We start from the raw sequence: 59,110 nt of genomic DNA on the forward strand, positions 1-59,110 counted from the left end.
ATTCGAGTCCAAGATAACTGTGATGGCCCTGTGATCGATAAATAAGTCAAGCGAAGTTTATGATGCCAAAAATAGCAGACTTGTATTGACACCTCCTAACCTACTGTGCTCATATAAAACAACATGGAGTGATTACATTTCTGGTCTATTATGATTGACTGTGTTCTCTATTATCATTACGGTACTTAGATCATGCAAATCAACAACAGCTTTTCAATCCTGGAGTTGCTACAGCAAATATGTCCAAGAGGGAAGGACTTTGTTTATTTAAATTGATCTTGTTTTAAGACCATTCCAAATTCAGTGCTTGTTTACCACTAATGGTATGACAAATTATGTGTACCATAACATTTATGATATGATGAAAACACAGACTCCCATGCGCGCTGGTGGTGCAGTGGTTAAAGGCATTGCACACACATGTGATTTTTACCAACGTTTTGGGTTTTATCCCAGCCCTCGTTTGCCGAATGTCTTTGCCCTCTCTCTCCCCATTTCAATTGCAGCTTTCCTGTCTAGGGACCTAAGCCTTTGTGCCAGATTTGTATCATTTTACTTTAACTTTAAGAAGCAAAAACAGGGAGGCCCAGACTTCTCTCTCCACACACCCTTTCTCCAGCTGCACCAGGGGATCCCAAAGCATTCACTCGCCAGCCGAGAAACAGGGTCCCTGAGGCATGTCCTGGGTCCTCCCCAGGGTCTATTGCCAGTCGGACATGTCAGAAAACCCTCCCCAGGAAGGCATCCAGAAGACATCTGGAACAGAGGGAGCAGCGGCTCTACTTGGAGCTCCTCCCTTGTGACTGAGCTCCTCACCCTATCCCTAAGGGAGGACCCACGAAACTCATTTACACAACTTGTATCCATTGTATAATAACCCAATCTTTATCAACAAGAGTTGAACTTTCATGAAATATTGTATTGCAATATATTATATTAACCACCACCTGGTAAAGCTAGATTCCTCAAACCCCCTAATACATTTCTGTATTTAAACTGTGTTCTCAAATGTACACCATAGTCAGCCCCATATGGATAAAATCTTCTCCACCTTGATTATTTATGCCTATGCAACTGAACCTTGTTCATAGTTACTGATAATAGACACAAGAGTGACAGATATATAGTGATTGATGCAGAGAAACACAGGGCTAGTTCAGAACACATTATTTGATAAGGTCCTCTGCATTAGACAAACAGTCCTATACATACATTAATCTAGCAATCCCTTGCCTCTTATTTATAGAACTGATGGTATCGGCTGCATATCCACGCTTCATCAGGGGCAAGTTTTTATTCCCTGTTCTGCTTTGAGGTGAATGTAGGACTGAATCAAGTGCAGCAAATTGGATATAAATAAGGGAAGAACCGTAAAGTGCAGACCAAAAGTAATCATTGTGGAGATAAAGCTAAAGCTGACTCTGCAGCCTCAACAAATGTAAAAATGCATTTCAAAACATAGTGCTTATCATGCTGCCAATACGAAATTAGTACAAGCCTTATGCAACGGGAAAAAGAACACGCTACTGCAAAAAGTGAAGTATAATTGATGTTTTTATTTGTGCCTGTTTGTATTCTGGCTGACACTTTGGGACATTAACCACCCAGGTATATTGTTATTTATAACATGCATTATAAAATTATAATTATACAATTGTATTTATAAAATTTACAGCACAAATTAATGCCAGCCGCAATCTCCATTTATTGTAATTCCAACACTTAACAATAGAGGGAAACAAAGTTCTATTTGTGAATTTAGTTTAAAGGCGAGCTCTTTAATAAACTAGTTTAAATGAAGTTATTATTTAAATTCTTATTAAAAAAAAAAAAGACTTTGTTTGCAAGTGTCGTGTGTAAAAACCTCCACTCCCCAAAATAAATCCCGTGTTGGCTGACTTTTGTATAGACGTGGGCCTATGTTTAAATTAAAATTAAAATATCATAAACTAATAGAGATTTTAGTAATTTTGTGGGGCCAGAAAGAAACACACAAGAAATACTTGGGATGTGGGATTAGGCCTGGATAATTGAACAGAAAGCCCAAACTGTAACGTAAATACATGGAATACTTTAGTAACGTGACCCACAGCGGAAGTGTTGAGAAGCAGGAACCTCCGCAGAGACAGACGCGTGACCGTGTGAAGAGGCCCCGGGGAGAGGTGCCTGTCTCCGCTGAAGAGCCGGGGGACATGGGTGGCACTCAGAGCCTGGAGGTCCCTGGAGGAGGCGCAGAAGGATACCACGTCCTCAGAGTAAGACTTTTAGAATCTCTCAGAAGTGGCAGCATCCAAGCCCCGAACAAACGCACTGTCAATAAGTAGGACAGACTCATTTGATAAACTAATAACAGAAAGTACAGATGACCACAGTTATGGGCTGCTGATGATCTATTATTGAACTCTCATCCACAATATTCCTACCTACCAACATTTTGTTTTGTGCCAACTAGAATAACCGGTGTGCCAACTGCTTTCTGTAGAGTCTAATCTTTATGTCACTCACTAAAGTGTACTTTTTACACTCTTACATTGAAATCTCCTTTGATGAACCCTTTTAATGTACAGTATGTTCGATATTCCACATAATAGCTCTAACATGCCTATGTTTATCTATAAAGTGTACATATTTGCAGGTGCATGAAAACTCCCCAGGAAGAAAAGCAGGACTGGAGCCATTCTTTGATTTCATCATCTCCGTTTGTCACACTAGACTGGTAATTCTTGTAATATGGTTGTAGCTTATCAAGCGCTTTTAACCTCTTGGTATGTTGTTCAGAATAAGGACAATGGCACTCTGAAGGAGCTGCTGAGGGCCCATGAGAAGAGGCCAGTGCAGATGTTAGTGTACAGCAGTAAGACTCTGCAGGTCAGAGAAACCACAATCACCCCCAGCAGAAAGTGGGGCGGCCAGGGGCTGCTCGGGCTCACCATCCGCTTCGGCAGCTTCGAAAGGGTTCATGAGAACGTATGGCACGTCCTGGAGGTCTATCCAAACTCACCTGCAGCTGAGGCCGGTCTGAGAGCTGACTCAGACTATATCATAGGAGCAGACACGTCTGTGATTGCGGTCAGTCCACTGCAGAAGAATACATGTGTGCCGTTATTTATACTGAGTGTGTGTGCTCCTCAAACAGAGTGAGGACCTGTTCTCCCTCATCCAGAGTAGCAAAGGCCAACAGCTGAAGCTGTACGTTTACAACACTGACATAGACGACAGTCGGGAGGTGGTCATTACACCTACATTTGAGTGGGGCGTTGAGGGCAGGTGAGCCACATGCTGTCAGATACAGCCTGGATTTATACTCTAAGAGAACACTGCCATAAAATGATGGAGGTCTCAGGAACACTTAAGAGCCCACTCACCATTTAACTTCAACAAACCATAAATCACTCACAGCCTTTGCTGCATCATTGCTCTGTCTCTTCTGTTTCTTCTGGTTTAACTCACTAAATATATTTCCCATAACTTATACTACAACAAGCTGTAGTATTTAATCAGTTGTTCCTTTCCACCAGCCCTACTCAGCCCTACTCAGCCCTACTCAGCCTTACTCAGCCCCACTCAGCTCTACTCGGCCCCACTGGATTCTGTTTACATTACTCTCTTGAATCTGGTATCTTATCTAGGAAAATGTCCACAACAAATAGATATCCATGAAAACTCTGCGGTAACCACTCTGACCAATCAGTGATCGGTTAGTTAGGTTAGTACCTGCTTGGTCTGGTTAGAACCCAGTAAGAAGAACAAGTAGGAATGCTCCAAATAGGTTTGAGCTGGGTGACATAACATGTTGTATAGTATTACTTATCCAGCTTCTGTTTTTACATGTCATTTACAAAGCCTTGTTCCTCTGACAACCCTTGATCATGTTATTCCATTCTAAAGCCTAGGTTGTCGCATTGGGTGTGGTTACTTGCACAGAATACCCACGCCTCATAACAGTTTTTCCTCAGAGATTCCAGATGAACCCATGTGTCTAAACAAAAATGACTTCACAGAGGTATTGGTCACATTTTAAAAAACAAACTGTCTCAAATGTTAAATAAGGCCCTGACATGTGAATGTTTGTCAGGTTCCCCTCTCAGGAGTCACGTCCACAGTCCCCGTCTCTCCAGTGGACCAGCCTCTCACCAGTGTTTGTGTCAGTCCCTCACAGACAGGTGTGTCCCTGTGGCAGATGGACGTCATGTGCCTATTACTATATTATTACATCACCTCATGTATTACTTGACAAAGATGGAGATACTGCCCTACATCCCATAAGTAAGTTTAAAACATGTCCTTACACTTACAGATGTTCCTTCAGTCTCCATACCCATAAGCCCTGCTCCACAACTACCCAGTCAGTCTATTTTCCTCTTTCTAACATTAATGTAGACATGCAATTTTAACTGTACACTTCAAATCAGATACCATTATCTTTAGGTCATCTATTCTCCAATATATCACACCTCAATGTAAACTGGTTCCCACACGGTGACCCAGATCCTGGGCTTGGATTGCTGCATGCAGGCCGGGTCCCTGGTGTGTACCTGTTCCATGTAGTATTACTTCAGGGATATTTCAAGTGTAACAGATGTCTATTCCACAGGTCCTCATCCTCCTGACCAGTGTGTCACAGAGCTGCTTTTATAAGTTTGTAACAGTTTCTCTGCCATTTTGTATAGGGCCATGTGTAAATAATGCAATATTTAATATAAGAACATTTCTTTATAATATAGTATACTATGTGACCTGCCTGTATTTTATATTATTTTACACTTCAAATAAAATGTGATTGCAAGAACTTTACACTATCTGTTTAGACTGACTTGCTTCCCTATTACAGACCAATCATCATTAAAGCTTTATAAATGTGTGTTTTAACCTTGTAGCTTTGATTTCTTCCATCTCTATCGTGTTTTTTTTATTGCAATACCCAACAAAACCACCAAGTGTCAGTAAAATAACAATCCCATAACTTAAGTTTCCTGGCATTTTATTCACTCTTAGCGGACCTGTACAATTTTGTACCCGAAGTGGAACATACAGCCCTTGAAAAAGTAAGAGCAAAGCAGCAAAATTAAACCACCCAAGGAACTGACTGACAGGGGAAGGTCTAAACTTTGTACAAGTTACTGCTGCAATTTTAATCTGAAAATTCACCTGTACAGCATATACAGTTTCCAATTTGATAATTATTATTCCTGCATAGGATTTTGTACATTGCTATTTTCTACATTTGGTTACTTTGTGCATTTAATGTTAAGTACGAAGCCCCAATCTACATTTGTATGCTACACATTACATTCTCATGGCTAACTCAAATTAAAGCCTAAACATTGGTGAACACAGAACAAATTTGAAACCTTAGTAGTTCTACGTGAAGATGACAGTTTTCTCACAGTAAATTAACTTCAAGCAGCTCATTATCATTTGCACTCTGGGCCAGACAGTGTTCTTGTTTTGTCACTTTTAAAAACACTGGACCGCCAAGACTCCCTTTGGCCCTTTAAGGCTTTCTCCATCCGAAATGTCTGAACAGTCGCATATTCTTCATGGCACAACTTCAGTGCGTGTGTCAGACCAACAAGAAGGTCCTTCACTCCATGTTCATCAAGCGTCCTCTCTCTTGATCTCTTTTGCCCTGGTAAACAGTTACAAGCCTGGCACAGGTTTGAGGAAGGCCCGCCGTCTTCTGCCGCTGCTGGCTGTTGGTTCCCCCGTGGGTCAGTCGCCCCCCGTGTCCCTCAGAAGGAGATGATGCTGGAGGGGGCCGGTGCGGACATGGCGGCGTTCACGTGCAGGTTCCCAGACGAGCTGGACCGCCTCATGTGGGGCAGCAGGTACGGGTCGCTGCCCAACAGGTGGACATCGATTCGGTCCTCCTTCCTGTACGCCAAGCACCGCCTGATAAAAGCCTACGGAGGGGGAGAGTTTTAGTGTGCTGGCTTAATTAAGTAGGTTATTCTAAGTCCAAAAGGAATACGACATACCTTCGCTTCATTACTGGAGACTGGTTTGACTGGAAACTGTACATCTGTTGCTTTCAGGATGGTGTTCTCTTGAAGGATGTCCTGTTGCGACTGATTGTGGCCAAAAGGCTTGGAAAAAAACAAAACAAACTATCATTTAAACCATTTTATATAATTCCAGAGCTTTTTAATTGAGTATCTTTGTCTAATAATTCAGAAATTCCAACTTATATGTAGATGAAGGTTTAAAATAAGGTATTATGATTTGTTTGGATGCGTTTGTGTGTTGACAATATCCTGCATTGCCGTACGTGTTTGCATATAAATTACCTTCCTTCCATAAAGACACTGGAAAAAGATAACCCCCACAGACCACACGTCCACCTTATTCGAAATTTTAGGAGGCTCTTTACCAACGACAAAACACTCCGGAGGCAGGTACCTGGAATATTTGGTTTAAAAAGGTCATTAGATTGCAATCGTTTCATATTTTCATGTAATAAGAGGAGATAAACATTTACCAATATGTCCCTGCCCCCTGCGACGTCAGGTCCATCCCATCTACACCGTAGTTGTCGTCGTCCATGATTTTTGACAAACCAAAATCTGTTATTTTGATCTCTCCACAGGCGGTGCCGTCCACCAACAAGATATTGCCTGCATCAGAAGAACAGGTCAGTTTTGTCTGCTTTGTGCATTTAGGTTCAATACTTGTTTTTTAAGCCGTATTACCTGGTTTGAGGTCATAATGGATGATAGGTGGCTTAATTTCATTCAGATACTTAAGTGCATTCACAATCTGCATTACTATGGACCGGGCTTCCTTCTCAGACATTAGCTTATGTTGTTTCAAGTAGAAATCCAAGTCGTTTCCTTCGCAGTACTCCATAACGGTGCAAAACCTACACAAACCAAACACACATTTTGTTTTCGGGTTTGCTCATTGAAAAGGAAAGGAGTTGAAAAGAAGTACGAACGTGTCTGTGTCCAGTGAAAAGTAGTCGTAAAGTTTGACGATGCGGGGATGGTCCAGCTCCTTGTGTATTCTATACTCTCGACATGCGTGCCTGCGGAGAGGGAGATAATTATGCATTGATTAGCTTCCCGAGCCGGAGGATGCAGGTGCTGTGTGCAGAGCTGAAAGAGAACCATTCGAGCTTATGGAGAAAAACATCAATCCACCTGCAGCCATGTTCACCGGAGCAGCAGATCCATCACAACGTATATAACAGCAATTACATACAGCAGATGAGAAGGGGTTTGAATGACTTTGGTCCCACATACTTGTGATAGTTTTCCTTCTTCTCCTCTCGCCAATTCTTGTTAAGTTGGTGGATTTTCACAGCAGCATACCGTTGTTCAATCAAGTCAAAAGCCTGCGAAGAATCAAAAAAGGAGGCTGATTACTGCCGGGCATTCAAATTTGGTCAGTGAATTATGTGAACAGTTACTTACCTTGTAAACTTCACTAAAACCTCCTCTACCTAAAAGGTAAAGGAGCAGGTATCGCTCGTTCAGCGTTGGGTGGTCTTTAAACCTGAACAGACAAATGTTATACACTTAAACTAATACACAATTCAGTGACTGGGTCCAAAACATGTAACGCAACAAACTCTTTTGTTTAAACTAAGAAGACATTACTTTTTCAAAAGGTCCTACTGAGGAACTCTTTTCTGCTATGATCATTTGTGCACCAATTTGTAGACTCATAGGCAAACTTTACTGATCCACAAGGAAAGTGACTTGGACAGAGCTCACACTTTACAATATAATAACAAAGAGCAAAAGAAACAAATAATTAAACTGTGCAAATTTGTGTCAATAAAGTACAAACATGTGTGTATACATATACAAATAAAAGTAAAAGTGTTAGGGAAAGAATATGCACCTCAATAATGATGCTGTGTATAATTCTGACACTTGACAAATGCTTGATAGACCATGTCAGGATTGGACATTTGGACTATACAACCAGCCTGCATTACCACACGGGCATTACTGTGGTACATTACTTATTCTTTGGACCATAAAAACAATACAACACCAGCGAATGCTAATAGGTCCAGAAATACACCAATTGTAAAAGTCAATCAGTGAAAAATGGTAAAAGAAATCAGACCTTGGACCATGTTTATGAATGAAGACTGGGACATCAGCACAAGAGTATCATCTACTCAAACATGGACCTTTTCTGAATGTTCATTTGAGAGCAAAACATCAACAGATCTCACTCAATATAAAAGGTCCAGGAGTAAAACGATGTGCTAATCGAGGTGTTAGCTGATGTGAATAGTGGGACATGTTAGACCTTCATGAAGTAAAGTATGTCATTACTCAATCTCACCTGTCACTGATGCCATTGGCCTCATATTTACATCTTATCTCAAGGTCAGTGCAGTAACTGTCAAAAGAAGTGGCCTGAGACTTACTGTGAACTGTCTTCATTATTTATTCTCTTCAGCTCCCGAATGTGAAGGTTGCGGACTCTTTCCAGACGCTCCAGCTCGGCCTGGATCTCGGCTTCTTCCTATTAATGATTCAAGTGCACAAACACACAAACGCACAGAGGAGCTTCAGAGCAGCGACTACAAGGAGAGTGGATCATCAAAACCCACTGGTACAGAGCCGACTGATCCCACATTAAATATTCATGCTCTTCGCCGTGCAGGAGTTTGTCAGCTCGGCCTACTCATCTACAAAAAACAATGGACTAGATTGACAAGGGACGGCCCAAAACTATCCCACAATCCACCACAAAGCACGATTAAGCACGAGCAAACACCGAGCCTAAACTCTTCAGCAGCTTTTTAATAATAGACCACAACAAACGGTTTGTTTAAAGCCTCTGGAAATTGAAAATAGTCAGATGTGTGCAAAGAAAACATGCCAAACCTTTTTGAGATGTCCAAGCCTCAGTTTGTAGATCTCTTCCTGTTCGTGGTACTCTGCTAGTGTCAGCCTTTGTGGGGAAACGGGACAAAAACAGTTGAGGCGGTTGTAAAACTACTGAATGTAGTTGTTGATGTGGCTTACAGCTGAGGTAGGCTGGGTTTTACAAAAGGATCGTTCTCTGCTCCGTTCACGGCCTTGGTTTTGCGTTGCTTTGGCTCAGAGTTGGTGGTCGGTGACTGGGAGTTGCTCATAGAGGGGGGTTTTCTCTTGGCAAGGAGTTTTCGTTGCCTCTCGATGTCCTCCCTTTGCTGGTTGATCCACTCCTGCTGTCTGCAAAACGAGGAAAAAAAAATTTTTTTCGGCAAATTTTGTATCATATTTCCTCGTGGCGTGGATAAATCATTTGTCCTGCCACGTATCAATCATAAAACGCACCTACCGCTCACCTGCAGTCGTGTGCGGTTCGTCCCCACATTTCCGCGTGTCTAAGCGCATGGATCTATCATAATATAGTTCCCTCAGTGTACGGGGCAAAATGAAGACGGAGAAAGACAGTTCGAGCTGACGCAGAAGTGGACGGAAATCTACGAGAGACGAGCGATGCGATGTGATCCGTTGCGCTAATAAACAAACGCACGTGTGTGTTGTATCAGTCCGCACGGGGGAGTGCGCATGCGCACTTCCACCTGCGTTCTCAAATCGCCGAAAAATCGTCCATTGAGCCTTTAATGGTATGAAATCTCTAGGAAAAAACTAAAGAAAATAGATTTAAAGAACACATTTTCGGGAGCATGTGATCAATATAAGCGGTCATTGTTCCATTTAGGCGTTTCAACAAAAGTGTGACTAACTGAAAAACTGTTGGCTGACATTAGCATGTGAAAATCAGATTTTTTGAAACGGGCTTGTTCAAAAGCATAAATGAGATCACGTGTCAGTACTTTCAGATTGTGTTAAACAAAGCTCAGATTAAATGTTGGCTAATGTTGACGACGTGGCGTGAGGCGCATCAATATCGATAGAACACAAAGCGCACGGGTCTTACTTGACAAGGTTCTGGAAAGCGTAGCCGTCCGTCCACTGCTCTGTGAATGAGGCTCCGTGCCGGACTGTGGTGAAGTGGCCCAGTCGTAGTCTGTCCTGCATGCTCTTCTCCCGACAGGCCTGCTTCTCCTGGGTGCTCTGTGGACAAGGCGATCGCATCATCAACACCCTCATTGTGTTGTAGGACACAGTAACGGGGCAACACTTACCTTTTCAATGAGCAACTTCTTACTCATAGTGATGCATTTATTCAAGCGTTCCTTGTATTTTTCAAGTAATTTTTGTTGTTCGTCTATCTGCCTTCTGAGATCACAGTTTGCCTACAAGACAAAAAGACGCTCAGTTAAACGTATTTATGCTCTGCGGCAATGTCATCTCCAGTAACGTGGCACAGCATTTTGCCTACCCTCAGCAAGTCGTCTATCCTGCCCTCTTTCTTCTCAAGGTCGAGGTTTTTAGTACTTTCAAGCGCAGCCAGCTTCAACACTGTAAGGTCAGTCTAAAAGGGAGAAAGAGGAATAGTGTCATAAGATGAGCCTTTTACAGAGAAATACACACCGACACCGCCACGTTCACTGCACTCACTTGAATGGATTTGACTGCGAGTTGCTTTGGGTGCGTCATGTGGTCCATAAAAGACAGGTTTGTTGGAGATGAACTATTTTGTCTGACCTGAAAGAGAAGACATTGAGTAGCTGTGATGCCTGGAGACTGCAGCGGCACATAGACATACGGAGCGGAACGTACAGAGGGGCCCTGAGCAGAGTGGGAATGAGAGTTCTGGGGAGAGCGGATCATAGGCGGGAGACCTCTCACGGGACTGGACCCATTTCCTCCCTGGAACTGAAGAGTCGTAAAGAACAAAAGGAGGTTACTTTCAACAACAGGCACAAGACTTTCAACGTTGTCATTTCTGCTTTTTCTCCACGGATGAAACTTACATCAAAATAGTCACTTATTTTGGGCCCCCGCACAGTGGTTTTTCCTACAAAATAATAAGACGACGACGTTAGAAAGTAGTTAAACTAGATAAAGACAAAAACAACAATCACTCTTAATCTCCACCTTGGCTGCTCTCTGATTGGACTTCAGGTTTTCGTTTTCTTCCTCTGCTCGTTTCGGACTTTTTCTCCGGAGTCTGTAATGGATAATTCATAGAAGAAAAAATATTAGCAGTCTTAAAATGTGACTATCCGCAACGTATGTGTTCTCTTCTTAAAATATCTTTACTGAATATGCGGGAGAACTGCCCCTCTTCATTTCTGACCCCTGTGGAGTAAAAAGAGACGTTACCAGGGTGTGGTTTCAACATTATTATAGGCCACATAACACATTCAAGCGTTTTTACTTATGATAATCTTAAAGCAAACATGTGATTCAAGTTAAAGGGATTTCACAAAAACAGTCGACGATCATTAGTTACAGAACCAATGCTTCATTTTAACAGTAATTGCATTTGTGTGTGGCGTTTCTGAAATTCATTCGAAGTAATTCTGTACCTCTGACTCTTTGTCGCTTGAGGATCCCAAACTTCCAAAACTGTGATTTGAACATTCATTGTTGGTCAAACCCTTAAAAAACAGAAGTGGTTTAGTTGAGTAAGCAGTTAATGGCGTTTTAGTCTGCCAAAATGTATTGGTAGACCGATTATTTTATAGGGTATATAAAGGATTTATATAGACCACAGCAGAAAGGAGAATTGAGCGAGTTAGCTTGAGTTTTGGGAATTAAACGTGAATTTATTCTACTGTCATTCATCCAAATATGCAATTTACCACTAGTTCTCAGTGAGTGCACTTTGGGTCACATATCTAGTCTGATTATTATGTCTTTTGCCAATTCCACGCTCCCTTTTAATCGACTTATTGATGCACAGGGCATGTCTTCAGCTGACCAAGAATTTATTTGGTGGACAAACCCCGTCTTTGTACATGATTGGGGAGACACTCACTTTGGTTCCGCTCTGACTGCCAGTGCTGCCCCCGGTGTTGCCACTGACCCCGCCCATAAAGCGTGCCTCCAGTAGCTCTTGCCTCCGAGGGTCCAGGCTGTGCAGCTCCTCCATGGTGCCTGCGGAGAAAGTACACATACAATGAGTCTCCACGTTAAACGAAAGAAGATGACACGTTACACAGTACAAGCACATCAGTGATAGGAAGTCAGGCCGTTTACACTGCTGGCTATTTTGCAGGAGGAGGGTCATTATTCAAACTGTGGTAGTAAAGTTCATATCTTGGAGTTGAACAGACACAGAGGAAATGCATCAGCGCGGCGTTATCCTGAGAATCCAGGAGCAATGTTTCAACTGCAGGCAATGATGAATGCACCGCTCCGGAGGGACCGTTACGTGAGCTCACTGTGCTGCTGCTGCTACAGACTTGGAGGGGTCTGCTCACTCACTGGCTGCTCCTGCCGCTGCCAACACCTGGCCTTTAATCAAACTACCACCATTTTGAAAGTACAAAGGCCTGCAGATCTCTGGCCCCGGAAACTGCAGGGACTTCTGACCAAAAAGATTATTAAATTGATCAAAGAAGACTTACACTACGATTATCACAAAACTACTACCGTTTTGACTTGTTGACACATTAAATGGTACATATTAGGGAAAATATTTATTGTACTGGATGTATACACCCATCAAGACGTTTTACACTGAAGTGCATCCTTTTAAAAGTCTCTCTAAGATCAAGTGGAGGTGTAAGCATAATTCAGATAGTAATAATTAATTTTGACATCTCTTTCTCATCTCGTTTTTAACCATGTATCAGTCTCAGACAATACAAAAAAAAGTCATACTCGAGGGCAGATATAAAGGCTGGTAGGTTTTTTCCACAGTAAATTGACTATAACCCACAAATGCTTACTGAGATAATAGATAAAAGTTGGGTGAATATAATAGAATAACATAAGAACCAAAAGTATTAAGAGTATTTTTCTTCTCTATACAGCACTTTTCCCCCCAATAATTTTTGAGTCACAGCAAACCCTCTTTGTTTATAAGATTTTGCAGCACACCTGAAAAATGACCAAATCACACTTTAGAAGAAAAGTGAGTTGCATGATATTGCAAAAATTGTCAGAGCTGCTGCGATGATCTTTTTTGGTGCAGAAGTTTGCTCAGGACACATCAAAATAGTAACTTCATAAATTAAAACTCAATGTGTGAATCCGTTAATTAAGATTGGACATTTTTCAGGGCACACTTGTGTTCCCTCCACTCTGGTTGAACGGCTGTACTCTGATCAGTGCTGTATAAAGAGTGTATTTGTTTAGACATCCAACCTCACAAATGTTTAGACCATCACTCACAGTGTATGCTCATAAACCAAGTAGTTTTTCCAAGAAACACAATGCCGGACCATTGACTCTAGCTCCTCGTGTCACGCTGGACACATTATAGCTGGAAAATGCCATATCTCCCAGAAGGATTTAGACAAACACTACAAAGCTTTAGAATAGAATAATGAAGCAGGCTGCTGCAAGGATCCACTGCCAATTACTGTCAATCAATTTATGCAACTAAGACAATCAAATGCTGCAAAGTTCTCCGATGTGACAAGTCCAAATCCTCTCTCCAATGACAATTTTGACTTCTTCAGCATCGATCTGCCCTTTACAAGCCCCCACAGCAAACATGTCCAGGTCTCAACCAAGAGAGAAAACTAGATTTCCATCTCCATCCACAGCTTGAGTTCTGTTTTGCTGGGGGTCAGATGAGGCTACCTGCCAGCACTGCAGTGCCGTCTCCAGCAGAGTACCACAAGACAATACCTGAACATGACAATTATAGAGACAGTGCAATGTGGTTAAGGTCATGTACACAGGTAAACTGAGCTACACGTCAGCCTAAACAACAAAGACTGCTTCCTCACCGGGTCTGACACAGTGTTCTGCAGGTTCTCAGAGCTGTGATGAAGCATTAAGCTGTATAGCACCAGGAATGCAAATGTGCTCCATCGCATAACTTTACATCGATACAACTTGTGTTAGCACTAGCATCGGGAGTGAGCTGGATGCAGGATGCACACACAAAAGCTTAACAATACTAGCGATGATCTACAGTTCACCAGCCTAAAGCACGGCTCTTCTGACTTATACCGGCCTGAACAGACAGTGGTCCCGTGTCTTCAGTGCTAATAGCTAACAGCCAAAGCCTCAAAGGACTTTGGAGCTGACAGTAACATAGCTAGCGAGCAGCTTTCGTCACCAAGCTTTACTCAGACGTTGCAATCAATTTCGCACACATCCTGCTAAAAAATACCTTCGACAACCGTCAAGAAGAGGTAGATGCCTACTAAAATATGTCACGATACCTTCCCAGGCCTTCAGCCCTGCCGTGGTTTGTTGCTGAAAACACAGTCCGCTTCAGGGACGTGGAGAGCTGGGACCAAAGATGGCGTCCCCTCCAAACTTCCACTACTTTGGACACTCATCAAGCTGCTTTTGGTGTAAAGGTGCTGTTTCTCGCGCCGTGAGTGTGTTTCACAGTGGAAATCACCCCGTGGTGCGACAGTCTCTCTTCCACATGGACTGAACAAGTCGTGTCGGGCTAAAATGTCTTCTTTTGTCTATTTTCGAGCACAAACCTCTTCACACCTCTACAGTGCGTCCTGCTCCACAGCCACCTCTCCGTCTTCAAGTGAAGCCCATGAAACGTCATGCACCGTGTGCAAAAATCTTATCGCGAGGTGATGCACTTTCAACAGGGACAGAAATATGCAGAGAATGTTCAAGAAGTTAGATGTCACAAAGAGCAGTCCGGACAAATGCACTGTGTACAAATGTGCACGTCTAAACACAAGCACTTGTAAGTTCTTCAGACAAAACAACTCAAAAACAATAATAACATGCAGAATAAAGTGAACTTTAATTGTCTCAAATACACACTTGATATGTACACCCAAAATGTTGACATTTACATTTATATGACGACAAAATACATGTAATTATGTTTTCTTGAATTTACTTTGCACCCACACTCTCTGCATCACAACTCTCTTTCCCCTATTGACTTGGAGACGTCTGTCTTCCAAGTTCTGGATTTCTTCAAGTCCAGCGTTGACAAATAAATTCTGAACCTCTTCTGTAAAATAACTAAAAATTAATAAAATTATTCACAAAGAATATCAAGATCTTTCTTTCTAATATACCTTTGGTAAAATAATAAACACAGGTACCATCTCCTCGAGTGTAGAAATTGTTTGATAGGCAGCGACCTAGACAAAAGCAACCAATGAAGCAAAATAAAGTCACATAAGAGTGTTGATAATGTGCAAGATGATACCCTTTTTAAATCTGAGCTGTGACAAATCATATCGTCCATAATCTCGGAAAAGGAATATTCCTCCAGGTTTAAGGTATTCTGATAGTCTGTTAACAGCTCCTTGGATTCTGCCAAAACAATAATATCATGGTGTTAATGTTAAATTGCATATTAAATGTGGTAATTGTTAGAATGCGTAGTAACACTAAAGAGGGTTATAGTGCAGCTATAATGAACACATGGCTGGTGGGGCGAGTGGGTGATAAATGACATGAGCTTGTCATGTCTTTGTCTCCAAACCTTCACCTACCGCGCTGGGTGAATAGAGGAGAGGACAAAGACGGCCAGAATAACATCCAGACTCTGAGGTGGGAAGGGAAAGAGGGCCTCCTCCTCACAAATGTCATGGACAAAAGAATGACACATGGAGGCATCATAGTCAGGGTGCAACTGTGAAAGTAAGAAACTATAGTCAACAAATGTTACTCATCACAATCTATAGCTATGAGAGAAATCTTTGTCTCTGAAACATTTATTTGAAGAAAAGCTATGGGAGTCATAACTTAGGGATGGTTCAAATATGGTAGTAAAATTATCACAAAAAAGAACTCTAATCCAATTAAAATATGCCTTTATTTGGTAATGCATTGTTACAAACTGACTTATAGAATTTAAAAAACATTACCTTGATCAGCTCAACAGCATTTGAAGAGAAGTCGCAACAATAAACAAAAGCATCTGTCCCTCTGGGAAAAAATACCTGTTACATTTTCGTCTAAATAAAAATATGTAAAATTCTAATTTGAACTTACTTTATTGTTTTCAAAATAGGAAATACACTGTTGCCAACTCCACAGCCAACCTTGAAAGTTAAAATTATTATTAAAGTCAGTTATATCCTACTTTATATTAAAAGTAGGATTTTGAAAATAGTGTGATAGTTGTCAAACCTCTAGAATCCTAAAAGCAGCATGCTGTCCAGGGAAAGATGGAGTCTGTATGTCTTGTTCATTATTCTCCAAAACTAAATGATAGGTCGACTCTGCGTGTACAGAGGGGCTGCTGTGTTCAGAGGGGCTGCTGTGTTCAGAGGGATTGCTGTGTTCAGAGGGGCTGCAGTGTTCAGAGGGATTGCTGTGTTCAGAGGGATTGCTGTGTTCAGAGGGATTGCTGTGTTCAGAGGGATTGCTGTGTTCAGAGGGGCTGCTGTGTTCAGAGGGGCTGCAGTGTTCAGAGGGGCTGCAGTGTTCAGAGGGGCTGCTGTGTTCAGAGGGGCTGCTGTGTTCAGAGGGATTGCTGTGTTCAGAGGGATTGCTGTGTTCAGAGGGGCTGCTGTGTTCAGAGGGGCTGCAGTGTTCAGAGGGATTGCTGTGTTCAGAGGGATTGCTGTGTTCAGAGGGGCTGCTGTGTTCAGAGGGGCTGCTGTGTTCAGAGGGATTGCTGTGTTCAGAGGGATTGCTGTGTTCAGAGGGGCTGCTGTGTTCAGAGGGGCTGCTGTGTTTAGAGGGGCTGCTGTGTTCAGAGGGGCTGCTGTGTTTAGAGGGGCTGCTGTGTTCAGAGGGGCTGCTGTGTTCAGGTTGTGTGCTCCTAGTCTGACCTGATGGATGTAGTTCTGGAAACTCTGCAAACAGCCACTTTCGATTTTTAAAGAACTTATTATGATGTGTCCTGTAAAACGTCTCCCAGATTTGTCCTGCGTCTCTGTCAAATCTAACTGTGTACAAATAAAATAAAATGACTTAATTGTTGAGCTTGAAAACAAAAGTTAAAAATGGGTTATACTTGCCTTGTTCATTCACAGGAACTTTAATGCTTGAGTTTTCTTCTGCCTTGAGTCGGGCATTTTCTTTATCCTCTTCTGTCCATTGAACATGGTCCCTTCAAAATACACAGTCAAAGTACATATACGCAGCTGGATCTTATGTTCAAAACCAAAAATGCCCTAGCCTACATTAGAATAGCAGCAGCATTTGTATCTTTCAGTCAGTTCCCATTGATCCAACTCACTCTGATCATAATTTGATGTGAGAAATGTTGTGCCCTGCAAATTGTTTTTATATATTGTCATTACTCACCACATATTGTGTTTAAATATGTCACTGGGGTTAGTTAAAATTCTTGAGCCTAGAGGAGTAGCAGGCCTTTTGCCAGTGCAGTTCTTCCTCAAACACATTCGCCTGAGACCATTTGCCAGTTTAGCTGTGAATTTCCACTGCAAATGCATTTCTGTAAATACAAGAAAGTTACATTAGTCACTGGTATTTATCAACAAACAAGAGTTATATTATATTGGTTTCTAGAACAAAATCGTGTGCAAGCCAAAGTTAAGTGCACCTGATGGTTTTATTATTCCTAGGCCTATAGATGGCAGTATTATGTCAAGCCTGAAGGACATTCAGTAGAAGAAGAAAGACTCATGGTAGCTGACAACAAAGGCAAAATATTTTAATTATGTTGTTTCTTTATTTATCCGTTTCGGTTTGAACATAACTACCGGCTTGTTGTTTTCATCTCCTTTTGCTCTCTTTTATCCAAAGCATATCTTGTAGTTTTGTCGATGACGCTAACTTTCATCCTGCTTTGTGCCTCTTATCTTTCTTCCCAGGATATTACATTTGAAAAACAAGTACTTAACATCTGGACAACGATTCGAAGCAACATCTTTTCCAAGGCGAATAAAAGCAGAAGTAAAGTGGAGCTTACCCCTGCTGCTGTCCGATGCTAGCTGTGGTTTAGCGCTCGTAGTACACACTGGTCGCCGGCAGATGGCGCTGTCCAGGAGAAGGCGCTGCTTTAACGCTGTGGATGTTCTGAGGCGGAGGAGCTGTGAGGCTGTGGATGCTGGCACTGTGAGCAGGAACAACATCAAACTTCTCAGAGGCTTACTCCTCCAGGTGATATTGTACACTGATCCTGATCCAAAACTATCCTTGTGCAATTTTGCAAGTGTTTAAATATGATCTCTCATTTCCAGGACACTAGGACGTTTTCAAAAGTGTGGTGTAAAGCTTCAAAATCAACAATAACATGTGAGGCTGGACAAATGTACTTTGAAAATTATCTGCACTGTTACAGCTGGTGTGTATTAGTTGCATATGATTATTATATACGGGTTACTTTGGCATGTTTTCAAAAGTTGTTTTGTTTCAGCCTTCATTTGGAACCCTCTCTTCTTTATAAATTGCCCAGACGCACTAGACAGGAGAAATTTGAAGATGCCTTGTTGTGTCAGACGCCACTTGTAAGTCAATTTAAATTTGACATTGTTTTGTTTTATTGTTACGTTGAAAAGATGCAGTACAACCTTGTTCCCTCTCCCTCAGGACAAAACACTGGAAACCCCTATGGATCAAAAACCTAACCTCCTCGTATTAACTGCTAATAACTGGCTTTGTCGTCTCTCAGCTCATTCAGGCAAAGAGCTAGAGAGAATTTACCTTTCCCCAAACCATAAATTTAGGTACGGCACAGTCATGGTGTCATTAATATCTACTATGCTATGTTAACTTCTATATACTTTTTGTAGATATCTTGGATGGGATGTCTCACAAGAAGTTTTATATGTGAAGTCAATTCAAAAGAAAGAATCAGTTTTAGAACGTCAGGTAAGGTCACACTTTACAAAGAAAACGTTCATTATGTATTCAATTTCTTTTCTCGTACTGAATATTTTTTAGGCTGGTATCACACAGAACACCTTGATGCATCTTGCCATCTTTAAAGTTTTCCCTCTTCAAATTGTTGGCATTATAGAGATTAGTAAGAATGTATGCATTTATTTCTCAATAAAAGTATAACATTAACTAAAGTGTGCAAAATGTTCACCATTAGCATGTTTTTCAGGTATTTGGAAGCGGTGTGAGTGACGTTGTGATGTCTCAAGGTGTCCTTGCTGTGTCTTACAGCAACAAGTCTGTAAAGTTGTACAGCTCTGAGCAAATTTTTCAGAGGGTAGGATTGTTTTATGCTGTTGTTGGCAATTAAATATACCACTATTCTTTACACTTTGTATCACGTTGTAGTACACTACAGACAAATTAACTTTGGGAAAACAAAGCTCACTTCTTGGAGGAAAAAACGTTGGGCAATTTCCTTATGGTATCCCAGTGAATGTCCACATTACAGGTTTGTTGTTGGATTATGAATTAAATCATTAAATTATACTTTTAATTATATTGTGTTGTATTTCACAGATTCCATTCCTGTGATATTTGAGGTGTCCTGTTCAAATAGTGGCATTCAGATTGGTTATCCATGGCACTTTATTCACACACCACCTCATAAAAATCACTCTGGGACGTACCACATCTGCTCCATCCAGGACTGCACACCTGTGAGTATTACATTCTTCTAATATTACCTCTGTGATTGGGCTTATTTTGTCATTGATGTTTCAAGAAACACATCTGCAAATAAATACCCACAGATTTTGTTGGCCTTTATTAGCTTAAGTGGTCCACACCTTTGTTTGACAGCCTTTTTTGTTTAAGACAAACAAGAGACGTCGCTGCAATTCTGAAAGCATGTAAAGTAAATAGTTTCTTCTATTGAACACCATATTGTTTCATAGGCAAGGAACGGTATTCGAAATATGAAATGCTGCTCATTGGAGACTGATATGATTATGTTTCATCCTGATGACTCTGGACGGATCATTCATGTTGGGCCAAAATCTATTGAGTGAGTACAAATCTACAGGCTCCATCAGTGGTTCTTGAACGTTCTGCAACTCAAGGATTGCATTCAGATTTACTGTATTTTTATTAATTGTCAAATATATTTCTTCAGAGTGCTAAAAATTGTCAGTGACATAAAAAGCTGTGAACCCTCAAAGATTGTGGAAGATTTCTCACTTATTATTGATGAACACAGAAATGTAAGAATACATTTATACAAATATATAGTCCTAATGAAGAACAATGGCACAACCTTAAAGTACTTAATAGACTTGTCCTGTACAGCAGCAAGTGCCTCAGGTAACTGTGACCTCATCTGGACGTACTGTGAAACAAAGATATAATCAGCTTGACGATGACCCAAACCAAGAGGTATGTGTGGTAACGTACCATTTAACTGTAAAACCAAATGCTTATGGTTGAGTATAAGCTGTAATCACAGACCTTCAGGATGGTGGAGTACGAGGATGAGCTGGACATTTTAGCAGTGGTGGTCACAAATGGAGCGGAAGGAGGAGCTCAGATCCGGCTGTATGACAATCAGAACGGACAACTACTTCGAACCATCGCTATAACTGAGTCTTGGGATGAGGTGAGCAAATGTTTATGATAAGATTTTGTATTTTGTGATTATAACAGGATTTGTTTGTGGTGAATATTCTTCCAGACTTATCGGCATGAGCTGGTCTTTGACAAAGACACAATTATACACATTGAGCAGCAAAAGAACACCTTTTGTTGTCATGTCTACAAACTTGATACTGCCATAAAATGACTGATTTATCAAATCAAGCTGTTTTTGTGTTTTATAATATGTTGAATAATATTAAATAAATACAATTTTTTTATAATTCATGTTTGTGACAATTTTGTCAAACTAAAGTAGCTTTAAACCTTGGACCTTTTTAGATGGACATGTTTGACACGTTTAAGCTAAACTAGGCAAGGCAAGGCAAGTTTATTTGTAGAGCACATTTCATACACAAGGCAATTCAAAGTGCTTCACAGCAGGAAAAATGCATTCAAATCACAAAGAAATTACAGAAACAGAAATACAATAAAATTAACTAAATTAAAAATTATCAATCCAACTGATTTTCTAAACTAATAAAATCACAAACAAAAGAGAAGAGTGCAAAGAAAAAATAGTTTCAGTCATATGCGCAGCTAAACAAAACTGTTTTTAGCTTAGATTTGAACATTGTCAGAGTAGAAGCCTGTCTCACATCTTCAGGAAGACTGTTCCAGGTTTTAGCTGCATAAAACTGAAACGCAGATTCCCCATGTTTAGTCCTGACTCTGGGCACCAGCAGGAGGCCGGTCCCTGAGGTCCTCAGAGTCCGAGATGGTTCATATGGCACTAACATATCCAAGATGTACTTTGGTGCTAGGCCATGGAGAGACTTGTACACAAGCAGAGCTGCTTTAAAGTCTCTTCTCTGAGCCACAGGAGCCAGTGCAGAGACCTGAGAACAGGACTAATGTGATCATACTTCCTGGTTCTGGTCAGGACCCGCGCAGCAGCGTTCTGGATGTACTGCAGCTGTTTTACAGCTCGTTTGGAGAGGCCAGTGAGCAGGCCGTTACAGTAGTCTAATCTACTGGAGACAAACGCATGGATAAGTCTCTCTAAATCTGGTTTTGACACTATATTTTTGATTTTGGCAATGTTTTTTAGATGGTAAAAAGCTGCTGATGTTATTGATTTGACGTGGCTATTAAAGTTCAAGTCTGAGTCCATTATTACCCCCAGATTTCTAACTTGGTTTGTAGGTTTTAGAGCGAGACTCTGGAGGTGACCGCTAACACTTTCTCTTTGTTTCTGTGGGCCAAAAACGATTATTTCAGTCTTGTCTGAGTTCAGCTGGAGAAAGTTGTTTTGCATCCACAAACTGATCTGTTGGATGCAGTGACAGAGTGAATCCACTGGTCCATAGTCACCTGCCGATAGTGAAACATAGATCTGAGTGTCGTCTGCATAATTGTGATAGGACACATTTTCACTGCGTATCAACTGACCTAATGGCAGCATGTAGAGGTTGAACAGAAGGGGACCCAGGACTGACCCTTGGGGCACTCCACAGGTCAGGGTCATGTGGTCTGAGACACAGCTACCAATTTCAACAAAGTACTTCCTGTCTTCCAGATAGGACCTTAACCAGTTTAGGGCAGTGCCAGTGATGCCCACCCAGTCCTCTAGTCTCTGTAAGAGGATCCCATGATCGACAGTGTCAAAAGCAGCACTCAGATCTAACAGAATTAAGACTGAGGCTTTGCCCGTGTCAGTGTTCAGGCGGATGTCATTTGTCACCTTGACAAGAGCAGTCTCAGTGCTGTGATGAGGTCTAAAACCTGACTGAAAAACATCAAATAAGTTGTTTATTAAGAGGAAATCTGTGAGCTGTTGGTAAACAACCTTTTCAAGGAATTTGCCCCAAAATGGCAGATTAGAGATGGGCCGGTAATGACTCAGTACTGCGGCATCAAGACTGCTCTTCTTTAGGAGAGGCTTTATGACCGCAGTTTTCAAAGACATTGGGAATGTTCCAGATTGAAGCGACATGTTAACTATGTGAGTGAATGGTGCTAACAAACTGTTCAGCACAGACTTTAGAAATCTGGTGGGTAACACATCGAGGCAGCATGTAGATGAACTCAGACTGGTTATGATCTCATGGACAGTTTTGTCAGTTACTGGTGCAAAGTGAGTTAGCTCTAAGTGTCTTGGTGGTTTTAGGGTAATTTTTTGCATTGTGGGATTTATAGCATTTTTAATGCCCTGAACTTTGTCATTAAAGAATAATGCAAACTCATTACACTTGGATGTGGAAATGAGTTCTAACGGCAGCTGAACTGGAGGGTTTGTTAATCTGTTTACTGTGGCAAACAGGACACGCGAGTTGTTACTGCAGCTTCCAATTATTTCAGAAAAATATCTTTCCCTAGTTCTACATAAGATTAGGTTGTACATGTTCAGCTTCTCTTTGTAAATCTCTTTTTGAACATGGAGCTTTGACTTGCGCCATTTCTGTTCGGCCCTGCGGCACTCCCTTTTCTGTGCCCTGACCGAATCATTTCTCCACGGCGCCTTCTGCTTATTTTTAACCATTTTAGCCTTTATAGGGGCGAAACCCTACTATGCTGTATTGACTTTAGTTGTACCATGGTTTGTACATATGTATGTAGCCTACAGCCTATACAATATTTGCTAAATTCACTCAATAACACATAGGTAATTAGTTGACATTGCATTTTGTTTGAATTCATATTTAATTTAATTAAAACAAAACAAAAAAACTACTGTTCAAAAACATAAGTTTTGATATTATGTACAGCATTGCCAGATATTGAGATCATGTAAAAATACTTCTGCCAGTATTCTATTGTTACTGCCCCTCTGTGACTGAGGGTCACTTCAGGTGAAAATAAGATGGTTGGTTGCTGACGGGTTCTTACTCAGCGCAAATGTAGTAAAGTTACGCAGTGTTAGTCTGTGCAGAGAGCAAACACGCGTGAATGACGCACACTACATAACTCGACCACTGTCTCTGTCATAATCCTAGTTGTTACTAAACGTCTTTTCCTCAAAGATTTGACTCACGCCCACCTTTGTGCCACGTGACCAGCCGCCATCCCCAAGATCTCCACTTGTGACAAGAGCAGCTGCTTGTGACGCCGCTAAAGAAAACTATGGAGAGTTTTAAACTCTTCCTGTCCGCTCTGTGCGCGGCCGCTTTGACCGGCTCTTTGGCCATTATCTTCGTGCTGACATGGGTCCTTCACTACCGGGACGGCCTGGCCTGGGATGGAGGCTCGGCCGAGTTCAACTGGCATCCTGTCCTTATGGTTGTTGGCTTGATTTTCTTACAAGGAACTGGTGAGAGTCTGTCTTTATTTACATGTCTGAGGGACAGTTATACGTCCCAAGGATGCCAATGTTACGATTGGCTTACATCCAAGAATGTAAAAGATTTGTGTTATTTGCATTTACTTGACTAAATGACAACAATAGCAGAAGTAGACGTTAAAAAAGCAGGCCATGATACAGGAGCAAAATAAAGAATAAAGTAGACGGTAAGTAAAATTACATTTAAACAAATCGACACGGTGAAACTATAGTACCCATTTAAAAAATATATTTTAGAATAGTGTAAAAGTAGTAGATATTGCTAATTATGAATTATTCTTAAGAGTTTTGCTAAATATTAACTTTTCAGGCTACCTGCTCTCGAAAGAATGAAGTCGAAAGAATGAAGTCGAAAGAATGAAGTTGAAAGAGTAAAACTAAAATGTATCCTTTTTAAAATATATTTGGCATATCTGTACTAAAGATACAGATAGCTGTTTGTTGTTGTGCCAAAAAGGAACAGGCTTATCAATATTTGTTGTTAAATGTTTTGGTTTAAGTCTCATAAAAATGTGAAAGGATCGTGAAATCAACCATAGTGTGCAGAAATATGAACTTCATACCTTTTTATTTGGAAATGAATTTTAAGTTAAGTTTTATTCAGCTCTTTTTGCAAACCACATCCATGACATTATGGATAATTTCTAATACCCTGCCCTCTGTACTTTTATTTTTGTACTGTTACTTTCTACCACTGACTTAAGATTGTGTTATTGCTTTTTTGTAGCCATAATTATCTTCAGACTTCCTTGGACTTGGGCGTGCAACAAGCTGGTGATGAAGTGGATCCATGCATCCTTACACTTACTGGCCTTTACTTTGGCTGTTATATCCACAGTGGCAGTGTTTGATTTCCATAACGCTGCTAAAATCCCAAACATGTACAGCCTGCACAGCTGGCTGGGGATAGCGGCTATAACACTTTACTGTCTACAGGTAGGCCTTGAACCTGTGCTCTTATTAGTGCTGTTGGAAAATATGGTTATGGTCTTCTAACTTGAACCTCATTAAAAGATTGTTGTTGGAGTGGTCTTGTACCTGATCCCTATCACACCTGTGTCCTGGAGAGCAGCGTTCATGCCTTTCCATGCCTTTTTTGGGACAGTGCTGTTTGTAGGAGTCATCGCTGTTGCACTCATGGGCATAACGGAAAAGCTCATTTTTGGCTTGTAAGTAAAGATCTGACATCAAGTTAACAATGTTTCCAAATATTACAATATTAAGATAAATGTTGCACTTTATCCACAGGAAAAGTCCCAAGTATAGCGAGTCTCCACCTGAAGCCGTCTTTGTGAATGTTCTTGGAGTGCTCTTGGTGGCTTTTGGGGCTATTGTTGTGTACACTGTCACTCGAGTGCCTTGGAAACGGCCCAATGACCAGGTCTTTCATAGCCAGCATACCAACGACAAAGTGGGAGAGGACAAAGATAAAGTGGGACCGGCACTGACCCAACAACCTGATGCACCAGATGCGGGGACCAGTGATGCCAGGCGAAGAGTCAATAAAGTTGATGAAAACTTCTGAATGTAAACTATACAGTTTCTGCCCTGTATTGTTGAATGTCGTAGAGTTTTAGAAAATTATACATTTTGTATAAATTTATATGATACCAGTGTAGAGTTATAGGCATTGCATGTAATCTTTCTAATGTTAAATAGGCATTCCCGAGCCAGTGTTCTGAGGTCATTTTGCAGGCTGTATTATTATATATTCGCATTTATATTTGTATGTTATATTTAAAATAAAAACATATATATATAATATAATAAAAAAAGAGTGTTTTACAAACGTGATACCCTAAACCAGATCCATGCCCTTAACACTAAACATGACTTGACTTGGTGATATGACACAACCACGTTCAAGCGCTAAAATCCTTTTTGTCTCTCACCGGCTTCAGTAGTCTACTGCTTCGGCCTGTTTGTTGTTTTGTGTTAGCTGTTGTTAGCAGCTGTTAGCACTACCTTTGCTGCCGGCTGTAAACCCGCTGTGAGGTTAGTTTACTCATGTGAATATTATCATTGTTATTCCCACTGCTGTACGTATTTAAATGGTCGTTTACTTTGCTGACCAACGTTTTAATCAAGAGATTGAAATAGGATGGCGTGTGACAGCTATGCGGGGATTCTGCTGGCTACTATCGATGCTAGTTAGCGTGCTAATTATACAGATGTGAATGCATGTTTCAGATGTAACTGCATAAATAATGTATGTGCGGAGTAAATGTTCGTGTTAAAGACGAACCGTTTTCACCTGTACTCTACCGTTTTGTATTGTCCAAACAGACAATGAGATGACTACTCTGAACACAATGAAAGCTAAAGCTACCAAAAGCACAGGCTAAATGAATGAAGAGATTTACTATGAACAGATGAGCATGATTGTATTATTCAAACGTGTTTTATGACAGTTACAGAACAGATTATGTAAGCGGTTGAATCGCTCGTTGATGTTTGCAGTTGACGTGTTAATGCTGGCGTCTGTCACACAGGGTGGGGCTGTCTCAGTTGCTCGGAGTTACTGTCTAAAGCGTGGCTTCCCAACAATCGTTATTATTCACCTAGACTGCCCATTTTGTCATCATGTTATTTTAACACTCAGTATTTGTCAGCTCCTGGGCTCTTAATTTTTATTACGACCCACTTTTTAAGTACAACCAACATACGGGCATAACGTTAACTACATTTCATTGGGTCCAGCTTCCTCTTATATGCAACATTTTGAGGTCTTTTCCCATTTAGTTTGGATAATATTGTGAATGTTGTTTTGAAGCAATGCCAAATTTGAATATCAAATGTATAATTTATAAAAAATGCTACATAAGAGCTGATTAACACCAAATTTTAAAAAGTCATGTTGTAAACTTTCGCATTAGGTTATAAAGTGCTATTTCTGTCCTTTTGTGATTAATATTACAGATATTAAACAACGTCTGAATTATACTTCAACTAATATGTTGGTTTATGTTTATATGTTTATTTAAATGGATCCCATCAGCTGAAAGCAGTGCATTCAGCTTGTCTTCCTGGGTCGTTACAATTAAAAACAGGTTGCATTTCAAGTACAATAACATGGTTTTCAATCATTACATTTCATTATATTTCATTACAATAACAATTTAACAGTTCTTTCCAAATAATGTTACATTTTAGTCTATAATAGTGTACAGTACAATTGCAAGTGTTTAAAATCCAACTTATGAAACTTTGTTATTTTTAAATGATTTCTTATTTTTATTTAACACATTTCTGTTGGATTGACATATTCACATCACTTGAATATCGTTATCGTTACCCCTATTGCTATGGTCCAGAAAAATCACTCGTAGTCTTAATTGAACATTTACAACATAGCGTTTATTTTCTATCAGCTTATTGTAGCATTTTTTACTATAAGCAATACACAGAGTTAGCGTCTCTTCAAAACAACATTCTAGATACTCTATTGCCCACTACTCATCATTCTCAACCTCACATATAGTGTCAGACGGGCATTTCAACACAAATTAACAGACAAAACAATATTAAGCCTTAATAACTATTTGTACAATGAAAACCAACCCTGCTGCATCTGTTATTCATTTCTGATTCTGCATTACTGATGTGGATCTATTTTTTATTACATTTTTTCGATGACTTTGTCCTAGCTGGGCCACTATGTCTGACAAGAATGAACTAAAGGCAGAGCTCGAGCGAAAGAAGCAACGGTTGGCCCAAATCAGAGAAGAGAAAAAGCGAAAGGAGGAGGAGCGAAAGAAAAAAGAGGTAGATTTGATATTCCGAGGGCTTTCAATTGTGTATTTATGTAACATATTTATTATAATGTAGATTCTAGCGTCGGTCGTTGGACAATGGATGAGTGAATCTTAATATTTTATGTAATTATGTTCTATTGTCAATGTTCTGTGTAACCCAAAAAACAGAATAATGCCCTTGTTAAGCTATATATGTAAGAGGATAATGTGTTTGTTACAACTGTTGTCTTGTCCTCTATTTTTTTTTAACCTTCATTGTTCATAAAAATTGTCTGAAAATGAATAGAGTACATTTAGAATTTCCATTATACAAGACTTTGTCTGTTCCAATCGCTGCACTCGTTATGTCTAGGCCGAACAACTGAAAGAGGTCTCACACCATCAAGATGACTCTGACCTGGAGAAAAAGCGGCGTGAAGCTGAAGCCCTTTTACAGAGTATGGGGATTGGAGACGCTCCCTCTGGTAGGTCTCACTTTAAATGCAACTTTTGAGAAGTGCCACGACTCTTGTCATGTGTTCAAATGCTTTTGGTTAATGAAAAGTTGCACTATTAAACTTGACACCGGCAAATTCAGGCCAAGAGGCATAGAGAGGAATACAATATTCCGAAATAAGAGGACATTATTTATTCACTGTACTTGGTTAGTTAATGTTATTTAAATTTAATAAATTGATTTAAATCACCTGTTTACTTATTTTTTCCCCCAAACCTTTTCTATTATAGGGTTTACTTTTTATGTCATAGCTTTGTTAAAATGAATACTGTCATGTTTCCAACACCAGGTGGCAGAAGAGATCCATACAAATCTTTTTAAGAAAAAACAACTGTTATGAAGGAAAATCACACAATGGTTACATTTGTATTAGTTAGTTATTCATTACTATTTTCTATCATAAATGTAATAAGTTAAATTGATGGCCGATCTGTGTTTTGCTGCTGTCAACAACATTAAACAACATTACTTAATTGTGTGCCAAATTTGGAACCACATATCTGTGCTAATGCATCTGTCCTCTGTTGTGCACACCTAAGCACACTTCAAGTGTAAGAGATGATTATTGTATGTGCTATTGTGCAGTGCCTCCTCCTCCCATGTCTCCCACTGCCAAATCCACAAGCACGCCGAGTGAGGCAGGGAGCCAGGACTCTGATGGAGCTGTGGGGCCCAGGTACAGTCACTCTGTTCCCGGCAAAGTCCACTAATGCTTTCCTGCTCCCACTCATGCATCACATACAAACAAAAGCATGTTTTGGGTATAATCAGGAACAATGTCTGAGTCTGATCAAATTGGGCTGCCATGTTATTACTATGGTGTTTTTTTTTCTCTTTTTTCTGTAGCTGTCAAGTTTTGTCAAGTTTTGTCAAGTGTGCTCGTAACACCAGCCACTTAAAAATAAAACATGGGGGCAAAAAGTATTTTGAGTGTTCGGGTTTGTTTATGGTTACACATGGCATATAACATCCCTTTATTACTTCCAGTGGAGTAACCACCTGAAGGTTTCCTAGCATTACAGTGACTGATGATGAGTTTATGCCAACCGAGTGCATGTTTATTTAATTTGTGTGCCGTTGAATTAGGGCGATCCTAAATTAAGAATAAACCAACAGGCTGCCTGTGATGCCTGGGGGACTTCTTAACCCCTAATTAGAGCCCCTTCCCTGGGCTGAAACTCAAGCTCCCCCAGTGTCCCATCAGGCCCAGGGAGCAGTTCCCCCTATGTGTTGACTCATTTCCCTCACCAGCATGGCCATTTCCTACACACATGGAGGTCATGTTTTCTCCCTGAGGGTCCTCTTTCTCTGCCACGCTCTGTCGACACCACACTCGGAGGCTTTGGTGTGCCACAGCTCGGCATCCATCAGCCCCTCAGGCAGCCGCTTACAACCTGTGTTATCTAATTCTCAACTGTTTAAGGAGAGATGTTCTTTGACCTCCTGAGTTTTGTGTCATCAGAGCCTTGCATTGGGATTATGTATTAAACTAGTATTTTAAGTTTTACACTGTAAATTGCATTTGAACTGAACTCATTAGAGCTTGTTTGCATGTTGTGTGCCATTATGCTAACTGGATGTTCTTAATTCATTAATTGTGCCTGCGCTTGTCTCTTCACTAATGCTGCCTTGTTGCTGTGGCACTAACAGGACTCTGCACTGGGACTCTGACCCGTCCACACTTCAACTTCACTCTGATTCTGAGCTGGGGTACTGGACACTCTCTTCTCTCCTTTCCTGGTCATTTTCCCTTCTATCAATCTCTAGCATGTCTTGATTGAATACACTAAAGTGAAATGGTTAAATGTGTCCATACAGTTACTTTGCTAACTAAGTGTTTTTGCCATCCCATAACACATTCACATACTTTAATCGGCACAAGACACACCTACACAGATGTGAGACCTTTTACCATATGAGTCGAAAGGTAATACAGGTATAGTTTAAGTGTACATTTTCAAGCTTATTTCTTATATTGATGCTGTATTGTTTTTCATGTATTTTTGTCTCTGCAACGTTTGAATTGTTTTGTCATTGCAGGCGTGTGGCACCAAAACTGGGATTGGCTAAAATCACACACGTAGACTTCCCTCCTCGTGAAACTGTTTCCTACACCAAAGAGACACAGACACCAGTGCTCACCCAGACAAAAAAAGGTGAAACTCCCAATACAATATTTTATACATGTCCTAATCTAAGAAAACCTAAACTCTATATTTGTTGCTGTGCTTGTTGCAATAGTGAAAATTCCGACTTTGACCAGATTCATATAATACACCTAAAAATGAGCATTCAAAAAGGTTCAATTCAGACAAGCTTCCTCCGTTTTACTTCACATGTAGCTCCTCACCATACTGGCTTTGGTCTAATTAATGAGCAGGATGAGAAAGCAGTGACAGGAAGAAGGGCTGAGATGGCAGCCAAGATATAAAGGCAGTGCTACAGCTGCTCCCTGTCACTGAAGCGTGTCCATATTTATGTAATTGCTGTGCTCATTCGCTTTATGTGGTTGGTCAAAGAGAAAATCCAGGCTACCATCCACCGCCACATGTTGGACACATGTTGCATAAAATATGCAAAATGTGTGGCCGTGCAGCGTGTTCGTGCTTGATTTCTGTAATGACAGCTGCTGAATAATGTGCTTGACTTGAATTCTGATGAGATCCTACTTTTTTCTCCCTATTCTGATGATTCCAATTCCAGAGACTGTACAACAATGACGTCTTTTTGCTTTAGATCTTTTTAATATTTAGCAAATTTGGATTATTAAACACATGAATAATAATCCTATTTTAAGTTCATGTTTTCTCTGTAAGATAATTCTCATTTAGCATACAAATTGTATCTACATTTAAATCAATAATGATTAATAAAATGAACACATTTTATTTTTATAGCATGTGTTATAATAATATACTGATGGACATTACAATTACATCTACAGAATTTACTACTCTAACTTTAGTCTTTTTAAAAGCCATACCAACATATAAGCAATACCAGAAATGTTTAACATGGAGAAAATACTTAGGACGCATGACAAGTGAGTGAAAAAAGAGAAAGTGTTTGAGTGCAAACAGTGAGCAGAACTGCTGGAGGATGAAGAGCATCGCCTGTTCTTCTGGACTCTACTGGGCATTGTAAAAGTGTGTTAAACAGCGATGGTTTCTGCCAGCTGTTCAACACCAGGCCCCTTCCCCTCTCTGCCACTATGTAATCATTTCATCAACTCCCTCGCGTCCCTGTCTTCTCCCTTCAGCGAACAGGCACATAACAAAACACACTCCGTCACATTGTGCATTTTCACACCATCACTTCTGGCACTCGATGAGACGGCATCCCCATCCCCGGCGCGCTCCTTTCGGTGCATTTCTGATGTGTGGGGTGGCATCGGGCCTGAGCTCTGATTGAGCCATTTATCATGTTGTCAAAAAAAGGCAATGGCGCAGCACTCTCAAGGTCAGCGGGCGGTGGCATTAGAGCTCCTGGCGGCTGCGGCCGCGGTTGCGGCCGGGCCACTGTCAACCCAAGTGTCCTCCGACTGTACCATGCTCAGGGAGGGATGGGCTCATCCTCTGACCTGCAACATGCATCCAATATCAGCGTCTGAGTCAGATCTTTAATCATGCCCGCTTATGGAAATTTATTTATAAGTTTATGGTTTCATTTTAAGCTTTCTAGTATATTGAAGGGTACAATATAGTGCAATTTTATTAAAACCCATGTAGGAATATATTTAACATGGATTTTTAAATTTGTGTATTACTCAATTATTACTGAGTTTTGCACATATTCATGTGTGTTATTTATTTCCATGCAAGTCTGAACAGGCACTAATGAAAGATTCAAGCACAATTGGGTAAGATTTCATAACTACTCATTCAGCAGTTGAATGTATGACCAAGCTGCAAAAAGTCATTGGCTTCTTGACTTCTTGCATAATACCTTGTTTCATAGTATAATGGAGTTATACAAGAAAACAAGGACAAACTCATTTTCATTGTTCTTATAATTCTTAAATAATGATAATGATAAAAATGATGATGATGATAATAACAACAACATTATTATTATTAATATAAAATAATAATAATATTGTTATTGTTGTTATAAGATTATTCACATGCCTTCTCCAGCTAGTACTAAAACAGTTTTCTATGCCTCTCCGTGACAAATCCCAAACTGTAAACCTCCAATACCATGGTAAATTGTGTCATATGTTTATTTATAAAAGTACTCCGCTTCAGCCATCTGCTTTCTCCTTTTTCAGTGCACTGTGTTACCACCCCCCTACTTAAATAAATAAAATACAATTCCCAGTAGAAAATCTGAAAACACAACATTATCTTGGAAAATTACTTAAACGGCATCCAACAGTTTTAGCACCGTTATAACGTGCTAAAACTGTAGTGCTCCTGCCACAGGCCTAAAATGCCCTACTAGGTAATATGCAGCATCAATATGCACTCCTCAACAAGAGGCTGTAATTACAGAGTAAGATATTGTTGGAGGTGGGGGGTGGGGGGTGTGGAGTGGCTGGTCTTATGCAGCGCTTAAAAAAGGCTTGTCAGGAGTTTGAGTATGTAGAGCAGTTTAGTAAATCTAATATTTAATTAAATGTGATTGTTTTAATCATGCTGAATCAGGAGGCAGGTCAAAACTTTTAATCATAAAAACCCTTCATGGCCTTCTTGGTTGAAGTGCCACTTGTGATGGTGGTCAGCTTTTATGTACTTCATGATTACTACTGTTAAATATCTATTGTATAATGCAGTGGCTACACTGAGCGCTAGAATCAGGTGGATTTTTTAAAATGACAAATCCTTGTGTTGGAGCATCTTACACATGCATAACATACCATAACATAACATACCATACATTATATATAACCTTCACTTTATTTATTTGATATGGACATAGCAATTAAATTGGACAAACCAGATGCATTTTTTTCAAGTGTTGCAGCAAAAATGCTCATTTTCAACACCTGTCCAAAGAGACGTTATGTTTACACTGGGACTGGGCAAAGTTTATTTCATTTTAATTTGAAGCACACATTTTAAAATACCATATCAACAGGTTGCACTGGGTTGAATTAATGTAAAAATGCTTTGATATATATATATATATATATATATATATACCTACTAATGTCTGTTCGCAATTCTAATCTTTACTACCAAATTGTTAGCTAACGTTTATTAGCTTAAGGATTAGAGTAACTATTCAAATGTAGGCTAAAATATGCTCAGAGAAGAGGCTTCCATGCTGTGCAGACTATATGTCCCCCTGCTGGGTCGACGTGATGCCAGAGAGGAGCTCTGTAGTCTGTATTTACATGCACTGACGCCTGATGCATAGAAAGAGATAGACACCTGCAGCACAGAGCAGAGGTCATTTAGTTGTACATCACTGGCCGCATGCCGCGTTTGCATTAATATATTGTCCATGGGCCGAGACCCGTGATTACTCTCCCCCAGTGCCTCTGTCTGACTCCCCCCAGAAAAGCTTTTATTTCTTAAGTGGCACAAAAGCCATAATTGGGCCTGCTTTGAGAGGACGTGTCAGTGTATGGGACATTGGTGATCCGGGTGAATTCTGTTAAATGCTACTCCCCCAACCGTCCCACTTCCTCCACCAACTACTATCGCCCCCCGCTCCCCACACAGCCCCAGCGGGGTCGCCAGGATCACTAGCTTTTCTCCAAATGGCCATTTTGGCTGGCAGGTGCATTATACCCTTTATTTTCAGATTGTCTATCCGCTCCTAATGCCTGGCAGGTTGATTGCTCTGGCTGCCTCACCAGGGAAAGGGCTGACGAGCATGGCCGGGACGAGCTGAAAGACAGTGATTACTGTTTTCCTTTAAGCCTGATTGAGGCCCTTGAAAGGAAAGATTTTAACCTTCTCCTGTTGGTTGCAGAGTATGGTCGTACATTGAAATGCCTTGTGTCATCAACCTGGTTCTGTAAACTCATCAGCACACCCAATAACCTTCTTCCCCAAACCTGTGTCGGAGAATGGAGCTAAATCACTTTACAGACAAAGTGACAGATGACATTATCATTTAGATTATCTCAGTAGGAAGGAAATTTTGTCATGCAGCGCTGTCATCTTGGATAAATTGTGTGGCTCACACCAAGAGGACGGCTGCAGGAAGCGAGGCTGAATTCTGCTCTGCTCATGAATCTGTTTGTCCTGCCTTTGCTCTTGTTTTTTACTTTGAAAACGTGCAATATACGGCCTCAATGAGATGTGTGTAGAAAAGCGTGTTGGCCGCCTTTGAGGTAGGGCCGGTGTGCAGTTTGCCAGCTGGTCTGGCCTGTATTTTGTTGTACATTCTTCGAGGTTGAATGGGAGTTGCAAGACCTCCTGCTAGGATGGTAATTGCACAGGCTTGCTGTTCAGGGAGAAGCTTGTCTCGGGGCAGTCAGGCGGAAAACCTCTGTGCCATCCCCATGCCACCTCTGAAGAGCGGCAGACAATTGCAGCATCACCATCTGCTTGTGCACCATGTCGTCATCTGACCGGAGCAAAGGGATGGGCCTGGGCAGCTGCTCCACTGCCCTGTGGCCTTGCTACATGGACACAGGGAAACTGCTACACTGACAGCTCCTCTCTTTTCAACGGTCCGCTCTCATTAACAGTTTGGAAAGACAGGGGTCCCTATGACAACAAGGCACCCGCTGAGCTGTGTCTATTTAACACAAATGATAAACTTCTCAGCTTTAGAGAACCAAGTTGTGTATGAAAGGCCACATTGTGCACACAAACCAAACAAATGCAAGGCAGATACACAAAACCAGTCTATGGCTGCGCTCATAATCACCGGGTGGAGCTTTTTATTGAAAATGCATAATAATAGAAGGGCGACATGTAATGACCAAAGGCACACACTGTTTGTATAGAGAATTGGATGTGTGGATTGAGAAAGATGTTCATTTTCCCTGTTAACATGTCAGCAAATTGTTTATTAATGTAATCGCTTAAATGATAAAAATTGGTCTTAATTGTTCTTTTCAACAACTTTATTGTGTTTTTTATTCAAAAGAAGAAGAGGAGGAAGAAGAAGAAATTGCTCCGCCACAAGCAGTAGAAGAGCTTCCCACTGAAAAACCAGTCCAAAAGGAGGAAGAGGAAGGTACTAATACATGTTTATTAAGTTGTAATTTACTCAAAGTCAAATAACTATTTAATAATTATTTCATTTGTGCCATTTCTTCATTGTGCTTCTGTTGTGCAGCAGCACCTCACGAACTAACAGAGGAGGAAAAGCTCCAGATATTGCACTCTGAGGAGTTTGTGAATTTCTTCGACCACGGCAGCCGCATTATTGAGCGCGCCCTGTCGGAGCACGTCGACCTCTTCTTTGACTACAGCGGCCGCGACCTGGAGGAAAAGGAGGGGTAATAATTGGACAACTGGTCTTTTAAAACTTGTAATTGTCCTGAAGAAGTGGTTTATTGATTTATATTCCTTTTACCTCTCAGGGAAATCCAGGCTGGGACCAAACTGTCTCTGAACCGGCAGTTTATGGACGAGCACTGGTCCAAACATCGTGTTGTCACGTGCCTAGACTGGTCCCCCCAGGTCATAATCAACTCGCACTACTTCACAATATGCGCCAATTAGCTGAGAGAATCAACAATATCTTTGCACTTTATGAAACTGCTGGGTAAAATGAAGTCAGGGAAAAAAGAAAAAAAAACACTCGCTAATTGGCTTTTGAAACAAGTCAACTGGACTAAGATATAATACTTGACAGTTTTAAATTCCAGCCACAAATCCCTGTAGAGAGGTTAGTTTTGTCCCGCACAAATTGTCACTAAACCACAGTTGGTAATGATTTGTTTCCTCTGGTGTCTGAAGTCATTTATTGCACAATTCGGCAACTACTTGTGACATTGATTGAACACCGGCTCTTTGTTCGCACTGTTTGCTTGCTCAGACCTCCTCTGATCTGAAATTATGTATTCACTGACTGTACGATGAAGATCACATTTTAAAGCTGGCCAGAGTGAATGCTTTGTTTGTATATGGATAGGGTTACTCAGGGTTGTGTTGTTATTATGCCGCTAAGCTTTAACTTCACAACTTTCAGCAGCAATTTCTGGTATTCCTATACGCACCTTTCTTAATCAGTTTTGTTAATGCTAAGAAAAGATTTAGAAAGTTAAGAGTTTTTCCTGGACTGATGCAACTCAAATGGTCCATAAATGTCATTAGTGAAAGAGTTTGTCAGTCATCAAGCCCTCGCTCTGGCTGCACACAGAGCAGCCAGAGCGAGGTTCTCATGGAGCGGAGCCTCGGAGGCACTGCTGCCTTCCTCTCACATTAATTTAGTCTGATGTTTTTTTCTGGCCAGTATCCTGAACTGTTGGTTGCCTCATACAACAACAACGAGGAAGCTCCCCATGAGCCAGATGGTGTTGCCCTGGTGTGGAACTTGAAGTACAAAAAGGCCACACCGGAGTATGTCTTCCACTGTCAGGTACGTCTCTTCTCTCTTCACATGGGACTTTTTTGGTCACCATAACCTCACTCACCTGCTGCCCTTTACTTATTTGTCCTGATACAATACACCTTAGCCTGCCTGTGCCCTGCGAAGGAACAAAGTGAATAATAAGAATTAAACATGATCATTTGTGCCTTCATTATTACTTCTATTTTACAGGATTCATCAATTAAGTTATGTTAGCATTAAAAAAATGACATAGGACGCAAACAACAAAAAGACACCATAAAGAGTTTCTTCTGCTCCAAGCACCTTCCCTCCTGTTTTTTATCCACTTTGTAAGTTCATGACATAGGCATCCGCCTCCGCCACATTTATCCACTAACACATGTGCGGTAGACGCCATAGGAGTCGAGCGGGATCCGAGCCCTGCTGCAGGAGGATTAAGTGTTTGGGGTTATCATGTGCATCTAAACAAGGACCCAGTGTTCAGATGTACCGGCAGCAAGACTCTGCCCCGGGGCGGCCAGAGCAAGACACGCTGAGTAGAACCACATGTGGCCTTCAGAGCGGATGTACATGTAGGCATATTACTCTGATGAATAAAACCCGACAGTGTGAATGAAGTCTCTCTTGTGTCTCACTGCAGAGCCTTTTCATACATCTTATTTGTGTGTTTCAGTTCTTGTAACGATCCAACTAAGATTGTCAGTCTAGCCACAAAATCCATAAATCTTGTCAGTCAAGCAAAGCCATAAATAAAAATGAGAAACAATGTTGTAGACTGGCCCCGAGCGTTGTTTACCTTCCACTATCATTCATGACAAAGAGGCTGATGTATGTTTGAGACGGAGAAGACATTTGCAAATCCACGAGAATCTGAAAACACAAGATTTCAATAGCTACGCTGTATTGTTTTATCAAGGTCTATTGAAAAAGCATATGTTCCAATGTATTTGAATGTCTACATATTTTTTGAACAACTCAACGCACACTGCTGGTACTGTTTACTTTCTTGCCAAATTCAAGGAGGAATCATCTGTTGAATGCATTTGGATTGGAGAGGGCCATACCTACTCAAGGGCTCAGTATAGGAAAGAGTTATTGGCTACATTATTATTCTGTCTGTGCGAAGAGACCATTAAGGTTAATGCAAACAATCAGAATACTTTGTTCTTGGCATTTCACCAACCTTCAATATGCTGCGGCCTAGAGCTGTACTGTAGAGTAGACCACCACTACGTCAGATGTGTTCAGATGTGCGACCATGAGCTTTGTGGCTCAGCCGTTTATGTCAATGAAATGTACTATAGAATAATTTGAATGAGCATAATTTACAGCAAAGAGATACTAATCCCAAACACACAAGTGGTTTGTTGTAGGATTTACCAACTAGGGCTGCAACGAATGATTAACTAAAATTGTGACTAGTCTACTATAAAAAAATATATAATTTTGACAAAAATTGTTTTCTGGACACTACAGACACTAAAACGCATACAGAAATACCTTTTTTATAACGAAACGGTAGCAATATAAAATCAGAATGTCAAATGAGAATAACAATTTGTCATTTTCACCAATAATACACTCATAAATATTATCTGTATAAACCTTCAGTCTCCATATTTCTACCTTTATGTGGTTTTAAGTCTTGTGCAATAGAAATAATCGTTTGACTAGTTAACTTATTGAAAAAACAATTGCTGACTAGACGACTACTAAAAAAACACTGAATTAAATTCTATTTTGTAAATGGTATGAATAGTTGCCATGGCTTCCCCAGTAATGGGTGGAGTTTATTGTACTGTGGTGGTATCAGTTTCCTGTACGCATGACAGTGTGACATGACAGTACATGACTACAGCCCTGTCGCCGGCGTCCGTCTAACTTTAAATGTCTGCTGTCTTTTTCCTTGACAGTCTGCTGTTATGTCCGCCGCGTTTGCCAAGTTCCACCCCAACGTAGTGGTGGGGGGCACGTACTCGGGGCAGATCGTTCTGTGGGACAACAGGAGCAACAAGAGGACCCCTGTACAGAGGACTCCCCTGTCAGCAGCAGCGCACACGGTACAATGATCACCTCTCTCAAGCACCGGGTGAAATGGGACAACAAAAATGACTGTTATGTGTTTGCAGCACCCTGTGTACTGTGTCAATGTGGTGGGAACCCAGAATGCCCACAACCTCATCAGCATCTCCACTGATGGAAAGATATGCTCCTGGAGCCTGGATATGCTGTCACAGCCACAGGTATTGTCACATTAGTCACAAGGGTTTTGGATATTATAGTCATTATTTATTATTATTATTATTATTATTATTATTATTATTATTATTATTATTATTATTATTATTATTATTATTATTATTATTATTATTATTATTATTATTATTATTATTATTATTATTATTATTATTATTATTATTATTATTATTATTATTATTATTATTATTATTATTGTTGTTGTTGTTGTTGTTGTTGTTGTTGTTGTGGGTAATGATTAACAACATAACTTTAGAGCTTTTAAAGTATATCTGACAGGTTGGACTACACATAGTGAATATGATTAAATTTAGGATTATTATTTTTTTTTTAGATCTTTTTTACAATTTTGGTGATATATTCTGGTGTCTATATTTTTACTTCCTGGTTAGGCCAGTGCAACTGATGTGACATAGGTAGAGTTAACTCCACAACTGTTACCTAGCAACCATATTTTAACCAAAATCCATATAAATTACACAATAGATATGATTTGACAAATAATACCTGAAAACATCTGTATCTTTATTTTGTTAAATTATTCTATTTTTACAAGCAGATCTAAAACTAATACAATAATAAATATTGACCACAGGTTCAGTTCAATCCCACCAAAGGAAGTAGCAATTAGAAAAACCCAAGATTAGTGATATGCACTTACCTCAGAAGACTGGTCATAAACGATATGGTTAAGTCATTTTCTTCATGGTCTTTGAACCTAGCGTACCGGTAGTTACATTTTTGTGCAACAGTTCACTCTTCTTCTTCACTGCCTGTTCTGTTACATATTCTCTCTCAAGGATATAAGTGTGAAGTGAAGTTTCTAGGTTGTGCTTGGCAGAGTGTATATTAACCTAGAGGCCGGGCAGAAGCAGATATTGATGTTCCCATTTGCCGCTGCCTCCACAGGACAGTATGGAGCTGGTGTTCAAACAGTCCAAAGCCGTAGCTGTCACCTCCATGTCGTTCCCTCTCGGAGATGTCAACAACTTTGTGGTGGGCAGTGAGGACGGCTCAGTCTACATGTCGTGTCGTCATGGAAGGTGAGTGCACATAAAAACATGGGCATCAGTGCTCCAGGTCTGGAGACTGAGGAGACTTGTTAGGCCCACCTAGAGCCCTGTGTCAAATAAATCTAACCCACTCACTTCCCCGAGTTACACAAATCCAACACTTGATCTCCTGCTGTTTGAGGTTTCACTCCTGCACAGTCATCCTGTTTTTCTTTTCCGCTTGTCAGTTGTGTTTGTAAAGGTCGCTCAACATAAACAGGGCACACATGCAGGGGAAACAAATCATTTTTTTCCCTCCCTTTTGGTACATTTCTTTGGCTGAGCAAGTTTGTTTACAGTAGACCCTAAGAGAATTAAAAGTGCAGCACTTCTCACAATGTTTCCATTTAAGAGTATGTGGACTGTGGTCGTCTGGCACACAACTGCTCTTTATATCTACTCTCCAATAAGCAGCATGTTCGGCCCGACTCGTGACAGCACAGACCCGGTTAAGCTGTTTTTACATGGCAGAATCACCTCTGTAATTGAGGGAATCATTTTCCAGCTCATTTACAACGGTATGATACTCTCATCTCAGTTAATAATGCATAAGCATCACTCATGCTGAGTATTTACCTCTCTACGTTAATTACCAGAGCCTCAGTTGGGTAACAGCTCTGCAACATGTGGTTGAGGGTTGCACACACTTTTGTCACCCTGCTGTGAATCAAATGATAAAAGTCATTCATTAAACTGCTCAAGCGAGGTGCATCTCATAACACCTCAAAGTGACACCAGTTGCTATGGTCAGTTCGTGCAATACAATTATTATGCACAAACCTAATGATGTTGTTGTTTCTCACAGCAAAGCAGGTATCAGCGAGATGTTTGAGGGCCACAATGGACCCATCACAGGGATCAACTGCCACGCAGCAGCAGGGCCCTTGGACTTCTCTCACCTGTTTGTCACCTCTTCATTTGACTGGACTGTTAAACTGTGGAGCACCAAGGTATTTGTAGCCTTCATTTCTGCATATTGGCAATTAAATACATGTATGAGTGAGTGAATCTGTGAATCCTGTGAGCACCTCGAACATCTTCATATTGGTTTACATGTTTCTTTGTCTTTTACTTGCCCAGAACAACAAACCCCTGTACTCCTTTGAGGACAACTCAGACTATGTGTATGACGTCATGTGGTCTCCCATTCACCCTGCTCTGTTTGCTTGCGTGGACGGAGTGGGTCATCTGGACCTGTGGAACCTCAACAATGACACTGAGGTAATCACTCTTTCACTGCATTGTATCAGGCTCACAATAAAGATTTCTCTGCAGAGTAATGAAACCTTTCTATTTCCCTCTTGTGTTTTAGGTCCCCACAGCCAGTGTCACAGTGGAGGGGAACCCTGCCCTTAACAGAGTGAGATGGGCCCCCTCGGGCAGAGAAATCGCTGTGGGAGATTCAGATGGGTGTGTCCGTGTCTATGATGTTGGGGAGGTAAGATGTAGATTGGTTTCTTTCACCATTTAAATAGTCATTGAGCACCTGTAATCAGAGGCTTATAATGTGATAACCTGCAATTCAATGCGATTTATTTCTAAATGTTGTAATGAATTGTAATCATATTTCCATATCACCTTCAACAGCAGACTGCCGTCCCTCGCAGTGATGAGTGGACCCGGTTTGTGCGCACTCTGGCAGAGATCAATGAGAACAGAGACGACGCAGAGGAGCTGGCAGCTCAGCGTCTCGCTGCCTGAGCTCGTTTCCATGGATACCATGTTTCAGGGACCAGCAGTGCACTTGTTATTAACTGTATTGATAGGACACAAATACAACTGGACAAAGAGATGAAGTTCTGACTGAAACAACACTTTCCTGTACCCTTGTGGATTTTGCTTCTCAGTTTGCACGATGGTCTTCCACTGATTACAATCAACAGGGCTAGACGCAGGAAGTCGTGTTCACAAACAGTCCTTTCTTCTACCAGATGCCTTAATTTTCTTACTCTGAATAATTTCTTCTTTCCTTTCAAGCATACAAACATAAGCCTTATATTTGAGTTTAAAGCCAAATACTGCACCATACCATAGTCAAAAGTCTAGTCTATGTAAATCCAGTTTAGAGCAATCACTCTCTTTTAACTACAGGAATGTAAACATGGCATGACAATGATCCTTTTTTCATCAACCTGTCTTACAAAATAATTACCTGAGCTTTAACGTTTTAAGTGTCCTGATTCCAAAATGTTTTTCTTCTGAAATGTCCTCGTTTGTGTACATTAAATAGATTCGATATGATGAGAAATCCTATATGTGAGGAACATGATCATGTCTGCTGTAAGACTCTGTGATTTTCTAAGTCTGATGAGTTTATTTAAGAAGATCTATGCTTGCTGTCCATTGTGAGAATGTAATTTCACAGTAGACACATACTGATTAAAAGATTTATTTCAATAAAATACATTAAGTGCATTGAAATATTTCACAAGAGTATTTTGTGATTTCAAAATAATCATTGAAAACATCTGTACATTCGCTTGTCTTTGAAAGATAACACATGCACACCAAAGCTTCAGCACACCAGAAAATACCAACGGCCATTCATAAAGCCATAATGTCCCTCTGTACAGAAGTACAATGTGTACAATAGACCTGTGAAAGCTACGCAAATAAACGTCAACAAGCCATTCCCATGCAGCATTTTAGAATATAACAAAACATAAATGCAGTTAGCTGACGCGTGGTTCCATAAGACCATTGTGAAGCCAGAAAAGAGGAAGATTAAGATTGCGGAAGATTTGCAGCCCACAGGTTTTATGAAGGCTGGGGCTCGGCTTTGGACTCTGCTGCGATTGTCACCTCTGCAGAGGGCTTGAACTTAGGAAGGTGCAGGCCAAACTTCCTCTCGATGCCAGCGAAAGTAGCAGCTGCAAGACTGTAGCCCCCCACATGGTCCGCTTTCACTGATGGGAGCTCGTGGCCGGCAGGTTTAGGAGTAGGCGCAGAACCAGTAGGACGACTGAGAAAAAATATATGCCATCAATCAAGACATAGGGGGCAGTGTGGCACAGTCTTCCATACAGTAGTAAATGTAGCACAGAATATCAAAAGACCATTACAGTAAGTTCAAAGACAGCCAATGATTTCTAAACAAAACAAATCAAGAAGCAAGAGATGCCAAGACAAGAGTGTTACTATTGTTTACATTTGAAACCAAATGTTCCAATTCTAAAAAAAATACTAATCCTCAGCAGTCCTGTTTTCTATCTACTTCAATGAATCTAAACTGTAGAGGCGCCCATTATTTTAATCTTACCTGAATACAAGCAAATCATTATTAACAATTATAGGTGACGGATATATTGGGAAAAAATATATATTATTGTAAATATTCCTTGATATGCATCTATGCTTAAACCTATTAAAAAATATCTGTCGAGATATTATTTTTTATCAATATTGCTTACCCGTATTTACAATGTTAACCAGTGTCTCCAGTATATATTACAGTTGTTTATTGGATTCTTATGCAAAATAAAATAAATATTTGTATTCAATTATTTTCTATGTCAAAGAGTAAAGTTCTATTCTAGCCTTTTTATGAAGTAAAAAAACATGACAAAGTAGCAGTGTAATATTAACGTTAATGTAAGCAGTATTAGACTTACTGTCCTCCAAAGTCGACATAGAGCCACCTCTGTAACAGTTCATAGGTCAACAGCGTCACTGCAAACTGGGGCGAGGATCTGAACACACGAGCTGTAAGAAGACAGATCCAGCATTTATCCAGCAGCTCTGGGACAATTACAGTCAGCGCTACTGGCTTTAATTCTCAGCGAGTGCATTTACCTCCTGCGCCTTTCCAAAAAGCACTGAACCCTTCCTCCCTTAAGATCTTCCTGGAGCAGTCGATGACTCCGTTGTATGAGGTTTGTCCTGCCCGGGCCGCCACCTGGAGCCTGGTCTTGATGACATCGGCAGGGGTGACGAGCGAAGCTGCCGGTACGCCTTGGGAAACAGGGATAATGAAGCAGTTTCACTATGCACAGATGGCATCAGTTACTCCGATTGCTGCAGTATCACGCAGGGTCTGAAATGGGAACAACTTTACATCGGCAAAAACAATGCACGCATACCACAGGAGAAAGGTAAACTATAGGGTTTATTTAAAAGCTTCAACTTTAATCATTTTAGTTGTGTGTTTTCAACTTTTCCAAAATAAAGTTGCATCACAGTGGACTGCCCTTTAGAATAAAGTTTGATTTTTGATATACCATTAACATTACGGTGATGACCATAATACAATACAACACAATTCTGACGAGATTATGTCAATCCAACAGAAATGTGTTAAAAACGTGCCTTTCAAGGTATTAGTTTAGGTTTAATTGACAGACAAATGTGAAACGTCTTTAAAATGATTCACAATAGTGCAGAAATATTATCTATAGCCTTATTTCCCCCTTTTTAAATTGTATTATTTACTATAAAAATATACTTTATATCTTAATATTGCATGTCTTGGAAACAACATTTGTGATATAAATTACAACATTAGCAGATGTAATACCTTAAAAACACTTACAAACACTGTAACTGCTTTAATTCCTTTTGACTAGCTTTAACAATATATTATATCTGCAAATACAACCTATCCTATGGAAATGTTCAACATATATTTAGCATATTACACATGAAGCTCCAAATACCTGTATCCTTGTATTACCTGCAATAGCTCCAGCACTGAGCAGCTGTAGAGGCCCCACACGTCCATCCTCATCAGCCAGCTTCTCTTTGGTGTGGGCATACACCGGGAAGTAAATGGCAGAGAAGGGAATGTCTCGCAGGAAGCATGCTTTGGCTCCCTATGACATAAGAACACACAATCTTGAACACCTGCGTTTGCATAAAGGGCAGAAGAGTGGATTTATTGTTCTTTCTACTATTGGCAATAGTGCGGCTGCAGGAGCCAAAGAGCCCCCGGGCAGAGGAGCAGCGGTGGGCCTCAAGATTCATCACACACAGGCTACAGGCCCCGTGAGCTGCCTGAGCCCAACAAGAGGAAGTCAGCTTTTTTAACAAGCCACACGCTGTCTGCTCCTCATTAAAATATGGACTATGAACGCAGACTCTAGCCACAAGGATCTGGAAAGGAGCAGTAGCAGAGCATAATCCCACAGTAATTTGCTGTTGCTTGTTGGCCGCTGTGCTTTTTGCATGTTTAACACTGTTTTGGAAAATTACAAACAGTCAGTAAAATATGTTTGATCTTTCAATTTTGGATTTTGATCTCTATTATGCCTGTGTACACTTTCATTTTTTGGGGGTGATTTACAGCTGTTTGTCATCTGTTACTTGACACAACATTAAACCATTATCTTTTTTGGTTTAGTCTAAAGTCTCAAACAAAAAAAAAAAAAAATAATATACAAACAAATTTACATATGTTAATTAAAAAAGAAAAATTCGAACTAGATTTTGCTACAGCTATTTAGGCTTGTTTTGTCTTTTGGGTATTAATGTATTATTTCAGAAAGCTGTTACATGTACATACAATATAAATCAACAATATTAAATCATCAATATTAATGTTGTGTGACTAACAACAGGATGGTGGAAATACATAATGAGCATGTAAACCCACATTGGGGTGTGATACTGATGCTTGTGTGTTTGTGCTGTGTGTTTCATAGCACCTTCCCTGTCCTTGTGTGCAGTGAGAAGAGATTGCTGCAGACCTCATGGAGGGCTGGAGGTGCTGACCTACCTTGTAAAGGCCAAGGAAGCCCAGCTCTCTGACAACACTGAGGGCCTTGACCCTGGGGCCCGTAGTGATCTCTCCAGCTACCTGCAGGCGGATCTTAACAATCTCCAGTGGGTTGGTGAAGATCACCTGGGAGGCACCAGCCTGTGGAGGCAGACAGCACTGGTTAGACACTGCCCTGAGTTCAATTCAACGAATGTAGCATCAAAGGACCAATACACGGCAGCTTTCTTTCTGTTTGATATGGTAATATGATTTACAATTCATAAAAGTTTTCTTAATCCTGAGTATATGAACAGGTCAGCATCTCCTCTGTGTCCTTCTGTGGGACCTGAGGAGGCCAAAGGGGAGCCCAGACCTGCTGAACACTCATTATCTGCTGTCGCTGTCATGTCATGAGGGTGACTTTGTCAGGGGTGAACTTTAGGTGAACATGATAATGATGTGTAAGCATTTCTCTTGTGTCTGAGTCTTTATTAATTGTCTCAGTAAACTTGGGCACAAAAGATGCTTTTTCTCTTGTTCTGATTTGAATGAGTCAGAGAAGGGCCTTGGTCTGAGCAAAAGGCATGCATTGACAGAAGAGTGGATGAGGTCAGGCCAGAGCAGGCGTGGGGTGAGAAGGAGTCCCGGCCCCTGCCCCTGGCAATAGCCCTCTGCCCCATAATGCCCCTTACTGCCCCACATGGCCCCCTGAGGCACCTCCTGTGGAAGGGTGAGTGTCCCGGGACAGCCTCAGCCTGGACACTTCCCCAGTGCAGTCTGTTCCCAGGAGAGTCCCTGGGTCCTGGTAAAAAGGGCCCTGAGGCACAACACCCTCTGACTCCAGCACATTTATCACCCTCCCCAAACCAAATTAGGCCCCGACGGGCCCTGCTGACACTATCTGTAAACATCCGAGTATTGGGCTAAAAAAAGCTCTGGCACGTTCAGTCAAAGTGTGTGGGGAATATTCACTGCCTGAGGAATGATGCAATCGCCACCATCAGTATTTATAGTTCTTTGTTTGATTTGAGCCCAGTCTCAGATCAACCACATCAATATCCCAATCAGGTCCTTCACCCACAGCTGTTTAGACATACGCTTTCCAAAGTAGCCTGTGCTTTAAAATGTGCACAGAGGAACATGCTCCTGTGTTGGACGGCCTGCATGGAACAGGCCTCAGGTATGTATGAGCCGCTGTCAAACTTAATCACAATGAGCCAGAGCCAGCCGCGTCCGGGCCCTCCAGGGCCTCTTCCTCCAATTACACTCTGACAGGGGTTGCGACCTGTGGACCCCGCTCTACTACAGCAACCTGCAGGCTCTGCTAGTTTGACTCTGCTAGCACCCAGTTGCTGCACAGCACGAGTGGAGAATTACACTTTAACCACAGCTGCACTTGTGAAAAACTTACAAAACTGACATGGTGAAAAAAGGGAATATTTTACCATATTTGTTCTAGAACAAACATACACCTGGAAAGGTTAATCATATGAAAGCAACTGTTAACTAGTTTGTTAACAGTTGTTAAATCAAGAAATATTTGTGTTATTTTGTGAATATTAAGTTTCTTTGACAACTAGTTTTTATAGTTGTAGTAAATGAAATTTGAGGCATGTGTGGTTATGTTTTAATTTAAAAATTTACATTTTCCTAAAGAAAAGAGTGATAAAATAAGACAATTGAAGCTTACACATCCTCCAGCTAGAATCTCGGCAGGCAGAGGGACGGCACCATCTTCTGTGGTGAACTTGTCCCTGACAAAATCATTCATCTAAAGGCAAAGAGGAAAGTCACATGAAGAATACAGACAAGATCACAATCTTGATAGTAGCATTAATGTTAACTTGTGGGTGCAGTCACATCTTGATTGCAAAGACTGCATTTCCTTCAGTACGTTATGCATGGTTTTCTTTCACAGTGAATCATAGGAAACAACTTTCCAAACACTCCTAAAGCTACACACTGAAATGACTTGCCGTGAGTTTGATAGCTTTCTCCGGGGCGACTCCAATGAGCTGCGGGAGGAGACCTGCAAAATATTATTCATAGACACCATTAGAATACCTGACACAGGGAATCTGGATAGTAAGAACACACACAACAGCAAGAACAATAGTAAGGTAACCCCACAAATACATTTACAACTGATTTCTGATGTGCCAAATCACAAAATGGCTTTGAACAAACATATCTGAACTAAAGCATTATTTAAACAGAAATGTTCCTAAAAACAACACAAAACATGACAGAAGCTGTGTGGTCATGAACAAGATCGGGGAAAAGAGGGAGGAGGAGGGCAGTGCAACTATGGCGATAACCACTGTAGTGTTTCACTGTGTGTCCTTCATCAGCCCAGATAAACTTCTGAAGGACCTGCTGAGTGACTGCTGTTGGTATTTGGCCAAAAAACAGCCGAGCGTGTCTGTCTGCGAGTCAACTAGCCTCTTATCATGTGCGATGGGAGAGGCAAAGGAGGGGAAGAGAGAACGCAGTGGTGGAAGCAGCAGTAGATGGCACTCTTGACTTCCCCACAAGAACAGCCCTGAGCTAAACCGAGTTGCACATCACAAAGCTTCTTCAGCATCATTATCACCACCTGGACAGAGCGCCTGTACGCAGATTTCAGCTGTCAATTCCCCTCCCAGGTATCCAGATAATAAACATGCAAACCCTGTCCGTGAGGTTCCTCCACAACCACAAGCAGAGCAACAGTCTCTGGAATCAATTAGAAAAAAGGCATGTAGCTGATATTAGCACGCAGGCAAGTCCCTCTATTTGTTGCAGAGGAAACACATGTCCACTTACTCACATTGGTGGCTATTGGGGCAAACAGTAAATGTTGTGTACCTCGGTAGAATCCGAAGAAGCCCTCGTAGCGGAGAACCTTCTTGGCACAATCAAAGCTGTTCTTGTACATGAGCTCTCCCACAAAGGAGCCAGTGGAGCGCTGGTTCTGCATTCGGGTCTTCACCAGGTCGATGGGGTACACTGCAGTGGCACCAGTGGCTAACAAACACAATGCATGAGAATGATTACACTTTTGCTTATGAAACCATATGACCCATTGCATTTGAAATCAGTACGTTTTTCTTTTTAGTTTTGTCTGAAATGTGTGTCTATAAACGTGTCTCTAAAACTCTTCACCAGTTTGACAGATAAATCACAATGTAAGTTACAACACATCTATCTTGGGAACCATCAGTCCCATCAGTCCAAATGTGTCCGTACCAATCTGTTACATATTCTCCAACATGTGAGCGTGCGTTTTGGTTGCAAAATGTGTATAACTGAGCTGACTGTAACTTGTAAATTTACACCCAAAATATAATTGCAAGTAGCACTCGACAATTTCCGTGAAATGTGTTATTTTGCAGTTGTTAAATTAGACTCTAACCAGATATTTTAATAACTAAGAGACAAGTGAAAGAACAGAAGGACAAAAATATTTATAAATAATGTGCATTAGCAAAATGGGTGATTTGAAAAAGCAGCACTAATACATTGTTCTCTGCTTCCTCTGCAGTGCCTTCTCGATGCTGAAAGCTTCCTTTAATGACTCCTCTCTCAAACATGCTAAGAGCTCTCTCCACACGAGAGACAGAAACAGCTCATTATCACTTTCTTCTGTGTAGCCCTTTTGTGGTATACATCTTTTTCTGACCCGACCTGAACTGGATCCTTCAGCATGTTCTGGGACAGACGGTGCACAGTCAGGCCAATGTTGGGGTCTTGTCCCAGTGTCAGAGGGCCAGTGCGTATCATCCAGCGTAATTAGACGGAGATTCCAGAGTGCGGTTCCGGAAGACTTGTGTCATTCCAAAGCTCCCCACCAACGACAGCCTGGAGCCAGTGGTGGCACATCACACGGCCCCTCGCCTGCAGCGCACAATGGGCCGTGCATGGGCCGCTGTGCTCGGCTAAGGTTACTCCTGGGCAGCCACAGACATGTCACTCACCTCCAGCGATTGAGCCCAGGGCGAACCTGTAGGCAGACTCCGCAGCCTGGAGCCAGACGGGCCGGGACGTGTCGTGAGGGTGCTGTGTGGGGAGAAAGAGACACCGTTGGTCAAATGAATCTGAAGAAAGATGGAGGGATCAAGAACGGTAACAGCAGAACGCCATGAATTGAGTTGCTATTAAACGATAGTGAACCAGATACATTGGGGAAAGGAAAGTCAGTGTGGAGCGCTCGACAATGTAGGAAAGAATGTGTTTGATTGCGCATCAGCTGGTATTGAATGACACAGCGGTCTCAATACAGAAATACCTGCTTTAGACTTTTTCATACACCAGATTATACAACATTATTCTTGTTTCATGTGATGCCTTGGAACAGATAAAGCTTAGAGGCTTTTGTATATTAAAATAAGTGTCTATGTTTCTGGCATTTAATCTTATTATGTGAAGATGACACACTCCTAGTTGCTTTATTAATGAAGGTGGATGTTTTTCTCACTATTACACAAGTTTATGGTTATGTGACATTAATGACATGTTTATTGAGAAAAAATTGTGGAAGGATTAATTAATTGCCTCATTTTATTCTACTTGGCAGCCATTCACAATGACTTATTTTTATATGTCGTGTTTATGTAAGACTGTATAAGTTTGCTTGTAAATGTTAATAGATGTTTGGCTGTAATTATTGCTGATGCAGGTCTAGTGTTTTGGACAATACGAATTTAAGAATTTGTAGAAAGGTTTTCAAAAGTACTCATCTTGACAATGTTATAAAAATCAAGACGTTTCGACTTCCTTTCGAAAGTCGTTCAGTCCTGGACAAATGAGGGACAACGCAGACTAATTTAACAGTTGTTTAACATTATTTAACATGACACAGATACTTTTTAAATTAAATCATTTTACAGTTATTTTATATAATTTTATCTCATAATGTATGTGTAAATGTGTTTTTATGTATTTGTTAATTTATTTCATGTTTTATTGGTGTTTCATTTGGATATCCTGTGTTTGTTTGTTGTTCATTCTGTGTTGTGTTGGTATGACCTGAGGATGATCCACTCAGTTTTAGAGTAAGTGTGCAGGTTTGTTTCTGGTTTTTTTTCACATGTCTACTGCAGTAGCCTGGCACCTAGAGTGGTGAGCAGAAACCTACATTTTCCTGTGTTTTAACAGGGTAACAGGTATGAAAAAGATAACTTCTCATTGTTTTTTTACCTCTATAAATGAAAATGAAATCTTACTGAACAGAATTTATGGCGTCAATTTGACACTTTTTGCACTAGTTGTGTATTTCAAACCAATATCAGGAAATGAGTAATATAAGCAGGATTTTATTTTAAAATGCACTTGGCCAGGTTGAGACCAGACAAGCGGGAAGTTAGCTGATGACTCTTTCCTTATCCCAGATGCTTCTTGTGAGGGTTGCATGCTAACAAGACCAAGGTCCTGATCAAAGGCTTTAAGCAATTAGTCCACTTCCACTCCAGTGATGCCTGAGAATGGCAGCATGGTTCCTCCGCAGGAATCGAATTGCAGAAATCCCATAAGCCTGTGAGCACTGACCACACAGCCCAGATACAGAGCCATGTTCTCCAGTTCAACTAGGAACTATTTTGTTCTCCCACATCCACCTTGAATCCATCCCACTCCTCTGACAATGGTGCGCTCCATACAGGCTCCTAAAACCTCACACTGATAAAAGCCTCTATTAGCTTCTCAGATGTGTGATTACAGCTGATGTGTACCTGAAGCTATAGTGAATAAAATTGGAAAAGCCTTTCATGGGGAGGTGCAATGCAACAATCCATTCCTCTTCTCTGACTATAATTGGTGTACTTTTATCTGGGGGTTTAAGTAATGCTCTTCACAAGGGAAGAAAAACATGGGCACTCTGCTAATTCAGTGGCAGAGCATGCTCACTTTTAGCTCCTTTCTGAGAAGGAAGGCGATGGAGGTGAGGAGACGGCTTTGATAAAAGGCAGGAGGATGTGGGTCGTATTAGGCTACCTGTCTCTGAGCTTCAGCGAGGTGGTATGGCATGGCTCCTTCCTCCAGCGGGGCTATCCTCTCGATGTCTGCGTGGTTCAGGCGCCTTAACGAACAACAGCAGGGGACAGTGGTTAGGCCAGGAAAAAGCACAGCCTCCATCTAATGTGAAGTATAGCCAGTGATATAAGATTTTCCATCAAGCTTTTACTACCATATAACCTGGAGTTACTGCAACTTTAATTTGGTCTTGTATAAACAAGAAACAAACAAAGCTGGAGTGATGCCCTTAGGCTCACAAGTAAATGAAAGTGTTTTCTTACTAAACATTCAACACAGATATTCCCCACTGGCCCGACGCATCATAAAGTCTGCATCCATGTTTTATGTTTGTCCTATAAATCAGTCTGTGGAGCCACTGTTGTTAAACTATAAGAGGAATAACTTTATCTTTATAGCCAATAAACAGCCCTGTAGTGGGTTTATTCCATTACAGGGAAGGCAAGAGAAAATGGTGCTGATACATGGTTCAAACACAAGGACGTTGACTCTGAAGAAAACACTAAGGAAAAAGATAACGTCTCTTACCCAGAGTGAGAGTGAAGCCCAGAGAGTTGGTACAGAATCTCAATCTCCATCGGAGTGATTTGACCAAACTTATTGGCAGCATGTACAAACTCCTCTAGAGTGAAAAGAAGAGGAAACAGTCATTCAAGTTGAACTTTAAGCATGCAAAAAATGCAGTAAAAGACCCACGTCATGGAGTTGGAGAGCTAGTTTGGATTTACTCTACAACAGTATAGAGTAAAATAGTATTTGCAAATAAAGTTTGTTCCAAACATATCACATGGCAGCAAATCAAGATACCTTTAATACAAATATTACATTTGATCAATACTTCATTAGCCTTATTTACTGAAGCGTAGCATGTCTTCTTTCAACAGAGCTATGTCTCACTGACTTTAGCTATGCTTTAAATTTATACTTTAGTGCTGCCTACTGAGAGGTCTATTACAGAGTACGGAGCCATCTTTTGCAAAAGCATCCTGTTGAAAAATGAAAGGGAGTTACTTATTGACTTTCTCCAAAAAAAAGATTTCACAAAAGAAAGCTTTTCCATTTGTTTGGTCACAAAGTACTGTGGACATACAATTCTGGCTTTATAAAGAATGTGATTTATTTACAAATACTATTTGTTCAGTTTCTAAAAGAGGAAACCACAGACAGGACAGTGTACATCTGAGCAGGGAATACAATGAAGAGTAGATGTAACCGATCAGTTTCATAGACCTACATGAGGTGATCTGACCAGCAGCAAGTTAAAAAGTGTCATTTACCTTCCAAATTTAGTGCTATAGTAACTGTTCCCTGTGTTCAGCATTCTGTTAAGAAAGTCAAAGTGATCCAACAGCCACATCTCACATCATATTGACAAGTCGCAGTGACAGGAGCTGCAGTACCTTTGGTCACCTCTGTGTCTCGATGACTGCCAGCCACGGTGCTGTAGATCTTCCGCACCAGCTCCATGTTGTTAAGAAGGGCATTGAAGCCATTGAAGTACGAGAAGCTCACCATATGGGAGGTGTTGCCTCCTGCAGCCTATGCAAAGATCAAGAGCCGTACTTCACCAAAAGTTCAAATTATATTTCAAATCTCCCTTGACCTGTTAAATAGCTGCATGAATATATAAACTATAAAACGATTACTGTAAAACTCACTGAAACCAAATTCTCTTCAACAAATGAAGTCAGCATGTGGTGTCTGATGGTGGCCATGATGTCACTGAAGTCCAAGGCTGTAATGGTGCCACTTTTGTTCTTGTCTTTCTGTGCAAAGGCCTGGCGGGCGTGCTCCAGCTGCAGCTCCTACAGCAACACACAAAACACATCTCTGTGAGATAAAGGAGAGGAACTTCAAGGCTCTCGTGATGATGAGCATTGGGTGAGCGCTGAAATTAAACTTGATAGTAAAAAGTGTATATACTTTATATCAGCGCTGGGCAGATGTGGAAGTCATGAGATGTGACAGCGTCAGACTTTGGTGTTTGTAATCATCACTTCCTTCTGCAGTCTAATGGAAACCATGCCCTGAGCAGTGCGCTCTAGGACGAGCCCTCAGTGGCAGGTGTGTAGGCAGAGGATGATTCAAATTGACAACTGTGCAATCAGAAGGAGATGTAGGGAGAGGCTGACCCTGGGTCACTGTCTGCTGTCAGAGCTCAGCACAAACCACAGGATCATTCAACAACGTCACTGTCACTTCACCTTACTGAAAACCACTCAATTTAAGCTCAAGGTTTGCTTGATTATATTGATGAAAACATTTTTCATTTTGAAAAACTTGTCAGCAGTATACCATATAAGATTTAAGTTTAATCCAACCACAAGGTGGCAGAACTGAATAAGCATTTAATTAGATCTATTATTCGCACAGGTATGGACATTACATGTTATTTATACACTGAAACGCAATAATAGAAATAACAATAATAGAAGTCCACCAAATTATGCATTAATGCATTGTATAATTGTATAATTTTGCAATACATACTTCACCTTCATGTTTTATACAGCTCAATGTATGCACTGACAGCCATGTATGAAAACAGAACTGATATAACAGAGAAACAAATCAATAGTATTGATGAACACACTTGAAGTCTCGCACACAGAAGTCTCGGGTGTACCCTTGGGAAGTCCACGTCAAGTATCATAAACTACAAAGAGCTTTGAAAGATCCCACGCTACAATAGGGCTGGAGCACAGACCATCAACCCAGGACCACCCAGTTTCTATCAAGGACTTAAGTGCTTTCTAACTCTGCCCCAGGTTTGAATCCAAATGTCCTTCTCCTGAAGTTTCAAGAGGATGCAGGTTGCGGCCAGTAAAGAACAATAACAACATTTCATGTTTTAATAGCACCCTGGGTTACGACAAACCACCAGACGTGAAATACTATAGATGCAGTTCCACACCAGACATGTTTCTATGAATTACATTTAGCTCACTTCACTATTTCATGGTCATTAAATGACCATTTTGTTCTACAGAAGAATAGATTATACCAGACTTACCAGGACAGGAGGGAGAACATTAGACTAAGTGTTATGGTCCAGAACAACTCATTACAACTGTGCTCTTTTTAAAAGGTTTATCCACTGCTTTTGTATGTCACAGTATTCACGCACATGTATGTCACAGTATTCATGCACATACCGGTACGTCGCAGTATTCATGCACATGTATGTCACAGCATTCATGCGCATACTGGTATGTCACAGTATTCATACACATGTATGTCACAGTATTCATGCACATACCGGTATGTCACAGTATTCATACACATGTATGTCACAGTATTCATGCACATACCGGTATGTCGCAGTATTCATGCACATGTATGTCGCAGTATTCATGCACATACCGGTATGTCACAGTATTCATGCACATACCGGTATGTCACAGTATTCATGCACATACCGGTATGTCACAGTATTCATGCACATACCGGTATGTCACAGTATTCATGCACATACCAGTATGTCACAGTATTCATGCACATACCGGTATGTCACAGTATTCATGCACATACCGGTATGTCACAGTATTCATGCACATACCGGTATGTCACAGTATTCATGCACATACCGGTATGTCACAGTATTCATGCACATACCGGTATGTCACAGTATTCATGCACATACCAGTATATCGCAGTATTCATGCACATGTATATCGCAGTATTCATGCACATGTATATCGCAGTATTCATGCACATGTATGTCACAGTATTCATGCACATGTATGTCGCAGTATTCATGCACATACCGGTACGTCGCAGTATTCATGCACATACCGGTACACTCATAAATGTACCTGTAGGAACTGTGTGAACTCTGTGTAGCTGAGGCGCTTGCTCCGCTCATGGCCGAAGTGTAGTCTGATGAACTCACAGTCCCAGTTGAAGGGTATATGGTGATGAACTGTGGTCTGGCTAAAGATGTCACGAACATTCTCTGTAAAAAGGAGAAGAAGAAATAAGAGACAGAGGGAAAAACATGCAAGGCGCAATTGAAATGTCCATCTCTCGTACTCATTCCCATCCTAGCGAATCTCGTTAAAGTTGAGGAAGGAGTCAATTTGAACTGCGGGGCTGAATGGGCTGTTTGACAGTCTTTTTTACATTTTGAAGGTTTCCGAGTCCATCCGGGAAATGTTCTGTATAAGCACTGCTCTCAATTTCAGTTGCCTTTATGGAGACCCATTGCGCATTGCACAGAAAGAGCATAGCAGCGGCCCTTTTGTGCGGTGCGCGTCTCCAGCTTTATGACATGCTGAATTCACTTTGGCACTTCCAGACCAAACTGGTTATAATGTGATGTTACTTTTCTGCTTAGGAATAAGACTTTTAATACCAGATGCAGATAAAACTACATAGTCTCCAATTTATGTACTTAAAATATTTCAAAACATGTATTAGAAATATTGGCAAGGACTGAAACAAGCTCAAAACTATAGGCATAAAGTACAATAAACACTCTCATTAATCTACAGATGATTAAATTACTGAATCTGATTCTGAATAAATCGATTTTATGTTCATCTGTTGTTTTGATATGTAAAATGTGAGTAGATTGTCTTGCAGGGTAATCATTTAACAGTATTAAGTGACATTTCTGCCTATTTGTGGTCCTATTTGTGCACTACTTGAACGATAATAGATTTTAGTATGTTTTGGATGGGTTGCTACAATATTGTCTGATCAGCATTTTAAAACAATCCCCCAAAAATATTGAGATATTCATGAGCGTCAATATAATCCCCCACTATTTCCTGTATGTCTTTAAACTGATGACTCGCGGATGGAAATGCGGTGGTACGTACCAAAGGAGATGTCCCCTGTGCCGGTCTTGTCAAATAATTGAAAGGCAACAATGAAAAGTGCATCTGGGACACACAGGACAGACTCAAAGGCCAAAAACTCCTGGAACGAAATCAGTCTGTTTGGACAACAAAGGAAGAGGACTCAGTGGATGAATAATAACAGAGCAACAGACAATATTTGTGCATTCAACAAGGACTTCAGCAGCACAAGCAGAATGCCACCAGAAATGAGTACACAACTGCATAGGGAAATGCTACTGTTAAGATGATTTCCCTTCCTTATCTTATCACAGAATATAAATCGATTTACTTGGTGTAAAAACACTGATACGCAGATTATCTACTCAGCAAACATGTGTGTATCTTGTAAATTATTAACTGATTGATCCTTGAGTTTGTTCTAATCTTGTATTTAGAAATGAACCTTGATAAATGAATAAGGAAAATGTGAATCAATGACAATTATTGGCTACACAAAGTTTAGTATCTGATAATTACATCTACTGAAATATCTAATGCTCTATATAATCTAATGTAACCAATAATAAAATAATACATCGTAACATTTGGGTTTGGGGAAAAAAACAATTGAAATCGTCATACTACGTTTATAATTATTAGTTGCACATGACACTGACCCATCTTTGGTGGTGTCGGCGACTCCTGCGATGAGCTCTACAGTTTTGGGGTTATGTAGAGGCTGTGTGTGCAGACCAAGGTAACTCTGCACAAAGTCTCTGGGGGTCATGTAACGCTCCCCCTCCTCCTCCACACTGGCATACTGCAGAGGAGACAAGACACAACAATATGAAGTCTGTTTATTTCATTATTTGTGATGATAAAGCGCTAGAATTCAATCAATAGCCATAACATCATTGTACACTCTCAATTACACCAACGCTTTCATTTAATTCTGAAATAAAATTGTGTAGCGTAGTATAAAACGCTAGAATTTCAAGATATTCTGGAACTACGTGTCATAAGAGAGACACGATGACACTAACAATATATGAGACTAGAGTTTCACGGCAGCTGACTGAAGCACAACCGGCCAAGTGCAAGTCCGGCTTTGAGACACAGAGTCCTTTTTTAGATCCTGGCTTGGATTTCAAGTTGAAACAAATATAGCTTTAGGAACATAGTGCTGCGTGAAATAGCAGAAAGGCCACGCTCATGGGGCTGAGGGAGCATGTGATAAACAGTGAAAGAGGGGGGGAGGAGCCCGGCACGCTAAGTGTTTCAAAGCCACAAATCAATGCACTTCGCTGAATTAATGTTTTAAGTTAAAATATTAATTCCAAGCAATTTCTCGCTAGATTTCTTTATCACATGATTGTGTATCCATTCACCTTCACAGTAGGCCTTAAGTGTTCTTAATCAAATTATACCAGCAGTCTGAATGAGCCGCTAGTAATTAACTTTTCCACCTGAGTATGCATCACAAATTACACACATCTCTTATGGCAGAAATGAGGACCTGTGGCTCAAACAGGGCCTATTTTACAGAACAACCAAGTGTAACAACTTAATGTAGAAGTGTAGAGGGATTTAGTATTGCACGCTTTGATGGGAAACATTTTTTAAATTAAATACGTGTTAACAGTGCAGTAATTGCAGTGCAGTAGTTTATGCACACACAGAATTCTGTAAGCCTGTACACAAATAAAGTTGTTTACCTCATCACGAAAATGATATAGTAATAATGTATCAATAATAAATATATTGTTCCATTCATATGCATAAGTAACTAGTGAGACCAGTGTGTTTACCTCAGATTCCAGCCCTGCACACTCAAAGGCACAGAAGGCACAGACTGTCTGCTGAGCCGGGGCCAAATTTAGTCGAAGCATTTCTATGACCTTTTCTGAACCATGTTTCCAACAGGATTCCACATTATGAGGACTTTACACATGTTGTTTCTTATATTGTTTCATGCATAAATGTATTGAATTAAATGGGTTTTCTCACCTTGAGGAAAATATTCTTCAAGTCATGGGGGTCGGCTCGTTTTGTTGTTTGTACCTGTACAAATAAAGCAAAAACAGTTAAAACAATGCACTAAATTCTTTGCACAAACCAAATAAGTTCAGATCAGTCTGTAGAGGTTCAGCTTGATATTGCAGACTTCAATCATAAGCTAACACACTGCTTAGCTAGTAGCAAGCACATAATCCTAAATATGAATAACCACAGCCCCACGGTCAGTCAAAGTTACCCTGCTTTAAGTCATCTACACACAAGCAACAGTGTCATGGCATCAGCTGAGGCCGGATGCCCTGCTCAACACAGATGCAGTCATTAAACACACAGGATCCAAGCCATTTCACACTAAAGTTAATGTCACACGCGTGTCCGCCGGGACAGTCCTCTGCACATCCATCCGCGCCTCAGAGCTAACACACGCGAATAAACCTCAAATCTTTAACAGAAAAATTGCTCCGGAGTCACCTTGACCGCCATGCTGAGGGTGACGTCAGCTGCAGCGGACTGGCGCAGGCGCTGGGCATCACAGTGTCATCCAACAACAAGAGACTAAAGGCGCGAGGGACGCAAATACTTTAACATCGAGTGTTGCAGGACAGTGTCTGAAAGGAGCTGTTCACAGCGATGTGGCAGACAGAGGCTCACGCAGCACACACAGCGTTTCCTGTTTGTGTGGGTCAGCTGAGGACACGCTCCAGTCTGCACCTGCCCTACTCCCATATACTCACATACTTACATACTCACATACTTACATACTCCCATACTTACATACTCCCATACTCACATACTTATACTCACATACTTACATACTCACATACTTACATACTCCCATACTTACA

The 59,110-nt window shown here is 40.8% G+C and overlaps 7 protein-coding genes across 17 annotated transcripts; 4 read left to right on the plus strand and 3 right to left on the minus strand.

Annotated features, from left to right (window-relative positions):
- Positions 1–2,144: 2,144 nt before the first annotated feature.
- Positions 2,145–4,234, plus strand: LOC140360076 (Golgi reassembly-stacking protein 2-like). Its single transcript, XM_072445392.1, has 6 exons — positions 2,145–2,255; positions 2,636–2,716; positions 2,779–3,069; positions 3,137–3,267; positions 3,889–4,003; positions 4,076–4,234. Exons 1-6 carry the CDS (start codon positions 2,193–2,195, stop codon positions 4,232–4,234), a joined length of 840 nt encoding a protein of 279 aa, XP_072301493.1. The 5' UTR covers positions 2,145–2,192.
- A 730-nt stretch (positions 4,235–4,964) lies between these two features.
- On the minus strand, positions 4,965–14,610 carry LOC140359490 (serine/threonine-protein kinase tousled-like 1-B). 5 transcript variants are annotated; one of them, XM_072444431.1, is made up of 22 exons: positions 14,483–14,610; positions 11,845–11,963; positions 11,393–11,464; positions 11,124–11,162; positions 10,959–11,031; positions 10,835–10,878; positions 10,641–10,736; positions 10,479–10,565; positions 10,300–10,392; positions 10,103–10,213; positions 9,895–10,031; positions 8,991–9,179; positions 8,850–8,916; positions 8,387–8,484; positions 7,413–7,494; positions 7,242–7,333; positions 6,935–7,024; positions 6,690–6,859; positions 6,479–6,614; positions 6,288–6,399; positions 5,979–6,086; positions 4,965–5,903 (listed from the first exon to the last, which is right to left on the minus strand). In XM_072444431.1, the coding sequence occupies exons 2-22, from the start codon at positions 11,956–11,958 to the stop codon at positions 5,733–5,735; spliced, it is 2,181 nt and encodes a 726-aa protein (XP_072300532.1). In that variant the 5' UTR covers positions 11,959–11,963; positions 14,483–14,610; the 3' UTR covers positions 4,965–5,732. The 5 variants fall into 5 exon arrangements, with proteins under 5 accessions (XP_072300532.1, XP_072300528.1, XP_072300529.1 ...); XM_072444427.1 differs by having other exon boundaries at positions 14,493–14,587; XM_072444428.1 differs by having other exon boundaries at positions 14,210–14,551.
- A 134-nt stretch (positions 14,611–14,744) lies between these two features.
- On the minus strand, positions 14,745–16,191 carry mettl8 (methyltransferase 8, methylcytidine). The gene is made up of 7 exons (XM_072444435.1): positions 16,110–16,191; positions 15,972–16,021; positions 15,845–15,905; positions 15,470–15,609; positions 15,181–15,287; positions 15,047–15,112; positions 14,745–14,979 (listed from the first exon to the last, which is right to left on the minus strand). Exons 4-7 carry the CDS (start codon positions 15,583–15,585, stop codon positions 14,843–14,845), a joined length of 426 nt encoding a protein of 141 aa, XP_072300536.1. The 5' UTR covers positions 15,586–15,609; positions 15,845–15,905; positions 15,972–16,021; positions 16,110–16,191; the 3' UTR covers positions 14,745–14,842.
- A 1,617-nt stretch (positions 16,192–17,808) lies between these two features.
- dcaf17 (ddb1 and cul4 associated factor 17) lies at positions 17,809–20,633 on the plus strand. Of its 2 annotated transcripts, none has more exons than XM_072444433.1 (14): positions 17,809–18,053; positions 18,134–18,237; positions 18,310–18,400; positions 18,483–18,619; positions 18,686–18,764; positions 18,837–18,926; positions 19,003–19,110; positions 19,182–19,284; positions 19,353–19,492; positions 19,730–19,839; positions 19,948–20,035; positions 20,121–20,207; positions 20,278–20,427; positions 20,503–20,633. In XM_072444433.1, the coding sequence occupies exons 1-14, from the start codon at positions 17,925–17,927 to the stop codon at positions 20,608–20,610; spliced, it is 1,524 nt and encodes a 507-aa protein (XP_072300534.1). In that variant the 5' UTR covers positions 17,809–17,924; the 3' UTR covers positions 20,611–20,633. The 2 variants fall into 2 exon arrangements, with proteins under 2 accessions (XP_072300534.1, XP_072300535.1); XM_072444434.1 differs by having other exon boundaries at positions 20,124–20,207.
- Positions 20,634–23,500: 2,867 nt separating this feature from the next.
- Positions 23,501–25,274, plus strand: cybrd1 (cytochrome b reductase 1). Its single transcript, XM_072444024.1, has 4 exons — positions 23,501–23,712; positions 24,470–24,678; positions 24,757–24,911; positions 24,991–25,274. Exons 1-4 carry the CDS (start codon positions 23,526–23,528, stop codon positions 25,265–25,267), a joined length of 828 nt encoding a protein of 275 aa, XP_072300125.1. The 5' UTR covers positions 23,501–23,525; the 3' UTR covers positions 25,268–25,274.
- Positions 25,275–25,618: 344 nt separating this feature from the next.
- On the plus strand, positions 25,619–42,179 carry dync1i2a (dynein, cytoplasmic 1, intermediate chain 2a). Of its 6 annotated transcripts, none has more exons than XM_072444437.1 (17): positions 25,619–25,737; positions 27,390–27,507; positions 27,850–27,961; positions 28,579–28,669; positions 29,644–29,733; positions 30,034–30,149; positions 35,044–35,133; positions 35,236–35,398; positions 35,483–35,582; positions 36,358–36,483; positions 38,370–38,516; positions 38,586–38,699; positions 39,622–39,755; positions 40,570–40,714; positions 40,845–40,985; positions 41,077–41,202; positions 41,352–42,179. In XM_072444437.1, exons 2-17 carry the CDS (start codon positions 27,400–27,402, stop codon positions 41,463–41,465), a joined length of 1,917 nt encoding a protein of 638 aa, XP_072300538.1. In that variant the 5' UTR covers positions 25,619–25,737; positions 27,390–27,399; the 3' UTR covers positions 41,466–42,179. The 6 variants fall into 6 exon arrangements, with proteins under 6 accessions (XP_072300538.1, XP_072300539.1, XP_072300541.1 ...); XM_072444438.1 differs by having other exon boundaries at positions 35,047–35,133; XM_072444440.1 differs by having other exon boundaries at positions 29,644–29,703.
- Positions 42,138–58,883, minus strand: LOC140359493 (electrogenic aspartate/glutamate antiporter SLC25A12, mitochondrial-like). The gene is made up of 18 exons (XM_072444436.1): positions 58,737–58,883; positions 58,257–58,310; positions 56,927–57,069; positions 56,289–56,404; positions 55,281–55,420; positions 53,124–53,270; positions 52,866–53,004; positions 51,994–52,087; positions 51,427–51,511; positions 49,413–49,494; positions 48,304–48,462; positions 47,433–47,485; positions 47,147–47,227; positions 45,475–45,615; positions 44,434–44,572; positions 43,557–43,715; positions 43,376–43,466; positions 42,138–42,726 (listed from the first exon to the last, which is right to left on the minus strand). Exons 1-18 carry the CDS (start codon positions 58,746–58,748, stop codon positions 42,522–42,524), a joined length of 2,040 nt encoding a protein of 679 aa, XP_072300537.1. The 5' UTR covers positions 58,749–58,883; the 3' UTR covers positions 42,138–42,521.
- Between the last annotated feature and the right edge of the window lie 227 nt (positions 58,884–59,110).

This window comes from Eucyclogobius newberryi, unplaced genomic scaffold, assembly GCF_026437365.1.
Source record: "Eucyclogobius newberryi isolate DKJ021-1_F unplaced genomic scaffold, fEucNew1.0.hap1 SCAF_14, whole genome shotgun sequence".
Taxonomy (NCBI): domain Eukaryota; kingdom Metazoa; phylum Chordata; class Actinopteri; order Gobiiformes; family Gobiidae; genus Eucyclogobius; species Eucyclogobius newberryi.

Bases quoted from the DNA above. Each gene is read 5' to 3' on its own strand.
- dync1i2a (XM_072444437.1), top strand. From the start codon at position 27,400: ATGTCTGACAAGAATGAACTAAAGGCAGAGCTCGAGCGAAAGAAGCAA. The intron at 30,150-35,043 runs GTGAAACTCCCA...TTTATTCAAAAG, and splicing joins GCTCACCCAGACAAAAAAAG to AAGAAGAGGAGGAAGAAGAA. The intron at 40,715-40,844 runs GTATTTGTAGCC...TTACTTGCCCAG, and splicing joins TTAAACTGTGGAGCACCAAG to AACAACAAACCCCTGTACTC.
- LOC140360076 (XM_072445392.1), top strand. From the start codon at position 2,193: ATGGGTGGCACTCAGAGCCTGGAGGTCCCTGGAGGAGGCGCAGAAGGA. The intron at 2,256-2,635 runs GTAAGACTTTTA...ACATATTTGCAG, and splicing joins AAGGATACCACGTCCTCAGA to GTGCATGAAAACTCCCCAGG. The intron at 3,268-3,888 runs GTGAGCCACATG...TCCATTCTAAAG, and splicing joins GAGTGGGGCGTTGAGGGCAG to CCTAGGTTGTCGCATTGGGT.
- LOC140359490 (XM_072444427.1), bottom strand. From the start codon at position 14,556: ATGACGTTTCATGGGCTTCACTTGAAGACGGAGAGGTGGCTGTGGAGC. The intron at 7,334-7,412 runs GTAAGTAACTGT...GATTCTTCGCAG, and splicing joins GTTTTAGTGAAGTTTACAAG to GCTTTTGACTTGATTGAACA. The intron at 7,025-7,241 runs GTATGTGGGACC...CCCTCTCCGCAG, and splicing joins AAGAAGGAAAACTATCACAA to GCACGCATGTCGAGAGTATA.
- LOC140359493 (XM_072444436.1), bottom strand. The intron at 53,005-53,123 runs GTGAGTTTTACA...ATCTTTGCATAG, and splicing joins TTGAAGAGAATTTGGTTTCA to GCTGCAGGAGGCAACACCTC. The intron at 42,727-43,375 runs GTAAGTCTAATA...ATTTTTTCTCAG, and splicing joins TATGTCGACTTTGGAGGACA to TCGTCCTACTGGTTCTGCGC.
- mettl8 (XM_072444435.1), bottom strand. From the start codon at position 15,585: ATGTGTCATTCTTTTGTCCATGACATTTGTGAGGAGGAGGCCCTCTTT. The intron at 15,288-15,469 runs GTAGGTGAAGGT...TTGTTTTGGCAG, and splicing joins TCCTCTATTCACCCAGCGCG to AATCCAAGGAGCTGTTAACA. The intron at 15,113-15,180 runs GTATCATCTTGC...GCTTTTGTCTAG, and splicing joins ACAGCTCAGATTTAAAAAGG to GTCGCTGCCTATCAAACAAT.
- dcaf17 (XM_072444433.1), top strand. From the start codon at position 17,925: ATGGCGCTGTCCAGGAGAAGGCGCTGCTTTAACGCTGTGGATGTTCTG. The intron at 18,054-18,133 runs GTGATATTGTAC...TCTCATTTCCAG, and splicing joins TCAGAGGCTTACTCCTCCAG to GACACTAGGACGTTTTCAAA. The intron at 19,111-19,181 runs GTAGGATTGTTT...ATCACGTTGTAG, and splicing joins CTGAGCAAATTTTTCAGAGG to TACACTACAGACAAATTAAC.
- cybrd1 (XM_072444024.1), top strand. From the start codon at position 23,526: ATGGAGAGTTTTAAACTCTTCCTGTCCGCTCTGTGCGCGGCCGCTTTG. The intron at 23,713-24,469 runs GTGAGAGTCTGT...GCTTTTTTGTAG, and splicing joins GATTTTCTTACAAGGAACTG to CCATAATTATCTTCAGACTT. The intron at 24,912-24,990 runs GTAAGTAAAGAT...CTTTATCCACAG, and splicing joins GAAAAGCTCATTTTTGGCTT to GAAAAGTCCCAAGTATAGCG.